This window comes from Cupressus sempervirens, chromosome 3, assembly GCF_028749045.1.
Source record: "Cupressus sempervirens isolate cs-2001-9-10 chromosome 3, ASM2874904v1, whole genome shotgun sequence".
NCBI lineage: Eukaryota > Viridiplantae > Streptophyta > Pinopsida > Cupressales > Cupressaceae > Cupressus > Cupressus sempervirens.
In genome coordinates, this window is record NC_143120.1 from 1,113,846,067 (window position 1) to 1,113,918,155 (window position 72,089).

Below are 72,089 nucleotides of genomic sequence, written 5' to 3' on the forward strand. Positions count from 1 at the left end.
TATCTACCTCTTCTTTCTTTGTCCCATTTTAAATGTATCTTCACCTTAAAATTAACATTTATATTCAACTTGCATATTTAACACTTTCCCTCTTCTCTCGGTCTCTCACTTTCACAACTTTGTCTCCTATAAATAATATTTAGTCACTCCCATCCCAAATATCACCATATATCCCCCCCATCCCACTATCTATCACATGCCCTTGTTACTCTCTTTCTATCTCAATCTCATCTCTTTACTTCTTTAAATTCAGCCATCCCTTCAATATAATTACCATCTCACTTTCTATCCATTATTTTTAGATCTCCTCAATGACTCTTTTTCTCTCTCTCCTACACTCCACTCACCATATCATATCATGCTTATTCTTTATGTCAAATTCAAGTCGCATCCTCTTACACTTCTCTTTTTCCCATTTCTCCTTATAATCATCAATAATCTCTCTCTCTCTCTCTCTCTCTCTCTCTCTCTCTCTCTCTCTCTCTATCTCTCTCTCTCTCTCTCTCTCTCTCTCTCTCTCTCACACACACACACACACACACACACACACACACACCAATTTCTTTTTTTGAAATCATTAATTATTATTTTTCTCTCTCTCTATATATATGACCTCTATCATCCCCCCTATTTCTATCAATTACCATTTTTGCCCACCTTATATCTTCCCCTTGTCTCTTCCCCAATCAACATCTTTATCTATTTTCATCCTTAATTTTTGTCTATCTCATCTTTCTTTGTCTCTCTTTTTGCATCATCTCTCCACTCTCTTATATCTCCACTTATCCCTTTCTCTCCCCTTTCAAAATATCTTTCGTTGGAAATATTCAAGATATGATATGTTATTGAGAGGGGAGGGGTGAATCAGTAACATCAAAACTTTTAAAACAATTCAACACTTTAACCATATATACTATTCTCAATTCATTCATTTAATCTATTGCATATATGAGAGAACAAACATTTATGACACATGTACATAGTGATTTGGTGACCCAAAAACCTTCCAAATAGAAAGTAAAAGTGGGGTGGGGATGATACCCACAAAACTTCGTTACTATAGTATGAAGTTGGCCTTTTGAGGCTTACATTGACCACTTCTGGTGATCTGCCTTGTTAGGAGCAAAAAGGACTGCTAGGTCCACCTTGTTAGAGGATTTACAAACATACACTGAAGTATGCACTCTGTTAGGAGGTTTATACAAAGACTATTAAGTCTACCCTGTTAAATGATTTACAAAATTGATTCACCTATTAGGATGAAATAGTGGATCTACTTACAAACTTGATTTGCTGATTAGATCCTTGAAGTATAGATCACCTCTTGTGACTGATGAATCTTTATTGTTCCTTTTCGACCTTGCTAAATATTTTTCTCTTCTACTAATTTGTATTTATACTTCAAAACATGACATGCCTCTCTTAGTACTCTCATCCATTCATTGTAAATGATATAATACATTACATATATATCATTCCAATAATTACAATTGCAAGGTCGGCTAAAACACAAGTGAACAAAACATTACTGAGTCAGCCAAACAGTAGAAAACTCAAGTTCACTGAACTGACTCAGTGACCTTCTGATACTCAACATCCACTGCATTACTTGGCATTGTCATGCACTCGGCAGAAGTGAAGGCTCGCTCCATACTAATCACTTGACGTAGTTATGAACTCGGTAACCATTGGAGACTTGGTAGATATAGTATCAATCGGTAAAAACTAAATCCTTTGTTTACCTTGCTTTAACTCAGTAAACACTACACTTTCATTACTCGGTAAACACTGTGCTTCCATCACTCGGTAAACACTACACTTTCATTACTTAGTAAATACTATGCTTCCATCACTCAGTAAACATTGCACTTTCATTACTCGATGAATACTGTGCTTCCATCACTCGGTAAACACTACAAATGCTCGGTGTAAACTGCGAAGCTCAGTATGAACTACTTAAGTGATGAGCCTATAAGGTAACCATTGAATGCTTGGTATACACTATAGATGCTCGATGTAAACTGTGAAGCTCAGTGAGTGTAGGAAACTAAGTGCTAAGCTCGGTAGCTATACTAATATGGATAAGTGTTGTCACTAATGGAAATAATAACTTAATGCCAACAATCTCCCCCTTTGGCATTAGCCACAAAACACTTATAAGCCAAAACATATGTACATTAACTGACTCAATGAATGTTGCTTTTTCAAAATTGATCTTTGTAGAACTGCTGCATATACATTTCTATATACCTTCTTGATGACTTATAATGTATATGCAATGATACTTATGTACACATGCTAATTCTAATGAGTGCTAACTACCTCTATCACTTATAGTGATAACTCTCCTCATTTATTATGCTAAAACTCTGAATCTCTCCCCCTTTTTGACAATAATGCCAAAGGACTGCATATATACAATTTATATGGCTACACTAAACTAAGATAGAAATTCTTGATGTACCTGAAGAACGGTTGCAAAAGTACTATCCCAAGTCTACTGCAAAATTTGATAGGTGGAGAGAGCAATTTGAACTTTTGAATAATTGGATCAAGTGATCAGCCACTGAGAAGTTTTGATCTTGGACCAATGTTTTGCAATGAACAAGATGTTTTTTGCATTGTGTCCATGATAGGAAGGATCATGTTTTGGATGTCTATGAGTGTAGACCAGATCCTAGCTTCCTCTCTCAATAGTTCTGCCTATACATCTACCAAATATCTGATCTTTGTGTGATGGGAGGTTGTGGAGGAGGAGTCCACCTTCAACTTGGATGCACTTGATTGCATATCAATGTCAATCTTATTTAACTTATCCTTTATTTCTTTGGTAAAACCATAAATATCACAAAGTTTAGCAAAAAGTGATGCTGCATTATTAAAAGAATTTTCAAAATTTCCCAAAAATGTTGACAATTCAACTTGCTTTATTGCTATCTTTTGAGCAATATGCTCTAGCACCTTATTATCAAATTTCTTTTTAGCTTTCTCAATAAGTTTCTCTTGTCCGGAAGAATCCTCATTAAATTTCTGTACATCTTCTTCTAATTGAATCAAAATGTGTTGAGTAGAATCTACTTCAACACCTATGGCATCTATAATTATATTCTTGGCATTTTCAATTATTCTATATTCCTTATCCCTTTCTGATCTTAATTGTTTCTACATAGCCAGTCATCTCTATGAGTTGATTGGCTAACCTCATCTCTTCAATGGTAGCATTGTCATAATAAATCTTTGGAATCACTATCTCTATGTCTAAGTCAATATCTTCTACAATTTCCTTTCTAGTGATCAGAATTTTTAATGGATGCTTTTGTTTGACTTCTATGGTGACTGGTTTGACCTTACGAACAGATACAATAGTGGAGATAGAAGGGCTAGCAGTGAAAATTGGGATAGGTCTTGAGGATTGAATGCCAATAGAAGTATTAACCAGATCAAAAACACTTCCCAAAAATGGTATCATACTTGGTAAAGTACCCATAGTAGAATCTAAGCTGATTGGAGTGGAAGTGGATATAGATGATGCTAATGGAATCAAAATTGTAGAACTTACTAGAATTGATGGAGACAAAATTGTGGAACTTACTGGTACACTCATTGATGGTGAAGGAATTGAGGAGGCTAGCTTGGTAGTTGAAGAAGTAACAGATAGCTTGGTAGATGAAGTGCTTGGCACATCTATTTTAGATACTTGGAGCTAGGAGGTGTTTGATGAAGATTGAGCAATTGATGTGGCAATTGTGCTCACAATCTTTCTTGTAGAAGCTGTCTCCATAGTGGCTGTAACAGTCTTTGGTGGAGAGTGAGGAAGGGATGCAATCACTTCTACTACAATTTTAACTGGATCCTCTTCATCTTTTCCTTCCTCATGTGCTTCTTCCTCCATGTCTTCTTCCTCTTTTTCTTTCATTATTGCATGCAGCTCTCCTGGAGTAACTGTGATGGATGGAGTGCTATCAAAATCATCACTATCACTAGTGTCATCATCCTTGATTTCAACAGGGTCATCATTGGGCTTTTGCAGATGATAGATGTTCTTCCACATGTTTGTTGCATCATTTACAACATGCTCAATGTCCTTAATTAAAATCAAACATGTGTGAAATCTAATCATCATTTTACCTTCATGTTTCTTCATAGCTTCCTTAATGTTTAGTCTAGTGAGACTCGGTAGAAGATTCCTCAAGGATTTCTCATATATGTCTTTGGTAATTTGGGCGGTTGACTCGCATCTTGGTTGCAATCTCTCCAATAGCTCTTTGGAGATGTTAGGGGCAAGCTGGTCCAGGGAGTATTTCCATTTACCCAACTTATTGAGTACGAGTTCCTCAATCTGCATTTTCACAGCATCAGTTCTTGTTTCAAATTTCAATGCCTTGAAATTTGTGATGCCAGCTCCCTCTTCCAATTGCTTAAGCCTTTCCTCAAATGTGAGTAGAGGCCTGACAAGTATAGGTTCCTGCTTGCCTTTTTTGGTTCTTCTAGAGAATACTGCAGTAGACTTCTTCTTAGGTTTTGTAATAATTGCCTTACCTTTCTTCTTTGGCGGTTCCTCTTCAGATTCATGTTCTTCTTTTTCTTCACCTCCTTTTTCTTCTTCATCATCTTCTTCATCCTCACCTTTTCCTTCTGTAAGCATAAGAGGGCTAGTAACAGTTTTCAACTTAGCTATCTTCCTCTTGCCTTTGCTTATAGCCTAGGGTAGCTTGATTTCAAGCTCAATTCTAGCCTTTGCCTCATCATATGTTCCAAAAATTTGTTGCTTTGGGTCTACTAGCTCATTCACCAGTGCTTCAATAATGTCCCTGGCCTCATCAATATTAACCACATTAGGAAGAGGTTTTACCCATGCAACTCGGGGTCTGACTGCCTGAATGTATACATTATCACAATCAACCATAAAGCATACATCATCTTTGTAGTCTTCAACCAATTTTGATAGAATTCAGAACATATTATTCATCCTCTCCTTGAAATCTTCAAAATAATTATCCATGATGCTATCAAAATTTTCACCCATTTCTGCTACAAACTCATTAATCTGATAAAGAATGGGAATATCTTTTCTCCACACTACAGTTCCTTTAAATGGAAAGAATTTTTGAATATAGAAGAATAAACAAGTGAACAAAGAACCAAATTTACAAGGATTGTTCTTTGAAATCCTTATACTATCCATGTTCTTATTTAATTGTTTCAATAGTAATTTTGACAGGTTAAATTCAAGGTTCTTCTTTACAATTTTGAAGGCCAAATCCAGAGCTTCACAGGGTACACTGTTCAGTTGACTAGAGCTATAGATTTTGTGGGAAATGACATGAGTGCCAAATCTTAGTTTGACATCAGATAAAGTGCTAACTTTCAAACCTCTACTATCCCATTCAGCTAGGGTTTTCTTCTATAACTCATCCCATCCTAGGGTTTTGGTATCCTTTACTTTGTTGAGCATAGGGAGACCTATGATTTTGTGAATCATCTTCTTTGTGATTAACACTATCTACTCTAACCATAGTTGCCCATTGTGCACCCAAATCAAAATATATCTAATCCACTTGGTTTGGAAGCTTCTTGGCATATGCGAGATATGAGTCAAGCCTTTGGTTTCAAGATGCTTATGTTTGAGTTTCAAAAAGCCATCAACACTCATTTCTCCTAGGGTATTGTCCATCTCTAGGTTTCCAATCTCTTGAACAGAACATTTAAAATGTGTACAAATATCATTTATAAGGAGTACTTTTGGTGGAATTTGAGATTGAGCACCATTAGGTTCAAGTGATTCTGCAACGGCCGAAACAATTTTGAATTTGGGCACTTTCCATTTTGTACCCTTTACCAACATCTCTGAACCCTTCTTTGCCTTGGTGTTGTTGCTACTCTTGGATGCCATTGATGCTTAGTAAAGATCAAATTTTTTCGAACAAATATTTTGCTAGAAAATTACTTGGAATCACTCAGAATTGCTTGAATTGCACCTAAAAATTTCTTAGCTCTGAAATCATGATGAAGAATGAAATCAAATTCTACTCTTTTGATAAAAATTTTGTCATTAATGCTTGGTATGAAGGTAGCTGAGATGACATAGTGCTTGATAGGCTATCATTGACTTGCTTAGTAGAAGCTTGCAACTTGGTGATTGAACAAAAATTTTGTTACTTTCGACCTAGCTCGGTAAGGTCTTCAACCGACTTTCCTCAGTAGATGCAACTCGGCAAAAGATACGCTTTCTTTGATCTTTGTGTATTTGGAATACTGATTTGATCATTTTTCTTTCTTTTATTTTGGAACTGCTTGAGATATTACTAGAAGATACAATTCCATATCCTTATTTATGGATCTAACTAGAGATGGTGGAGTCACCCATTTCTTGAGTGACATTGCCATCATTTGAACTATTTTGCTCGATAGATTTTGGAATCCACTGTTGCCTCATCTGCTTTCGAATGTTATCAGCTTTACTTTTCTTTTCATCTTTGACTCTTCCTATGTTCATGTAGTTTTTAGCTATATGATCGAGTTTAGTGCATGTAAAACACCTTATAGTAGTGTCTTTCTTCCTTAGGTGATGTCTTGTACAGTCTTTCCCAATGTGTCCATATTCTCCACAATAATGACATCTACACCAAGTATTGTAGTTCCATCCAAATATTGCTTTAACAAGTTTTTTAGCTAGATTGAATGATTTGGATCTGCATTGGAATGCCTTGTGACCATGCTTCTTGCATTTGTGACAATTTCCTTCAAATTTTGGTTTCTCCTTGCATTCATTAGCTTTATGACCATGCTGACTGCAATTATAGCACTTACCATTGAATTTAGCTTTTCCATTACTCCAACACTTGTTTTATGTATGACCTAACTTACCACAGTGATTGCAAGTAGGTCTTTGATTCTTTTGGGCACCTTCTTTGGAGGTTTCACCTTCTTCCTTATAACCAAGTCCAGCTTTACCTTTTTGTCTATGAAGATTATGCTCACTTTGTTGATTTAATTGAGTCATGTCTGCTTGAGATTTAATCATTCTCTCATTGATTTTTTTTTCAATGATTAAATCATTTTCCAAACTTTCATTGATTTTTCTTTTAGATCTCAAGTCACTTTGTAAGCTTTCATTGATTTGTCTTTTAGTGATCAGATCATTCCTCAGGCTTTCATTATCAGATCTCAGATTCATAATTTCTTCATTTGCATTAGATAGTTGATCCACAAAATTTTCATTTTGAAGGGATTGATTATTTCTTACTTCTAAGTCTTCAGTTGCCTTTTTTCTCTGTTCCAAAACTTCACAGAGCCTGATTGATTGAATTTCTTGTTCTCTTTTAAGCTTTCTTACCTCTTCTTGTAGAGAGCCATTATTTGCTAGGAGTTCCTTGATAGCCTCATTTGCTTCATTTGGGCTACTTGATGGTAAAAGGTCTTCAATCTTTTCTTCAACATACTGATTTTCATTCATTTGTCTTGCAAGTTCCTTCCTTCTCTTCAGGGATTGAGAAAGATGCTCCTTTACTTCTTTGAGTTGAGCCATGGCCATTTCTAGATCTAGCTTTTCATTTTCAACAGCTTTGTCAAGTTTGAATATCTCCATTGTCCTTGATCTTTGCTCAAGATATCAAACTTTATCCTGAGAACCACAAAGCTTTGATACCAATTGTTGGAAATATTCAAGATAAGATATGTTACTGAGAGGGGAGGGGTGAATCAGTAACATCAAAACTTTTAAAACAATTCAGCACTTTAATCATATATACTATTCCCAATTCATTCATTTAATCTATTACATATATGAGAGAACAAACATTTATAACACATGTACATAGTGATTTGGTGACCCAAAAACCTTCCAAATAGAAAGTAAAATTGGGGTGGGGATGATACCTACAAAAATTCATTACTACAGTATGAAGTTGGCCTGTTAAGGCTTACATTCACCACTTCTAGTGATCTACCCTATTAGGAGCAAAATGAACTACTAGGTCCACCTTGTTAGAGGATTTACAAACATACACTAAAGTATGCACTCTGTTAGGAAGTTTATGCAAATACTATTAAGTCTACCCTATTAAAGGATTTACAAAACTAATTCACCTATTAGGATGAAATAGTGGATCTACTTACAAACATGATTTGCTAATTAGATCCTTGAAGTATAGATCACCTCTTGTGACTAATGAATCTTTACTTTTCCTTGTAGACCTTGCTAAATATTCTACTCTTCTATTGATTCATATTTATACTTCAAAACATTACATGCCTCTCTTAGTACTCTCATCCATTCATTGTAAATGATATAATACATTACATATATATCATTCCAATAATTACAATTGCAAGGTTGGCTAAAACACAAGTGAACAAAACATTACTGAGTCAGCCAAATAGTAGAAAACTCGAGTTCACTGAATTGACTCAGTGACCTTTTGATACTAGGCATCCACTACATTACTCAGCATCATCATGCACTCAATAGAAGTGAAGGCTCAGTCCATATTACTCACTTGACGTAGTTCTAAACTTGGTAACCATTGGAGACTTGGAAGATATTGTATCACTTGGTAAAAATTGAATCCTTTGTTTACCTTGCTTTCACTCGATAAACACTACACTTTCATTACTTGGTAAACATTGTGCTTCCATCACTCAATAAACATTGCACTTTCATTACTCGGTAAATACTACACTTCCATCACTCAGTAAACACTTCACTTTCATTACTTGGTAAATACTGCGCTTCCATCACTCGAAGAACACTGCAGATGCTCAGTGTAAACTGCAAAGCTTGGTATGAAATACTTAAGTGATGAATCTAGAAGGTAACCATTGAATTCTTGGTATACACTGTAGATGCTTGATGTAAACTGTGAAGCTTGGTGAGTGTAGGAAACTGAGTGTTAAGCTCAGTAGCTATACTGATATGGATAAGTGTTGTCACTAATGGCAATAGTAACTTAATGCCAAAATCTTCCTCTTAATTACCATGTCTCTACATCTTGTCAATTACCACCCCCCTTTCTCTCTCTCACACACATGTCCCTCATAATTATCATATCTCTCTCTCTCTCTCTCTCTCTCTCTCTCTACAAGAGTGATGGGGTCAAGCCAAATAATAGAATGGACACAACAAGAAAGGGGGAAATTTTATTAACTATGTAAATATGCTAATACATTCAGTACAGAGAAAATAGACTTTAGCCCTAAGGGCTTACAATAGTATAAACCTAGAGATAATTTCTCTTTTTAGTACCTCCTCAAAAACTCCACTCTGAACTGCCTTTTACAATGCCAGAAATGTTCTTAAATAGACCCCAAAGGGATAAGGATTAGGAATACATTCTAGAAAGTTCTAGTTGGCATCCACTGACCAAATAGAAGGCTCTAGAAGTTGCATTAGAAGTCGACAAAAAATTAGAAGAATCCAAAAATGGTAACCAAACTTCCAAGAGGCATAACTTTTGAACCATAGCTCCAATTGATGAATCGTATACATTTTTGGAAAGCTCTCAAAGTGCTCTATAGCCCTATGGACCAGCTTCACTCATCCCCCATTTTTTGGCCCTATTGAAGGTCATTTAATGCCCCTAACCTAACTTTGCAGCATTCTTAGGAGGTCTCCAAAAATTGAAAAATTGTGATAACTTTCAAACCTTGGGGCCTTTTGACCTGATTCTTTTTCTAGAATGCTCTAAATTAAAATGAAAATCATCCGACCAATTTACATCTTCTAGTTCACCAAAATGATGGCTCAATTACATACTCCTATTTTTTTGGCATTTACATGTATCCCAAGGTGATAAAAAACACTAAACCAGAACACTAATAGTGGAACTGTGAGAGTTGGAACCTTTATTTGACCCAAATGGGTATCCAAAAATGAAAACACATGAAATAGAAACTAAGTCTAAGTACATTTGTTTGGGTGACACAGGACTGCCCTTATATCTCTGGATGCTCCTACATCAAAGAGTGATGATGTCCCACTCACCTTAACTACCCTAAGATTACTAATTATTTCTAATCCTCCTTTTTTTCTTACTATATCATTGCTCTCTTTATTCTCTTTAACTCATATCCTCGTCTATCACTTTCTCATGTCTCTCTCCCATAAATAAAATTTCACTTTCTCCCCTCCCAAATCCTATCATTTATTCCCTCTCTCTCATGAGCTAATTAATCTATTTCTAATCTATTTACTTATTTCCCACCAACCATCACTTCAAGCTATAGTTACCACCTCTTTTCTATCCTCTCTTTTTAGCTCTCCCCAATTATTCTAATTTGTCTCTCCTACACTTCATTCACCATATGATCTCATGTTTATCCTCTATGTAAACCTCATGTCTCTTATCCTCTTCAACTTATCTTTCTCACATTTCCCCTATCCCTCCCCACCTCCACCATCGAGATCTTTTCATACAAACCATTGTTTATTATTTTTTTCTATCTCATATGTATCATTCCTTCTCTCACTATTAATTACCATATGTCTCACCTTACACCTCTCCCCCTCTCTCTACTCCCTCATCAACATCTCGATCTATTTTGATCCTTGATTTTTGTCTATCTCCTTGCTACACATTCCCATTCTTTCTACACCATCTATCCATTCTCTTATATCTCCACAAATATTCCTTTCTCTCTCCCCCCCTCCCCCTCAAAACTTATGGCATATTTACATTTTTATTTTAGATTATTTCACTTCTTCTTTGTTTTAGATGAAAAATAGATTTTATGTAAGACACTTAGCTTCTTCTTCTTCTTTTTTTCAAAGAGGGGTAAACGCTTTGGCCTGGAGCTATGAACCAGTGAGGCCACAAACGGGGGACCTCATCCCCATGAGATTTGAACCTTGATGGAAAGGATAACAACACAACAACTTAACCATCACAACATGCCACTATTGGCATGTAAGACACTTAGCTAAACAACAATATTATTTTTGATATACCTATTCATTCTAATTATTTCTTCCCTCTTATTTGACTATTATTTCAAATAAAATAAAAGAAGAAATATAATATTACTTTTCATTTTGTAATATGTAAATATTTACGATAAAATCTATAAAGATAAACATGTTGTTGTTGTTATTATTATTATTATTATTATTTCAAACATATTGATGTACCTTTGAGACAACTAAGTATAGCTACTAAAGAGCATTGTGGAATTATACTTCAAAGCCAATAATATTAACATTTTGATATTAATCCATGCCCCAAATTTGCAAAAATGTTGAAATTGACTTGTACATTCTATTGAAAGGTCTTTTATAGTTGCCAATAACACCCACAAAATAAGGACAAGAGCAAGGGGTTACATAACATTTTTTTTCAATGACATCAAACAACTATTTCAGTAATAGTATCACTAGGGTCCCCATTAGAAATGGAAGAAAGTGGTGAAGTCTTATTAAGGAGACTATCAACAGAAGCAACAAAGTACTGAGAAGGTTCCACATTATTACTCATAGGTTGAAGTAGAGAAGGAACAACAAATAGAGAAGGGTCCATGTGGTTGAATATACCAAAAGCATGATGGGTCACAAGCATTGTAGAGGATGTGACACAAACATCATTAAAATGTGCAATAGGATAATCAACCCAAGGGGAGTCATCATCATTTTGTAATTTTTTGTTAGAGCGCAGATCAAAAGCTTGGATAGTGCATTTTTAAATGACTATTATACTAATTTACTTCAATTCAATATTACCAATACATTATTTTAAAAGATGTGTAGCCCTAGTACATACATAAAACATGGTGAAAAAAAAAAGATAAGGTTATTTTATAGTCCTACAATATCAACAATATATTTCTTTGGGGTCTAAATATGGTGACTATAAAATGACACTACCTTGTACTCCTTGTGAAAGACACCTAAGTTTTATGAGTCATTTGAGACATCAATAGTAGTGCTTGCATAGAACAAAAAAAAATACTAAAATGAGAAAACCAAAAGCCTTCAATGTTTAGATAGGACAATTTACCACATTGAATTACTAAAACAAATAGAAATCCTTAATGGTGAAAGATGAAAAATTAGATAATTAAATCTTGGACAACTTCAAAAAAGTAGGGTGAAGGTGATTATTGAGTCTACAAATTCTTATATTGATTTTCTGAGTCACTCTAGTTATCATAATTATTGCAATTCCATAACACAACAAGGGACACACATTTAGAAGTTCCTGCATTTTTGTGATACATTTGGGGGTAAGTATGGTGAAATGAGAATATGATTTAGCACCACCACCAATTTTATAGTTTAATAAAAGGATCAATCAATATGGAAAATAACTATTCAATTTTATAAAATAAACATGATGACTTTTATTATTTTTTTAAACATAATTTTAGGAGTTAAAAATATTAACTAATTTTAAAAATATTAACTAATATTTTTTATAAAGATAAAAGGAGATACTCTTAAAAAAATGGCAAAACTAATTTTTATAATTAAAATGAGGATATTTTATTGAATCATAAATAAATAAATCGATGCAAGAATATGTCCTTGTAAAACAATGAAATATCTAAACAAAGGGAGTAAGCCTCATGATAAATTATGTAATAATGAAATAGAAGAAAATCTGAGGAGAGATTTTTCTTGTGCCCATACTTAATGAAGGAACATTGTAAAAAAATTTAAAAATAATAATAAAATATCTTTGCCATTTTCTTATAAAAATATAAATAAATAAATACTAGAATAGAATAATCTTTCCAAAATCAGCTTCCTATATATGTTTAAAAAATTAAAAATTAAAAATCAGAAAGACCTCACAGGGAACACATCAACAAAAAATACCATGCAAAATGATGTTATAGATTCTAAAGTCAAAAGTAAAATATTCTATCCAAATGACAAATGTCATGGTGGAGTGGCAGGTGTGAAGAGACGAACTGATAGTTTGATTGTCGATAGCACTAATACAAAGATGAGCAACAACTACTCATTTCCCCTTAAAAACATTTCAATTTTAACACAAGACACAATTGCCTAAACATGAAAAAGTCCCCATTATACCCTTGTCACTTCAAGCACTGACATCACAGAGGGTCCTGTAAAAGATATGGGCCTCCATGAAACTTAGAGTCATCGACCCAGGACAGAGCATGATTTCTCCAAAAAAGAGTTCACCTAATGATTGCCTCACTGTAAAGCCAAAGCTCTTTATTACTCAGACCTCACAAAAAATTTCAACAAGTGAAGGCCCCCAAAAGCACACCCAAAATGGTTATGAACCATTCCAGTCAATCATAATCCATGTCCCATCTCCATAACTAGTCAGGCCATTTCATTTCCCTTTCTCCTCCCCTAATTGTGCAGACAAAGCTATAAAGCCCCCATTAATACACTCATCACTATACTCCCAAATCACTGCACCAGTTCATCCAAGATTCAGTGATTATGATACCCCAATGAAAAAGAATGATGAAGTGTACAATTGCCTCAGATACACTTTAGGGAAAATGAAAATCCCTAGGCTCCTCTATAGCGTTATTATTATTATGGGCTCCTACCATCTTCACTCTTTGCTATATTGTGAATCTTTGCTTTCCACTTTCTCTTGTTTCAACCCAAATGAGGTAATTTTCCAAGCTTCAGACTTTCCACATATAAAATAATGTTGTAGAGTTTGTATAGTCATGGATTAACTAAAAGACTTCGAAGACAAAACCAAGTCTATTCCAAAAAGCAATGAATATGTCCTTCTTCATTGGATTTAGCTCACTAGAGAACTTCTCAAATAGATCTTGGAAAGACGTTTGAGCTAGGCTCTGAATTGATAATGGTAGAATTTGCATGTTTTGGGATCTGATCAAATGGTTTTGTATAAATGTTTCAGCTAGACTCTGATCTTGGCCCAAGAAGAAGGAAGTGAAAACTATATTTACTTCGAGACTTCTTATTTCAATAGGAACCATATTCTCCACCCAACTATGGATTTCTGAATTGGAAAAATATAAATGAACCTTCCCTTCCATAATTTCCTTCTTAGAATGTGATTTACTAGCAGGAGAGATCAATACAAATTTAACAAACTCACCTGAGAGTGGGAAGTCCTTGTTGCTATTTGGAGGTTGTTCAAACATCGCCTTTCCACTGATCTTTGAGAGGAAGCCACACTTGCTGGAGCATTTGGCATATAAAAGGCGTTACCTTTGCTGCTTCAATAAAAAATGAATCAGAGAGGGCCATATGAGGAAGAAAGGTAAGTTCTTTGTGTGTTCATTAAATGTTTGCTCAACCATTCAATTTTAACATTAATTTGTATTTAGGAAATGTACATCATCCCTTAAATATATGGTCTTAGAATTATTCTTATACCAAAATGTTGTTAATAATTTGAAGTTATTTTTTTCATCTTCTTGTTTCTCTATTGTTTAGTAGCAAGTTTTCTCCTAGTCTATTTATTTTCCCAAAACCTTGCTTAGACATATTTTTTTAACTAAAAGAACTGTAAGTGTTGTATCTATTGGTGTTTTAAAAAGTACTAAAACTACTAAGCGACAAAATGCTTAATACCAAAATGATAGTACATACACAATCTAAAGACCAGCCTATTCTTATTAACAATGGCATATGAAAGGTATTTGGACCCAACTTCAACAAAACCACAAATGGTTTTCTACTCTTTTGGCTCTGCAAAACCAGGGTGGGTGTACCCAGGGATGGTTCAAAACTGAAACAACTGTATGAGGATTATTCTTAGTTTCATTCTGATTCTCATTTCAAGATCCTCAAACATATACATAATTCTTACTAACTTGATAAACACATCCCATAAACAGATATGGCCAAGAAGTCTTCTATAGATCTGCAGATGTTTTCAACAGCAATGGCTAAATGAAGCTAAAACATTCCATGTAGACAAGTGCTGGCCAACTTTGAAGATCTACAGGAAATAAAAGTAAAATTTGATTTGATGATGCATTTGAAAAACTATTTGTAAGATATTTCTCCTTCATCTAAAATGACTTGATCAGTGCCTAATCCATTGGGGTTCAGAGTCTATAGCAAATTTTTAGATCTAATTTGTTGCCTTACAACAAATTATATCAGCAATTCTTATCAGAACTTATCATTCAAAAATTCTTTTCAATACTTAAGGAATCTTATCACATTCATCAAAGCCTTTATTTAATCAATTGAATTAACAGCAATGATAAATGGATATACAACCTAACTAGGTTGCATTCAATTGCATAAGCTTTTACTCATACAACATCAAGGTAGCTAAGTATTTAAAAGGAGACAAAATTTAGAAAGAACTGATATGGGGACTGTTCTTAAGTTGTATTCATTTCCTTTGAAAATGGTATATCCTTTACAGTAAACTCAGAATGGCCTTCAAAAAGAAACACAACTCATTCAATATTCATGTACTCTCAGAGAGTTTGCAGAAAAATACATTACAAACTTGCTTTCAAAATTTGGACCAAAAACTAGACTAAGCACAATACTTAGAAGAAATAGAATTTGGACCATTCTTTAGCCTTGGAATCTCACTTAAATAATGTGAGATGCAACAAGCTTCAGGCTAAAGAGAGTGATGTGTCCCCTAAAAGATACTAACAAATGTTTGTAGTAAAAGACAAAAAACAAATAACAGAAAATCTAACACATCAAACCATCCTAGGTGGGTCCCTTTCTGTTATTCTTCTCATTTGTTCTAACAAGAAGATAGGATCTAATTCTCCAATTATTCTTCATCCTCAGAGTAAGTAGCCATGAGGTTTGAAAGTGATGTATCGTCTTCAGTTACCTGTAAATTTACTTTAACCTGGAGATTTTCCATGTCCTCATTATTAACTTCGAGGGTGACTTTTACTTTTACATTTTCCTCCTCATCATCTTTTGACATTTGTTCTAGAAACTGATTTTTCCATTTATTAAAAACATCATCATCTAGACAATCAAAGCTCAGAGCTTCTCTTTGTATCATTATTAAAGAATTTGCATTTTCTTCTAAAACATCAAATTCTTTCCTCATAGCAGTATAAAATAACTGTATTTTTACTAGCTCTTCATTTGTCTTTGCCCAGAACTAGTGGCTAGTTTCACTTATGATGTTAATTATTCTTTCATTTAATAACTCATCCATCTCCCTTTTCCACTTTTCTTTTTCTTTTATTGTATCAATAGATTCTAAAGCACAAGGAAATAGGGTGAATTTTTCAGCAATGTATTGGGAAAAACAGAGTGTTAATCTTCTCTATAAATAATCTCTTTCATCATCAAAATTCTCTAGCTTATTTAATAAATCAAAAATCTTCTCAACTTGATGATAAGGCATTTGGATTACAGATATACATATGATTGTAATATCATTATTTCTCTCCCTCCATTTCTGTGCAAGAAGAGTCAGTTTATCCTTATCCTTGTTCAGCTCATCCATGAGGGCTGCAATTCTTGTCAACTGATCAAAAAAAGTTGACCATTGTATTTTATCCCTTAGATATATTACACCCTACTTTAATTTTTCTTCATATTGATTTCTCAATTCTATCTGCAACTCATGCAATTTTTATTTTTTCTTCTTCAAATTCCTCTGCAGTATAGAATTGGGGCCTTTCAGGGGTGTCAGGTATTTCAATAATAGGAGTTGATCCAGATCCAACCAATGGCTATGAAGGATATGCAATTGTAGGTGCACTGGATTCTCCCATTTTTCTTTTCCCCAGTATCCTCTCCATTTGAGACATTTTTTTTTCCAATGATTGTATCTGTATACCCCTTTCCTCATATGCCTTCAAAACTTCTTCAAACCTAGCATTGAGTTGGGAAAACTTATCTTCTTCTTTTCCAGATACAACACCACCCAATTTTAGCATTTCTGAAGCCATTTCCATTACTTGTTTACTACTTACCTCACTAGCCCTGTATACTATCAATGTACCAGTATGTTCTACAGTGGGAAACTCATGCATCCTGGTACTTTATCTCTTATCTATGGACCACAAAACAAGGGCTTGGTGGTCATCACTAAATTTGATCCCTCTATGAGCCTGTAAGACTTCTTCAGGAGTTGTCAGTTCAACATCCTTTTGCTTCCTTACTGAATCAAAAACAATAGCATTCGCTATATCCCATTCTGGCAAAAGGAGGACTCCTGATTGTCTAACTATTTTCCTTCTAGCTTCAGGAGTGAACCAGGCAAAATCACTCAAAAACTTTGATTTTACCTCTTCCTTGATAACCGGGTCAGATTTATTTGGTTGCTCAGCCTTGATCTTCTCACAGGCTTTCTCAAAATTCTTTATATTTAATCTCCATAAAAACTGAGCAAAAGCCCTAGATCTTACAAAATTTTCATCATTAATAAATATTTCAGAAGCTTGTGCAACAATTGGGTCAATTTCCTTACCTTGGTAATCAGCAATGGTTAGGTCCAAGGAAGGTGTAGGAGGTTCTTGTGGCTCTCCAACATTCAGGTCTATAGAAGTGACAATCACATCCCCTTCTCCTCCCATTTGTCTAAGTTGTTCCTTTAGAGATGCCTCATCATCTATTTGGATTGGAGACTATCTTGGGGAGTATAGTTCTTTTTGAGAAGAAGAACACCCCTACTGCAATTTTTGTCTTTTTGGAGAGTTGGCTGCAGATGGACTTCTTGGCCTTAGCTTCTCATGAGTAGGTACCTGTTGCACACTCTGAACCATGAAATAACCTACCCTTTTCTGCAATGTATATTGGCCAGGAGTTACTACATTTCTACCACTCATTCTTCTCTGTATTTCTGCTGCCTTGTCTGGGTGGGCCTTAATAAATATATCTTTCTTTTCATTCATAGTCTGAATTATTATAGAAAAATTATTCATTAATGCCTGTATTTTATCTCCCTAGTATTTCTTATCTTTCAATGGGTCATACTGGGGGTCAAAATCATTAATGAATTCTAGGTTTTTACTGAAAACTATCCATTTCTCTTTCCTTAATTCTTGCTCCTACAAATTGAAAATATTTTTGATTATATCCTCCGGATAGTAAACCTAATGTACCATATGGGAAGCTCTCACCCTTTCTCTTAATAGATCATAGAATCCTTCAGGGTCAATGAATCTGGCATGGGATTCTTACATGTTATATTTATTCAAAAACAAATTTAAATGCTTCCACCCCTTTTTAAAAAAACCAAAATCATGCACTACAGTAACCATTGGAAAGAAAGTGTCCTTCTTGAACAATTCCCTCTCATCTATAGTACCTATCTGCCATAAGAGCTCGGCTATCCCTATCTTCAAAGGTACATGAAAAGGTAACACATGAGGTTTTCCTAAGAAACCATAAACTCTTATTACTATTGAAACATTGTAGGGAATTATATCCCCCCAGTTGTCCCTGACAAGTAACCCTTTAGCATGGTCCTTGGGTCTGATCAATTCTAATAATGCTTGTGGGATTCTAGGGCTATCTCCTCTTAAAAGCAGTCTAAGCTTTAATGCAAAATACCTGTCAAATCTTACTTAACTAGCATCAGTGGCCTCTGAAGTCATATCCACACTCCATAATTGCACTGGATTTCTTTCTCCATCCTTTGTGGTTTCTAACTCCATACTTTTGGAGAAGAAAGTATATCCTTTTTATAAACATACATGCATCATCAATGAATACCAACAGAATGGTTTGTTTACTTTCCCCTTTGCTATTCCAACCAGCCCGTTGTGAATCTCTTTTGCTAGGAAAATGACAAAATCCAAAATGGTACTCATTCCAAATTGAAGGGTTTGAGAAATTACAAGGACCACAGAACCTGGAATTTGATCACCCTCATCTATCCCCAAGATCTTGCAAAGAGAAAAATATAGTGCTTGAGCTCTTAGATTGAAATGTCTTCTTAACAATGGCTCTGGAGTACTAGCTGTGATCACAGGCGAATTTCCAACCCTAGCAGCATGATCCTATAGTGGCCCTATTCTCAAGTACACTCATTGTACATCATATCTAGCTTTCAAATCATCCAAATCAATGATTTCATGCACAGCATGGTTAGGGTTTAGGTTGAAAACCTCACTAAAAAATTTAGGGAAAACCCTAAAAAGGTTGACCCCTAAATGAATTTTTACCCACCCTATGATAGGATCATACCTCTTTGCCAGGTCCATCAATAAATCACTATCAAAGAAAACACTAGGGACTACTAATTTTCCAATGTCAAATTCCCATACATTGCTCATAGGAGTGTCCAATTTTCACTCTGAAAACCATTTCTTAAACAACTCCAAACCTCCCATGGAAACCTGGGCATCCCTTATCCAATTAGCTTTGTCATAAAATCCTTCTACCACAACCAATCTAGGGTTTTTTGGAATGAGCTCCCTTCCCTTTGTTATTTCATGCACTGATAAAGGGAATTGTTTGAGAAAATCATCATGCACTGAACGTTATAGATAATCTTTTTGTCCAGTAAACTCTTTTCGGGGCGGCATTTTTAATGAAACTTTGGAAAATTCACAACAACAGATACTTCAAATTTTACTCAGAAAGTCACAGAGCACTTACCCACCAGAAATTGCACTTCTGTACTATATGATGTCTTCTACAATTTTATTGGAGTATTAACCGAGAAATTTTGTGCCTTAGCTCTGAAATCTTGAACGCCCTTTTCTTTCTATACTTTGGTGATTCATTAATGGTGAAATCATGGGCTCTTTTTATGAATTAAAACCACATGCACCAGGTCTGGATCACATTTACTCTCAGTAACTGTTGCCTCCAATTTGCACTCAAATTTGAATCCCATCCATAGATTTTATCAAATCGCATGGTCCTGATTTAAAGATAACAAGGCTTTACAGTCTTTTTTGAAAAATGCTACGTGTCATCATTGCGCTTCCCCGCATTACTTAAAAACCTACATCTTTATTATGCGGGGATGTGTCAACTGTCGATCAAGACAAGATCGACGATCGAAATAATCCATTTAGTATTAATGACCAGCTAACTATACTGACCAATAGGAAATTGCCATATTAGCTTATACTATTTGACAACACTTCATGCCAGTGGATACCATATCTTCTTTTGAGCAAGCAAGTGTTTGACATCATCACGGACACGTGTCACCATTGCACTTCCCCGCATTACTTAAAAACCTGCATCTTTATTATGCAGGGATGCGTCAACCATCGATCAAGACAGGATCAACGGTGATATGGCTTGGTAAGTAATCTTCATAGCTCTGCCAATGAATCCACCAATGATATCATGGAAAAACAAAACGTGTGCAAAATTACTGACAAATCTGACATACAGGAGCTTTTGTATCGTATTGGATCTCATAAAACAATAGGGGCTACATGTCATCATCTCGCCTCCCCGCATTATTTAAAAAACCTACAAATCTATAATGCAGGGATGCGCTGACCCTTGATCTCTGATAGATCAACGGTGATTGAAAAACACTTCAACTTGGCATCCTTTCAAACGGAATATCACAATTAAAGGTACACAAAGGGTTTTCAAAAGGCATTCTGATGTAAATAAAATATTTAGGATAAAAACCCCACCAGAATATTTGAAGAAAATACCTTTTTTAAAATTTTGAAAATGAGGGCACCACAAGACAAAGACATAACTGATTTTTTACCCAAATACTAGAAATTTTCCTATACTATGAAAAATCACACCAACAGTGGCTCTGTCTGGGGATGATAGACTACTTGAGTCTATACAAGAATTTAGAATCTCTGGGAGAGCAGACCACATATTTGGTAAGATGAGAACTTCTTCAGAGAGAACAAAGCAACACACAAAAACAAGGAACCAGACTGCACAAGGATATTTACAAGGATTTACAGAAAGCGCAAAAAGCACAAAACAATGGGAAACCCTAAAACTACTGTTCATGGAAGAAAATAAGTATTTTTCAAGAAAAATACCTCTTCAAGAACTATCCATGAACTGGCAATTCAAGAATACTGTCAAATATATCTTTGAGTATATAAGAATCTTCACCCCAAGTATTTTGAATGAGATATGGGCCTAACCAAATAGGATCAAATTTTCCATGTTTTCCTTTATCTTCAATTCTAGCATTCCACATTAAGACTAAATCTCTACTTTCAAATTTTTTGCTTACAGTTCTTTTATCATAGAGTGTCTTGACTTGAAATTGCAACTTTTGGTTCCTTAAAGATGCTTCTCTTCTAGTTTCGGTCAGTCCTACCAATTCATCCATTCTTTCTTGCATTTCATCTGTAGTATCTTTATCATATAACTGGATGTAATTGTATAGTCCCATCAAGTTATTCTGAGGCATTCTGGCTTGAATCCCATACACTAAATCAAATGGAGCTACACCAATTGCTTTCTTTACAGTTACTCTGTCAGCCCATATTGCCAACTGTAACTTGGAATCCCATGCCTTTTTATTATCCTCCAAGGTTCTCTTAATGACCTTCAACAGGCTCTTATTTGTGAACTTAGCTTGTCCATTCCCTTGTGGATGATATGGAGCAGATGATGACCTTGTTACTCTATATTTTTCACAAAACTTGATGAACTCCTCAGATCTGAAGCACATAGCATTATCTGTGACAATTCTCTATGGACATCCAAATCTAGAAATAATATTATTCAATAGGAAATTATTTACCATTTTACTTGTCACATTTCTTGTGGGGATAGCCTCTACCCATTTTTTAAAGTAGTTAGTGGCAACCAGAATCCAAGAATAGCCAGTGCTAGACTTGGGGAAAATCTCTCCTATGAAGTCTAGACCCCATTGTTGAAAAGGTGCTTGAATCTCAACTGGCTTCAATGGAGCATTTCCTGAGAATTTCAGCTTTCCAGCAAACCTCTGACAAGGATCACATTTCCTAACCATAACTTGAGCATCCTTGAACAGAGAAGGCCACCAGAATCTAGCTCTCATTCTCTTATGTGCAATAGTTTTGGCCATGTAGTGTCCCCCACATACTCCAGCATGAATTTCTTTCAAAACCTCTTTTTCCTTTTCTTTATCAACACACTTCAATAGAATTCCCTCAAAATTTCTCCACCATAGGTTATTTTGGACAATTACATACCTGATGGCTTGCAATTTAGTATTCCTCTTTTCATTGTCAGGCAGATGGGGAGGAGCTTCCATATGTTGCAAATAATATATGACATTGGTGTACCAATCACATTGGTCCATGTCACATAAGTCAGTTCTAAGTGTAGACACCTAAAAACCTTTAGAAAATAAAGTATTTTTATTTTCTGAAAAGTCCTGATGACATCATCATTTATTAATTAATTAATTATTTAATTAATTAATTAATTTTTATGCCATTAAATCCCTTTATCTTAATTAAAAATATTTAATTAAGGAATCCCTCCCAAAAATGTTTAAATCTTATTTAAACATTATTTCCTTATTTATTAATTATTTAATTAATAAATTGACCAAAAATCCTAAAATAAATAAAAATTTTATTTTTTTCCCAAAAGTTGGCCAATTTCCTTATGACCAATAACCTCTTCCAAAATCTTCTAATCCTTCTTTAATTTTGATTAAAGGCTAATCCCATAATTTCCTACCCCTAATCCCAACTCAAAATATTTAATTAAAATTAAATATTAATCCTCATGTTTATTAAATAAGTTTTAATAAATATCTCCTCAACCCAAACCCTTGAAATAAATAAAACTTTATTTATTTCCTAAAAATCTAATTTATCCTCACCCTAAGAAGTTCTAGACTCTTCTAGAAAGTCTTTATCCTCATCCTAGGATATTCTAGACTATTCTAGAAAGTCTTTATCCTCATCCAAAATCTAGACTCTTCTAGAAGATGTCTTTAAACCTAATCCTAATCCCCTCCTAACCTTGTCACATTCCCTAAACATGGGTTAAGACTTACTAACCCAAGCCAAAGTTAACAAATATCTCCTCCTTCACCCACCCTCATTAAATGCCATCCACTTGCCTATCCCTAAGCTAATCCTAAACCATCCTAATCCATCCTCTAATCATTTGCACAATCCTAAGCAAGCTTAAAACCCTCCTAATCAAGCCCAAGTCGAATTTGCTCTCATCACCCTCAAAATATCTCAACCATAAAACTTTATGAAGTCCACTAGGTCATAAATGACTCTTACAAGCCCTTTTATTGCTCTTACAAGTCATTATGAGGGTCTTTATGAAGATTTTATCCCTTGAGCCTCCTTTGTTGACTCATCCTTCCCCTTTCCTCCATCCTTTCACCATGTGACATGTGTCACTCCTTGATTGGCTATAAGGAAGCACAATCCATGTGCTCTCCTCTCATGCAATCTGAGCCTTCCATAAGCTTTTTCCCATCCTTGCATCTTAGCCCTCAATCTCTCAAGCCTCTTTCCTATAAATTGGATCCTTCCCCTTTACAAAATAACACAATCCATGAAGTAAAGTCATAATGCCATTTTGAGAAGCCATTTTACATCAAAACCATACACTCACACCCAAAATCCACAATCATCCATTGAAGCCTTTGGAAGCATATTGAGCATACATCCTATCCATTTAGATAAAGCTACTCAACAAGAGAGCTTCTCATTGAGAGAGTCCATTAATGGCTCATATTCTCAATTGAGAGTTCATCTTAGTCTATCTTGAAGTTTATGAATTTTTTTTAGTTTGTAGAAGCTTTATTTAAATTTGGTTTCTATTAGCATACTAACATTGCTCATATACATTTTGGCACGCCCGGTGGGACCCCGCATGGGTCATCTTCATTAGCTTTTTTAGTCAAGTTTTGTATGTCATTTGCTGATTTTGGCTAATTTTGCTTATTTTTGTGATTGGTAGGATTGTATAAATTGGTTTTGTAGGTCCACATGAGCATGAAGAAGACAAAGGAACTCATAGTCTATCTCATAGTATTTGCAAATTTTTCAAGCTTATAGGTGGACAAAGAACTTGAAATTCTTCTTCCTCTTCTTGTCTATATTCTTCTTATTCCATCTACTTCTTCTTCTTTTTCTTGTGGGAGATCTTGGCTATTTTTTTTTTTTAAGGAAGCAAAATCATACACACTTCTTTTTAGTGCTTAAAATGAACCCCCAAATCATACTTAAATCCATTGAAAAATTAAAAATTTGCAAAAAAGAAAAAATATTTTAACAAGTGAAACTAAACCAATCTAATCATTTGCATCCTTGCAACATCAAGGTTTTAGATGCATTCAGGCAAAATTAGGAACACTTCATTTTTGGGAATTTAAAAAGAACTTCAAGTTTCCATTTCAAAAGGTTCAAAATCAACACTAAGTGCACACTAAAGTTCTTTTAAAAAAATTCATCAAAACTAAGAGTCCTAAATGGTTGCCAAAAATTGTCCTAAAAGCTTTGTTATTTGTTCCAAACAAATGTCTTATTGCAAAATCTTGAATGTTTCTTAGGTTTTTCATGCATCAAAACAATCTAGGAATATTGTTTTTGGGCTTAAAACATGCAAACTAGAACAAAAAATCTTGAATGAAAAGCAAAGTCCAAAGAGTCATTTTCACTTTTGAGTCCAAAAACAATCTTGAATGATCTAAGGTTAAAACAAAGCACTTCAAAGTTCTTAAAACAACACACAAAATCTCAATCTTGAATGCCTTAAAGAAAATTAATCGATATTGACGTGGAGGGCCTCCGGGCGCGCGCTTGGCAATCGAGTTTCACACATCTTTGTTTTGGGCTTAAAATAAACTCACACTCAATCTTGAATGCCTAAACAATCAATGAACATTGCATGGTTTGGACGTAGTTTCAATGATGCTCGCATTTCTTATGTTGACGATCTCTCGACTTTCATTATGCTGACGATGTTGTCAAATTGGAATGAACATTGTATGCCATAATCACAAGTGTCTTCAATCATAGCTTACAAAATCTAAATCATCAATTGGAATAAATGTGTGTCTTTTAAAGCCCAAGATCATGTATGTGGTCTTGTTTTACACTTTTTAGGAGGCCTGCTTGGGGATTTCATCACCCCTTGGGATGACCTCAACTCCAGCGTTCCGGCGGAGTATAAAAATCGGGAGGTGAATCCAAAGACACCTCTCTTGGGATCAAAATTTTGTCACTCGGGCTAAGCCTCAAGGAACTTTATACCCTTGAGAAGTGAAAGAGGAGAAGTGGGTTACCGCTCCTCTCGGCTGTGTGACATCTTTTTGGTTTCATCTACGGATTTGGGCCTCACGTACCTTGTGTATATCGAGGACTCCCTAGCTAAACCAAATTTCATCCTTGTAGAAAGCTTCCTAGGATGTTGGTGTGTTTGACGTGCTTGCTCAAAACTTTTGTCTACTTGTTTGTTCATAGCTTTTGAATGAATGTTTGCCAATTTTGGTCGAAATCCCAAAAAAGCAAAAATCTCCTAGCTCAAGGCATACTTAGCGTAGTCACTACCTCATCAGAAAATCATCCAAGCTCCCCTGCTGCAACCAAATCTATCTAGTTCCTTGCTTTAGAACAATCCCAAATCCAAAGTCCATCCAAATCATCCCCCTAGCCAGCTAGCAACCCAATCCAAAATCACCCAAGCCTTTAAAGAGTTGTTGTCACTTTGCCAAAATTTGCTATCCAATCAATCTATCCTACCAATCAACCAATCTCACCAAGGTTATCCCTCTGACAGAGCTTTGTCTAGGGTAATCTAGCTTTGTCACTTGCATCCCTCATCACCTTGAGCTAAAGGTTGGGATCCACAAGTGGTCAATCTCATGTCATGCCCATAGGATCATTAGTCTATCCTCAAGTTGACACAACCACCACCAAATCTAGCACATAGGAAAGCAAAACTCTCACTTTTTGACAGCATACCCTTGAAGTCTTCCACCCACAAGACAGCCAAAAATCTCTAGCCAATCCTTCTTAGGTCTGTCATGCAACTTTGACTCTCCCTAGGAAATCTTTCATCAGCCAATTCAAAATCTGTGCTTAACCCAAATCCAACCATGAGCTTTCGTGTTCATCCATACACAAGACCCCATCCCCATCAAACTCATCATCAAAGCATGAAGTACCAATCCTATCATGATGTGTTTGGTCGCATTGTCCTTGCTCCCGCCACCTCCTATTCCAATGATGATGAAAATCTTGTTGACTATGACGGGTATATTGAAAGCCTTAGAAACATTCCCCCAAGCATCCCCCAAAATCCAAGAGTTATTCCAAACTATCTAGTCATGCCATCTGATATCCCAGCTTCCCCTCCATCACCCAATCAACCAAACTTCCAATCTTCCACCCCCATCACACTAGCTATTCCTGTCAATCCACCTCCACCTTCGACACACGAGTCTCCAAGGAATCTCCTAGAGGAAATACAAGAAAAGTTGCCTCCAACAGTCGATAAGCCATGTCATCTAATCCAACCATGTGAAGTACTTAGTGATGAAGCCTCCCCAACAATAATATCACCTCCATCTCCCATAGCTATCATCCCCATACCATCCATCAAATTGCTTAAAATCCTTCCACTTCCCGCAAGCATCAAAATCCCACCACCTATCAAATCCCTCCAAATCCTATCCACATCACCTCCAAGTATTTCCCAAATCTCTCATAATGACCCTTATGCATCCATCTTCTACTCACCCATCTCCACTACTGAATCTCCCATCTATCCATCCGCTGCCTTTGAAGAATCCATCCCTTCACCTCCTATCGCACCATCCACTCCAAACCAATCCTATCAAGATCCTGCCCAAAAGCATGTTGACATCCCCCAAAGCATAAATGAAGATATCATTGTACCATGTCTTCCATCCATAGTGCAGTCACCATCTCCTCCATCTCCAAAACCTCAAGCCATATCTCCTCCACTACAAGATATCTTGTCATCCCACCAGCTACATCAAGATCCTATCCTTCCATCTCCCCCGCTCCATGCTTCCATCTTACCACCTATCCAAGCTATTCCACCATCTATAATCTACCCTCTTGGTTCACTTAAATTCATCCACGGTGGCCCTCTCTCAGCAGAAGAATTAAGAACAGTATCTCCCCATTGCAATACACCTAATAAATCACTTCTACCATTTTCTGCAAGCAAAAAGTTTCCTCAACTTGTTCAAATGCTCAATCGATGGCATTATCAAGGTCAAGGTTTAGGACCACAAGAGCAAGGAATTAGAGAGCCTATTATTGCACAAAAAAATCTAGGATTTCATGGTCTTGAATATGTATCCAAAGGCTCACTATCTAAAGGTGTTGGTACACCACACCCCCAAACCAAGCCTATCTCCAAGCCCACCATGCCAGCCTCCCATCACTCCTTCAAGAAATCTTATGTCATCCCCCCTCCACCATCTTTGCAACCCAAAACAACCTACCATATCCCCCCTTCATCCGCTAAATCCATTTTGGGTCCCTATGTCCCAAAATCTACCATCCTCCATCCTCCTATTAGCCATCATAAAAATCCTATTCCATCCATTCCTATGCAAGATCAACAAAGGCACATATCAGGGCACATCATCCATCATCATCCCCCTACATGCTCTTTCATATCCTCTCCATCTCACAAAGCTTCTCCTAACCATCTTCCCAAAGCTTACCACAACAATGTAAATGCCAACTTCAAAATGCATAAAGCTAAAAATCCACATCCTAGGCAATCATATGTCTATTCTAAAAGACATACTCTGAAAAGGCAAAATCCAATCAAAGAATGCAAAACAATGCAAAAGCCTATGAAAAGAAAATCCAAAACCATGTGGATCCCCAAGAAAAAAGTTGAAACCCAATGCATAATGGCATCCACCATTGCTAATCCCCCATCTAGTGACTCATGTCCCCCATCTCCTAACTCCATCTTGGGTGCCTATATCCACAAGCACGCTTCCACAAATCCTCCATCACGCTCGCATCTACCATCTATCCCCCATATGCTCTTTTCACACCCGTTCCAACATGTGCCAATGTTGCTCTTGCAAGCATCCCCATCTCATGCTCCTTTCCAGCATTTTCATCCCTCCATCTCCTACCATCAATCCCATCTAATCCGATCTATTGCATAAATCACACATCCGGTGTACCAACAGCTAGCAACAAAATTGAACATTCCAACAGCTAGTGAAAAATCCCAAAAAAGCCAAAATAGCTGAAGAAAGCCAAAATCATTCCAGCTAAGTCCAAAGTCAAAAAGTCAAAAAACTAAAGAAAAATAAAGCATCCACTGGTGAAAACTTGGCAATTCAAGCGCCTTGGACAAGTACCATGATGAAAACTTGGCAAACAAGCGTCATGCATAATCCCGCCATCCCTAGCTTAGCCTATCACCCTCATGCTTTTGGTCATCTCTTGACATCCACCTCCATCTTGCAATCTATCCACCATCCTCCATCCTCCAGCTTCCATCTCACACCATCCACTAATCTTATGCAGCTTCAGCCAATCATCCTAGCTATCATCCATCTCCATAGCTCCTTCAGCTTTTTTTCCATCCTAGCTTCAATCCTATCACATCCATCATAAGACCTCCTTCTGCATGTTATCTTCTGATTGGGGGCACTATATTCCTTGGAGATCTTGTCTTGTCCATCCTCCCTTGTCATTGGTATCTAGCTCTAGGCTATCCTCATGCAAACCCAATGTCATCTCTTTATATCCATCATAATCCTAGCTATTTACCATCCTATCCAGCCATCTCATCCTGCTCCTCTAGCTATCCTTGGTCACAAAATATCTCATCATCATTGGATGCATCCTTCCAAATCCATATCTTTTGCTATCACCCCACCCTTAGCTTTCACATCTTGCACAACATCGAACCATCCCGCTATCCTATCATCCTGAGCTTTTGCCTGCTTGTAACTATCTTGGTCTGTTAGCTTGTACCATATCTTGATTAGCTCACTTGTAAATATCTTGGTTTGTCAGGTTGTACATCCTCTTTAACTTAGTACCATTGTATCTATCCAGCGTTCATGTCAGTTCGTCCTTGATCAGCATCTTGCACCCATCACACATCTTGGTTAGCTATTCCAACGCATCCTTTAGCTAGATTTCCTATCACCAAAGTGTTATCTTTCTTAGTTCAGCTTGCTAGACGCATCAATCATCCAAATCCAGTAGCTTAGGTGCTCTCCGATAGGTCCTTGCAGGATATAGCTTTCCTCATGTCTGATCTTGGTCCGTTAGTACCTCGTCCTACCCATCTCGTTGGCAAACGGTTCTCTTTTGGATTTTCACTTTCTTTTGATTTGGGATCTTCCCTTTTGGGTCTTGAAGTATCTTTTCCAAGCAATCTCCTTGTTCCCTCCTCAAGGTTGCCACGATCTTCCATATCATGGTATGCTGCGAATGGGGCAATTAGAGCGTAAGGTCTTGATTAGGTCTTTCGTTTGTTTTTCTTTTTTGCTTGTGGGTTCTCCAGTGTCGTTTCCACGCTGCTTCCTCTAGGATTCATGTGTGATGCTGGGGCAATCTTTGTGTGTTTGTTTTGAGTTAGTTTGTCAGTCCTTTGGACAGTTGGTGAAAAGGCCTTGATTTTCTTGGTAACCTTGGCAATTAACCAATAGTCCTATAGCAAATCTAGTGCTCAACTACATGGTGGTACTTCTCTTTGAAGTATCCCCCTGCTCAAAAAGCTTCAATAGTTTTCCTTCATCTCCATTATCCCCCATCCATATCCAGCATCCGTCTCTCCTACCCCAGCTGATGCATCAATATCTCTTTGAATCACTCATCACTCTTAGCTTTAGGGATCCACAATCCTAGTCTTAGGGATCCACCAATCCAAATCAATCCACCAAGCCTCATCTTTCGAGATCCACAATCCTAGTCCTAGGGATCTCCAAAACCCATCTTCCGCCAATCTGACTCTTTGAAATCCTGTTGCATCAGCTTTTTTAATCCCCTCATCCATCTCCCTATCCTGGATTCCTTTTTATATAGCGCTTCGCTCCTTCATCCTCCACCTTCCCTAAAGTCTTAAGCTTGCTTCCTCTTGTGCATCTAATTCTCCTTTATCATTCTCCCATAGTGAGAGTTTGAGCTAATTTAGCCCCTTCTCTTTACCCATCTGAGTCTTCTTGCTCATCTTGGATTCTTGTACTTTTCAAGAAGCCATCGAGCCTCGCTTTCTCTCCCCGCCGCCTTCTTGAGGGGGCATCTCATAGTCCATTCTCTCCTCTTCTGCTCTAGCCTTGGGCATCTTATTTTCTTATCTTTGATGCCATGCCACTTGCGGCATCACATCAAAGAGGGGCAAAATGTAGACACCTAAAAACCTTTAGAAAATAAAGTATTTTTATTTTCTGAAAAGTCCTGATGACATCATCATTTATTAATTAATTAATTATTTAATTAATTAATTAATTTTTATGCCATTAAATCCCTTTATCTTAATTAAAAATATTTAATTAAGGAATCCCTCCCAAAAATGTTTAAATCTTATTTAAATATTATTTCCTTATTTATTAATTATTTAATTAATAAATTGACCAAAAATTCTAAAATAAATAAAAAATTTATTTTTTTCCCAAAAGTTGGCCAATTTCCTTATGACCAATAACCTCTTCCAAAATCTTCTAATCCTTCTTTAATTTTGATTAAAGGCTAATCCCATAATTTCCTACCCCTAATCCCAACTCAAAATATTTAATTAAAATTAAATATTAATCCTCATGTTTATTAAATAAGTTTTAATAAATATCTCCTCAACCCAAACCCTTGAAATAAATAAAACTTTATTTATTTCCTAAAAATCTAATTTATCCTCACCCTAAGAAGTTCTAGACTCTTCTAGAAAGTCTTTATCCTCATCCTAGGAAATTCTAGACTATTCTAGAAAGTCTTTATCCTCATCCAAAATCTAGACTCTTCTAGAAGATGTCTTTAAACCTAATCCTAATCCCCTCCTAACCTTGTCACATTCCCTAAACATGGGTTAAGACTTACTAACCCAAGCCAAAGTTAACAAATATCTCCTCCTTCACCCACCCTCATTAAATGCCATCCACTTGCCTATCCCTAAGCTAATCCTAAACCATCCTAATCCATCCTCTAATCATTTGCACAATCCTAAGCAAGCTTAAAACCCTCCTAATCAAGCCCAAGTCGAATTTGCTCTCATCACCCTCAAAATATCTCAACCATAAAACTTTATGAAGTCCACTAGGTCATAAATGACTCTTACAAGCCCTTTTATTGCTCTTACAAGTCATTATGAGGGTCTTTATGAAGATTTTATCCCTTGAGCCTCCTTTGTTGACTCATCCTTCCCCTTTCCTCCATCCTTTCACCATGTGACATGTGTCACTCCTTGATTGGCTATAAGGAAGCACAATCCATGTGCTCTCCTCTCATGCAATCTGAGCCTTCCATAAGCTTTTTCCCATCCTTGCATCTTAGCCCTCAATCTCTCAAGCCTCTTGCCTATAAATTGGATCCTTCCCCTTTACAAAATAACACAATCCATGAAGTAAAGTCATAATGCCATTTTGAGAAGCCATTTTACATCAAAACCATACACTCACACCCAAAATCCACAATCATCCATTGAAGCCTTTGGAAGCATATTGAGCATACATCCTATCCATTTAGATAAAGCTACTCAACAAGAGAGCTTCTCATTAAGAGAGTCCATTAATGGCTCATATTCTCAATTGAGAGTTCATCTTAGTCTATCTTGAAGTTTATGAATTTTTTTTAGTTTGTAGAAGCTTTATTTAAATTTGGTTTCTATTAGCATACTAACATTGCTCATATACACTAAGATCATCATTTACCAGATTTATCTGATTAGCCTCTAGATTAGTTTCAGCCATGAGTTTGGCCAAACCTTGACCTCTTACTAATTTTTTTATTTGTATATCAATGTTAAATTCTTGGATTCTATTAATCCATCTACACCTCCTACCTGATACTTCCTATTGAGAGAATATATCCTTGACTACAGCAATATGTACAAAAGCGATAACAGTAGCACCTACCAAGTAACTTCTGAAAGCTTTTACAGCCTTTACCAAAGCATATGCCTACTTTTCATTTATTTCATACTTTAGTTCAACAGGCTGTAGTGACTTGCTAAAAAAGGCAATAGGCTACTCATATCCTTCTTGATTTTTCTGTAATAAGACTGCAGCTACAATATGGAATGATGCAAAAGAGAAAATATGCATGGGCTTTCCATAATCTGGGGTCCTCAATACTGGAGCATTCTTTATTGCAGTTTTTATATCTTGGAATGCTTGTGAAGGTTCACCATTCCAATCTATAACGGCTCCTTTCTTGAGCATCTTTGAGATGGGTCTACTGATTTCAGCAAAATTGGTAACAAATCTCCTTAGAAAATTGACTAGGCCAAAAAAAGACTAAATTCCTTTCACATTTTTTGGTTTGGGGACTTTGTCAATAGCTACTACCCTTTTAGGATCTATTTTTACCCCATCCTTAGACACTATGTGTCCTAATAATTTTCCTTTTGTGACCCCAAATGTGCATTTCTTTGGGTTTAAAGATACTCCATATTCTAGGGCTTTTATAAATATTTTTTCCAAATATTTGCAATGATCTTTACCCTTATTAGAATACGTTGTGAGATCATCCTGGTAAACAACCGTAAATTTGTCAATATACTCATGAAATGCTACATCCATGGCTCTTTGGAGGGTAGCTCCTACATTAATCAAGCCAAAAGGCATCCTCACATACACATATGTTCCCCAAGGGGTTGTGAAAGTTTTCTTGAACTGTTCACTTTCTTTTACTAGAACTTGATTATATCTAGAAAAACCATCCATCATTGACATCAATTCAGAGCTAGTCACTTGCTGTAACATGGCTTCCATATTAGGTAAGCCATAATTGTCTTTCAAAGATGCAATGTTTAAATTTCTAAAATCAACACAAAGCCTAATATCTCCTTTCTTCTTCCTGACAGGAACCAAGTTTGAAACCCAGCTAGAATGCTTGATTGGTTTGATTATCCCACCATCTCTCAATTTTGTCAGTTCTTCTTGCATTTTTGGGGCAAGGGTAAGCTTGATTGGTCTCTATTTTTTCTAAAAGGTCTTACATTTTCCTTCAATGGTATGACATGCTGGAAAAGATCCTCCCTGTAAGCCTTAAGGTCATCATATGACCAAGCAAAAACATGTCTATATTTTCTAAGTAGGTCAATCAATGTTTTCCTGATTTCAACAGGTAGATGTTGGCCAATATAAACACTTTTAGGAACTTCATCAATACCCAAGTTTATTTCCTCTAACTCCTAGGGTTTGGGGTCATTAACTCCTGCTTTTACTCTGTCTTGGCTATCGAAAATATTTTCCAAGACTACTAAACCCTTTGGCATCTTATTCGTTTTCAATTGCATTATTTCTTGACCAAAAATGGTTTCCTTCCCATTTATGGTTTCAATCAATCCACTGCAGTCCATCTCCTGACCGTGATACTTGTCTTCATTTAACAAAAAAATTGTAATATCTTTGTCATCTTCAAAAACCTACCAATTTTCAATGTTGTCAGGTATGGAAGGCCTATTTTGCACCTCAATCTGGGAGATTCCTACAAATGATATTTCTTTTTCCTTGATGGCTACATTTTCCAACAGATCAGCCATCTTATTTTGGGTCCTATCTCTCCATGAGATCCCAAATGCATCAAAGAATTCTATCTGATCCCAAACTGCATTTCTATATTGTTTCAAATCTCCTATTTTTGGATGAGTAGGTTCCTTTGATCTGAGAGATAATTAGTTCAGAATCTCCTATAACACATAATTTCTTAATTTTATGATGTATGGCAACTTTGAGTCCTAGCAGCAATGCTTCATATTCTGCAATATTATTAGTGCAAGCAAACTTCAAGGTGAATGAATACCTAAAAGTGTTATTTTCAGGGGACACAAAGACTACACCTGCCCCTGCACCCTCTTTAGAACTAGCCCCATCAAAGAACATTGTCCATAATTTTGGTGAATTCATGCAACATTCAACTTCATTTTTGATGATAGCAGGTAAATTTTCAACTTTCTAAATAATTAATTCAGCCCTGAAAGCATTAATCCCAGTATCTAGGAAACAAGTGGTATCTTTGTCAATTTCTTCACCTAAGATGTGGTTAACCCTTGGTTCCCTATTTACCTTGACAGCTTTGTCCCCTATATGAAAGGTGGCATAAGTAAGATCACATTGTAGACTTCCCCCCATTGCAGCACTCCATTTTTTGGAGAGTAACATTCCATAGTGTGGATGTATATCTACCACAAGGACAGACATGGTCAATTCTACTTCAAGATATGCAACCAGTTTGAATGGTAGGGCATTTATAGTACCTATGACTAGGACTTCTCTAGCATCCATCCCTCTACATCTACCTTGCTTGGTATCTACCTTCAATCCTAAGGCTTCCATTACTTTGAAAGGCATTATAGTGTTGGAAGCTCCTGAGTCTATCATGCAATTTTTTAAGGTTTTCCCCTTTATGATTAGACTGAGGAAAAAAGGATCAATATCTTCTATGAATGCCATTGAGGAATCATCTAGAAACATTTGAGGAATCTGGGATATGATACCACTGTCCTCTGTTACTAATGGGGTTTGTTGGGACATAATTTGATCTACAATAATATTATTGTTTGCTATTCCACCCAACCATTACAAAGCCTTATTCTTATGCTCTTCAATTCTAAAAATTTTAGACAAGGGCACTTTTACAGTAATTTGAGATAACATGGATATCATATCAACAGGTTCAACCATAGTAGGTTTTACAATAGTACCTGGAATCGGAGTCTTTTGAGTAGTAGGCACCAAATTTTGCTTGATAACATCCGGTTCTAACTTCTTTGGTTGCACAACTGGTTTTGTTGCTTCACTTATCTGAAATTGAACCTTCTTTTTGGTTCCCATTTCTTACCCTTGTTCTCCTTGATTTTAGGAACATCTACACTGACTTTCTTATCTTGATCATTCATCTTATGATTTATGTCTTTGATGAATACACTAGATGGCCTTCCTGCATCATTATTTATTGCTCTATTTCTCAAATTATAATTACTATGGACTTGTGAAATCATTTCCGCTGTAATTCTATCAATTTCCTCCTTGGAGGTCATTCTTAAACTTGTGAGACCTATATCAAAAAATGTACTGCATACCTTATCTATATCATACCCTTCATCATCTGAAAGTACTTGCTGATGATGTAGCTGGTAAGCAATTCTCTGGCTAGTAACATCATTTTCAGGCTCTTCTGAATCAAAATCTATCAAATCATCACACATACTCACCATATTGCAGCTTATATCGTCATGGTTTTTCTCTTCTATTTCTTCTTCAGCTTGCACTCCTTGGGCTTGGGCAAATGACTGAGCAATAGCACAATAATCAGCAGAATGATGTGATTGGCATATAATGCACCATGGTACATCATCATTCATATTTATGGTGTTCCTTTACAGGGGGTCTGGAGTACCCTTATCCTTCACATTTTGGGTCTGGTTGGGAACTGGTTTACCATCTTTCCACTGAGTGGTGTAAGGGTAATTCTGCATCCTAGGCTGCCTATTGAAATTGTTGTTATTCACAAGGGGTCTTTCAGCAACATTTGGCTTATTAAAACTAGTGGTATTCATCTTCTTGAGCATTTCTAAAACCTGGCCTATAGTAGGTTCCTCAGGCTTCTTTCCTATAGGAGTTTTGTCACCCTCCCTTTTATTATTGTTCTTAGGATTAAAAAGCTTAGGATCATCCCTCCTACCTAGTTTTCTAGATGCCTTTCTATTGTTCTCTATATTTACTACAACTCTATAGGCATCTCTCAAAGTTTTAGGATCTTTATCCCTCAATTGATAAGCCATTTTGCTATCAAAAGCATTGAAATAGGTTGTGAGACAGACGTCTTCATTTAACCTCATGAATTGAAAAATTTTGTACATACCTTTTTGGAATCTCACATTGAAATCAAATGTGGACTCATTTGGATTCTTCTTGATATTGTTGAACTCGTTCAACATGAATCCTGCATTGGTATTGTCCCCATATTGCTCCTTGAACAATTTGTCCAAATCGCTCCATGAGGTAATACTGTCATCAGGAAACCTCCTGAACTAATCCCTTGCATCCTCTGTTAGTGAATGCACAAACAATTTCATTACCATGTCTTCGTGTTCAACTTCATAATCATTCAACATGTCAATGAAAATCCTCAAATGCTCTTCACCAGTAATAGCATTATTTCCAAAAAAACTTAACCACTTTATCCCTTAAATCAAATGATATGGGATGGGGGGCACCAGGAATACCAGCAAATGATATCTGTCTATACTTTTCCAGGTATATAGGTTTCTTCTAGAAACCAGGAACATTTGAGGTACTAGCTATATTACCTTGACTCAGTGGAGTAGCTTGGGACTATTGTAGTGGGACAAATGGGACTTGGGTGCCAATATTGGAAGATGAGGTAGGAGCAGATTGGGGTATTCCTTGAGTTGAAATTGTGGGAGCACTAACTAGTGCAGGATTTGTAGGTGGGATAGAAAAATTGGGCCATGAAGCCAATGTAGAATTAGACTTTATGAATTGAATTTTCCTTCTAGTTTCTGCAGCTTGAGCTTCATTCTCAACCTTCTCAAGCTCTTTTGCAAGATCTTCCCTCTCTTTTCGAGCCTTCTCAAGATCTAGATCTAACTTCAACATGGAGGGTTGTATAGGTTTTCTTGGTATAGCTTGAGGCTCATTTATTTGGATTCCTATAGCCTTTCCTTTCCATTTATCTGGAGCTTTTGTAGTGGGCTCTACAGGATCAACTTGAACAGGTTTATAGGCTTGAACTTGAGCAATAACTGGTTCTTGCCTTTGATTTAGGTGTTTCTCCTGTTCTTGAACTTTAGCTCTCAGATTATCAACATCTCCAAAAACATCCTTATGGAGAGTTGTGGTATTCTCTTCTAATTTTTTATTTTTCTCTTTCAAAGAAGCCATCCTTCTTAGCAGAGCATCTCTTTCTATTATGGCATCTAAGGTGGCTTGCTCCTCTTTTTCAAGACAAATGTGTTTAGCTTCTTCCTCAGCAATCCATTTCTTCAAAAATTCTATCTCAGAGTGCACTTATTTAGGATCTACAAAAGTTGCCTTTGAATTAGCAGGGTCATCCAGATCTATAAGGTTTGGTTCTACATATGGGGCTACTCTGGGATTAAAAGAATTATCACAAAAACTCCTAAATCCTAGCCTATAATTCATATCTGCTATAAGATCTGGTCTTAATGAAGCTATTCCCATAGTAGACACATCCTTGTCTTGAAAAACTCTCTCATCTAGTAATGGGGTACTGAAAATGCCTCCTAAGAGTCTTGTAGTTTCAGATTCAGAGCTAAGTGAAGAAGACTCTCTTCCTATTACTGGTTGATAATGGGAATTGATGGATGCATTACCTCTAGGTTTCCAAGTGGGATTTGGATCTGTCTTTTTCTTATTTTGGTTCTTCCTACCACCTTGGGGTAAATTAGTATACATTGATACATCGGGATTGGCTCTCATGTAAGCTCTTGTGTTTTTTCTCTTGTCAGCCATTTTCACCCTTTGTTACAATAAGCACTAGCTTCAAAACCTTGACTGAGTCGCCACCCTATTTCAGGAAAAAATATAATGACACTTTAGCTGACCAAAGGAAAATAATATACAAGTAGGAACAAAAATAAATGGCATAGACAGACCAATCACTGATGTAGTAAGACCACAACTCTTGCTTGTTAGATAAGACACTTGGATAGGCTGGGTACATCAGTGTGTAACAATGGTACTTAGGCTCTATCTTCTTCAAATTCTCAAGGTTTGACACTAAAATATTCCCTCATAACCACAGGAAAAACATAGATCATATGACACACACATACACAGCAGGACCAAAGAAAACTGCAGTACTTTTCACAGATGTGTTGGACAATTCCCCAACAGAGTCGCCATTTTGTTGGTGTTTTAAAAAGTACTAAAACTACTAAGCAACAAAATGATTAATACCAAAATGACAGTACATACACAATCTAAAGACCAGCCTATTCTTATTAACAATGGCATATGTAAGGTATTTGGACCCAACTTCAACAAAACCACAAATGGTTTTCTACTCTTTTGGCTCTACAAAACCAAGGTGGGTGTACCCAGGGATGGTTCAAAACTGAAACAACTGTATGAGGATTATTCTTATTTTCATTCTGATTCTCATTTCAAGATCCTCAAACATATACATAATTCTTACTATTTTGATAAACACATCCCATAAACAGATATGGCCAAGAAGTCTTCTATAGATCTGCAGATGTTTTCAACAACAATGGCTAAATGAAGCTAAAACATTCCATGCAGACAAGTGCTAGCCAACTTTGAAGATCTACAGGAAATAAAAGTAAAATTTGATTTGATGATGCATTTGAAAAACCATGTAAGATATTTCTCCTTCATCTGAAATGACTTGATCAGTGCCTAATCCATTGGGGTTCAGAGTCTATAGCAAATTTTTAGATCTAATTTTTTGCCTTACAACAAATTCTATTAGCAATTCTTATCAGAACTTATCATTCAAAAATCCTTTTAAATACTTAAGGAATCTTATCACATTCATCAAATCCTTTATTTAATCCATTGAATTAACATCAATGATAAATGGATATACAACCTAACTAGGTTGAATTCAATTGCACAAGCTTTTACTCATACAACATCAAGGTAGCTAAGTATTTAAAAGGAGACAAAATTTAGAAAGAACTGATATGGGGACAGTTCATAAGTTGTATTCATTTCCTTTGAAAATGGTATATCCTTTATAGTAGACTCAGAATGGCCTTCAGAAAGAAACACAGCTCATTCAATATTCATGTACTCTCGAGAGTTTGCAAAAAAATACATTACAAACTTGCTTTCAAAATTTGGATCAAAAACAAGACTAAGCACAATACTTAGAAGAAATAGAATTCAGACCATTCTTTAGCCTTGGAATCTCACTTAAATAATGTGAGATGCAACAAGCTTCGACCTAAAGAGAGTGACACGTGTCCCCTAAAAGATACTGACGAATGTCTGTAGTAAAAGACAAAAAACAAATAACAGAAAAGCTAACACATCAAACCATCCTGGGTGGGTCCCTTTTTGTTATACTTCTCATTTGTTTTAATAAGAAGATAAGATCTAATTCTCCAATTATTCTTCATCCTCAGAGTAAGTAGCCATGAGGTTTGAAAGTGATGTATCATCTTCAGTTACTTGTAAATTTACTTCAACCTGGGGATTTTCGATGTCCTCATTATTAACTTCGGGGGTGACTTTTACTTTTACATTTTCCTCCTCATCATCTTCTGACATTTGTTCTAGAAACTGATTTTTCCATTTATTAAAAGCATCATCATCTGGCCAATCAAAGCTTAGAGCTTCTCTTTGTATCATTATTAAAGAATTTGCATTTTCTTCTAAAACATCAAATTCTTTCCTCATAGCAGTATAAAATAATTGTATTTTTACTAGCTCTTCATTTGTCTTTGCCCAGAACCAGTGGCTAGTTTCACTTATGATGTTAATTATTATTTCATTTAATAACTCATCCATCTCCCTTTTCCACTTTTCTTTTTCTTTTATTGTATCAATAGATTCTAAAGCACAAGGAAATAGGGTGAATTTTTCAGCAATGTATTGGGAAAAACAAAGTGTTAATCTTCTCTGTAAATAATCTCTTTCATCATCAAAATTCTCTAGCTTATTTAATAAATAAAAAATCTTCTCAACTTGATGATAAGGCATTTGGATTGCAGATATACATATGATTGTAATATCATTATTTCTCTACCTCCATTTCTGTGCAAGAAGAGTCAGTTTATCCTTATCCCTATTCAACTCATCCATGAGGGCTGCAATTCTTGTCAACTGATCAAAAAAAGTTGACCATTGTATTTTATCCCTCAGATATATTACAGCCTACTTTAATTTTTCTTCATATTGATTTCTCAATTCTATTTGCAACTCATGCAATTTTGTTTTTTCTTCTTCAAATTCCTCTGCAGTATAGAATTGGGGCCTTTTAGGGGTGTCAGGTATTTCAATAATAGGGGTTGATCCAGATCCAACCAATGGATGTGAAGGGTATGCAATTGTAGGTGCACTAGATTCTCCCATTTTTTTTTTCCCCAGTATCCTCTCCATTTGAGACATTTTGTTTTCCAATGATTGTATCCGTATACCCCTTTCCTCATATACCTTCAAAACTTCTTCAAACCTAGAATTGAGTTGGGAAAACTTATCTTCTTATTGTCCAGATACAACACCACCCAATTTTAGCATTTCTGAAGCCATTCCCATTACTTGTTTACTACTTACCTCACCAGCCCTGTATACTGTCAATGTACTAGTATGTTCTGCAATGGGAAACTCTTGCATCCTGGTACTTTCTCTCTTATCTATGGACCACAAAACAAGGGCTTGGTGGTCATCACTAAATTTGATCCCTCTATGAGCCTGTAAGACTTCTTCAGCGGTTGTCAGTTGAACATCCTTATGCTTCCTTACTAAATCAAAAGCAATAGCATTCACTACATCCCATTCTAGCAGAAGGAGGACTCCTGATTGTCTAACTATTTTCCTTCCAGCTTCAAGAGTGACCGGGGAAAAATCACTCAAAAACTTTGATTTTACCTCTTCCTTGATAACCGAGTCAGATTTATTTGGTTTCTTAGCCCTGATCTTCTCACAGGCTTTCTCAAAAATCTTTATATTTAATCTACATAAAAACTGAGAAAAAGCCCTAGATCTTACAAAATTTTCATCATTAATAAATCTTTCAGAAGCCTGGGCAACAATTGGGTCAATTTCCTTACCTTGGTAATCAGCAATGGTTAGGTCCAAGGAAGGTGTAGGAGGTTCTTGTGGCTCTCCAACATTCAGGTCTGTAGAAGTGACAATCACATCCCCATCTCCTCCCATTTGTTTAAGCTATTCCTTTAGAGATGCCTCATCATCTATTTGGATTAGAGACTGGCTTGGGGAGTATTGTTCTTTTTGAGAAGAAGAAGACCCCTACTCCAATTTTCATCTTTTTGGAGAGCTAGCTGCAGATGGACTTCTTGGCCTTGGCTTCTCATGAGCAGGTACCTATTGCACACTCTGAACCATGACATAACCTGCCCTTTTTTGCAATGTATATTGGCCAGGAGTTACTACATTTTGACCACTCATTCTTCTCTGTATCTCTGCTGCCTTGTCTGGGTGTGCCTTAGTAAATATATCATTCTTTTCATTCATAGTCTGAATTATTATAGCAAAATTATTCATTAATGCCTGTATTTTATCTCCCCAATATTTCTTATCTTTCAATGGGTCGTACTTGGGGTCAAAAGCATTAATGAATTCCAAGTTTTTACTGAAAATTATCCATTTCTCTTTCCTTAATTCTTGCTCCTCCAAAGTGAAAATATTTCTGATTATATCCTCTGGATAGTAAACCCGATGTACCATATGGGAAGCTCTCACCATTTCTCTTAATAGATCATAGAATCCTTCAGGGTCAATGAATCTAGCATGAGATTTTGCCATGTTATATTTATTCAAAAACAAATTTAAATGCTTCCACCCCTTTTTAACAAAAACAAAATCATTCACTACAGTAATCATTGGAAAGAAAGTGCCCTTCTTGACCAATTCCCTCTCATCTATAGTACCTATCTGCCATAAGAGCTCGGCTATCGCTATCTTCAAAGGTACATGAAAAGGTAACACATGAGGTTTTCCTAAGAAATCATAAACTCTTATTACTGTTGAAACATTGTAGGGAATATATCCCCACAGTTGTCCCTGACAAGTAACCCTCTAGCATGGTCCTTGGGTCTGATCAATTCTAATAATGCTTGTGGGATTCTAGGGCTATCTCCTCTTAAAAGCAGTCTAAGCTTTGATGCAAAATACCTATCAAATCTTACATAACTAGCATCAGTGGCCTCTGAAGTCATATCCACACTCCATAATTGCACTGGATTTCTTTCTCCATCCTTTGTGGTTTCTAACTCCATACCTTTGGAGAAGAAAGTATATCCTTTGTATAAACATACATGCATCATCAATGAATACCAACAGAATGGTTTGTTTACTTTCCCCTTTGCTATTCCAACCAGCCCGTTGTGAATCTCTTTTGCTAGGAAAGTGGCAAAATCCAGAATGGTACTCATTCCAAATTGAAGGGTTTGAGCAATTATAAGGACCACAGAACCTGGAATTTGATCACCCTCATCTATCCCCAAGATCTTGCAAAGAGAAAAATATAGTGCTTGAGCTCTTAGATTGAAATGTCTTCTTAACAATGGCTCTGGAGTATTGGCTGTGATCACAGGAAAATTTCCAACCCTAGTAGCATGCTCCTGTAGTGGCCCTGTTCTCAAGTACACTCGTTGTGCATCATATCTAGCTTGCAAATCATCCAGATCAATGATTTCGTGCACAGCGTGGTTAGGGATTAGGTTGATAACCTCACTGAACAATTCATTGCAAACCCTGAAAAGGTTGACCCCTAAATGATTTTTTACCCACCCTGTGATAGGATCATACCTCTTTGTGAGGTCCATCAATAAATCTCTATCAAAGAAAACACTGGGGACTACTAAGTTTCCAATGTCAAATTCCCATACATTGCTCATAGGAGTGTCCAATTTTCGTTGTAAATACCATGTCTTAAACAACTCCAAACGTCCCATGGAAACCTGGGCATCCCTTATCCAATTAGCTTTGCCATAAAATCCTTCTGCCACAACCAATCTAGGGTTTTTTGGAATGAGCTCCCTTCCCTTTGTTATTTCATGCACTGATAAAGGGAATTGTTCGAGAAAATCATCATGCACTGAACATTTTAGATAATCTTTTTGTCCAGTAAACTCTTTTCGGGGCAGCATTTTTAATGAAACTTTGGAAAATTCACAACAGCAGATACTTCAAATTTTACTCAAAAAGTCACAGAGCACTTACCCGCCAGAAATCGCACTTCTGCACTATATGATGTCTTCTGCAATTTTATTGGACTATTAACCAAGAAATTCCGTGCCTTGGCTTTGAAATCTTGAATGCCCTTTTCTTTCTGTACTTTGGTGATTCATTAATGGTGAAATTGTGGGCTCTTTTTATGAGTTAAAACTGCACGCACTAGGTCTAGATCACATTTACTCTCAGTAACCGTTGCCTGCAATTTGTACTCAAATTTGAATCCCATCCGTAGATTTTATCAGATCGCACGGTCCTGATTTAAAAATAACAAGGCTTTACAGTCTTTTTTGAAAAATGCTACGTGTCATCATTGCGCTTTCCCACATTACTTAAAAACCTGCATCTTTATTATGCGGGGATGCGTCAACCGGCGATCAAGACAAGATCAACGATCGAAATAATCCATTTCATATTAACGACCAGCTAGCTTTACTGACCAATAGGAAATTGCCATATTAGCTTATACTATCTGACAACACTTCACGCCAACGGATATCGTATCTTCTTTTGAGCAAGCAAGTGTTTGACGTCATCACGGACACATGTCACCACTGTGCTTCCCCGCATTACTTAAAAACCTGCATCTTTATTATGTGGGGATGTGTCAACCATCGATCAAGACAGGATCAATGGTGATATGGCTTGGTAAGTAATCTTAATAGCTTTGCCAATGAATCCACCAATGATATCGCAAAAAAACAAAACGTGTGCAAAAGTACTGACAAATCTGACATACAGGAGCTTTTGCAGTGTACTAGATCTCATAAAACATCAGGGGCTATGTGTCATCATCGCACCTCCCTGCATTATTTAAAAAACCTACAAATCTATAATGCGGGGATGCGCTGACCCTTGATCTTTGATAGATCAACGGTGATTGAAAAACACTTCAACTTGGCGTACTTTCAAACAGAATATCGAAATTCAAGGTACACAAAGGGTTTTCAAAAGGCATTCTGACATAAATAAAATATTTAGGATAAAAACCCTGCCAGAATATTTGAAGAAAATACCTTTTTTAAAATTTTGAAAACGAGGCCACCACAAAACAAAGACATAACTGATTTTTCACCCAAATACCAGAAATTTTCCTATACTATGAAAAATCATACCAACAGTATCATATGACTCCAAATGCCATTTTGCATGCATAATCTATTTTCTTTAATATATACGTTGATAATACACATAGAAGACACTTGCATATCTTTACTATATACTTGATATTACACATACAAGACAATTGGTTTGCATTATAATACACATGGAATGCTTTTGTGAGTCTCTCTATTATTTCTTGTGAACCACATTAAAACAACTGTAATCAATTTATATAACTAGCATCCATATAATCTGTAGTAGTAGAAAAATACTTATCAAATAAGGAAGTTGTATGAATGCTTTTGTTATCAATACCTACCTTTAAAATGATTATTTCCTATTTTAATTACATAAACTTAGGTGATAGTATAGTCTTGTCAAATCTATTCACATTATGTGAGGATTTCTTGATTTTGAGTTGTGTCTCACAGTGATTATTTATTCACATGCATGAGCCATAGTAGTTTCAGTAATTTCTATGTTATTATTTTAGCAAATCAGATATACACAACTTCCATTCTTATGCAGAAAGAAAGAATGAAGATCATATATATAAACTGCATATTGGTAGACAATCAAATACATCATACTATAGATTTAATACCTATGTATTTAAGGCTGAAATTCATGAGTAATCACACTGAACATATTCACTATGTATCCCACACTTCTAACAAAATCACATTTTAAAAACAAAAATAGTTTCCTCTAAATTAAGAGTCCAATACTCTATTACCTACAAGTGATTCTCTACAAATTTTATTTTTCAAGGAATCAAATTCCTCTTACAACACCTTTAGTAACTAATTCTTAGAACTCAATGTTTTTTAAACATCAATAAAATAGAGCTCTCTACCTTTCTGCACATCTTCCATAAATATAACAATTGTTCTTTGGGTGGTCTTTTTTTTTATAATGTATCAACTCCTCTTTACAAATGGCCAGGAAGACTTCACCTTAGTAGTAGGAGATATACATTCTTCTTGCATGAGCTATTGGACTTCAAATTATTTAAATTCTAATTGGCTACTCTTCTTGATTAGTCTGTGCATTCCTCCTCAAACTTCTATGTTTTGACATCAGCACTCCCCCATAGTTTATAGCCCACCGCTCTATACCAAAATGGTGCAAAGGCACATCACATAGTAGAGATTAAGCTGATATTTCCCTATCCCTATGCCTCCCATCATCTCTAGGCTTAGAATGAATAAATATAATTTAAGAAAATAAATAGATTAGTTTTAAATTTTAAAACCTATCTAATAAATCTTAAAATATTTTTATGAATCATGCCAACAATCTCACAAGTCTATAATATAGTTGATTTATTACAATCAGCTCTATTCATTAAGAAATGTGACTCATCCTCTCTAGAAATTACACCACAAAATTAGAATTCATCTTCAAACACTAAGACCCTATGACTCATCTTCTCTATAAATTACACCACAAAATCAAAATTAATCCTCAAATACTAAGACCCCTATTTTTTAGATTTTCGTTTCAACAGCTTGATGACTTGGAAGCTAAGATGCTCCTGCATCACAAAACAAAAAAAAGGGAAACCATTTCTTAGTTGTCTACTAAATTGGAGCAAATTTTTAGATATATATAGTTTTACTTGAAGTAACTTGGAAAATAAGTTAGAATCATCAATTCACAATATTTAAGTACATTATCTTCTTATATAAGATTATTGTTCTTTACATTGGTTATGACCTGGACTTTGAGTGGGCCTTTGTCTTTTAGCGTTGGTTATGATGTGGACTTCAATTCTTTATAAAATGCATATATATGGTAACTATTACCAAAGCGTACTTTCTACATTGCGTTGCTTGGCTTTAGAAACTTGTATTTTAATTATATCTTGATAGTTTTGTGAAATACTTGGCGGACATTACTTTAATTAAGATGAAGATCTCACGATACTCCTAACTTTGCTATGGATGGAACAAATACTTTGCCATGATAATCATCTATAGACTTCTAATCACATCACCGTCTCTATTTCATAATCATTTTATATCATCCACTGTAATTTGTACACTTGCGCATGGCCAGCCTTAAACATAGCACACTAAGCTTTGACCGCTTAGGTGGACGTGGGCCCGGTCCCCTCACCTGTTGTTCACTTCTATTTATTTTATGGACTTTCCTATTGTCATTAGTTGCTATCCTCCCTGCTCCATTTCCATTTTTAACCATTCATAACTATTTCCAAGTGTAGACACGTAAAAACCTTTAGAAAATAAAGTATTTTTATTTTCTAAAAAAGTCTTGATGACATCATCATTTATTAATTATTTATTTATTTAATTTATTTATTTATTTTTATGCCATTAAATCCCTTTATCTTAATTAAAAATATTTAATTAAGGAATCCCTCCCAAAAATGTTTAAATCTTATTTAAACATTATTTCCTTATTTATTAATTATTTAATTAATAAATTGACCAAAAAACCCAAAATAAATAAAAAATTTATTTTTTGCCCAAAATTTGGCCAATTTCCTTAAGACCACTAACCTCTTCCAAAATCTTCTAAATCCTTCTTTAATTTTGATTAAAGGCTAATCCCATCATTTCCTACCCCTAATCCCAACTCAAAATATTTAATTAAGATTAAATATTAATCCTCATGTTTATTAAAAAAGTTTTAATAAATATCTCCTCAACCCAAACCCTTGAAATAAATAAAACTTTATTTATTTCCTAAAAATCTAATTTATCCTCATCCTAAGAAGTTCTAGACTCTTCTAGAAAGTCTTCATCCTCATCCTAGGAAATTCTAGACTATTCTAGAAAGTCTTTATCCTCATCCAAAGTCTAGACTCTTCTAGAAGATGTCTTTAAACCTAATCCTAATCCCCTCCTAACCTTGTCACATTCCCTAAAAATGGGTTAAGACTTACTAACCCAAGCCAAAGTTAACAAATATCTCCTCCTTCACCCACCCTCATTAAATGCCATCCACTTGCCTATCCCTAAGCTAATCCTAAACCATCCTAATCCATCCTCTAATCATTTGCACAAGCCTAAGCAAGCTTAAAACCTTCCTAATCAAGTCCAAGTCAAAATTTCTCTCATCTCCCTCAAAATATCTCAACCATAAAACTTTATGAAGCCCACTAGGCCATAAATGACTCTTCCAAGCCCTTTCATTGCTCTTACAAGCCATTATGAGGGTCTTTATGAAGATTTTATCCCTTGAGCCTCCTTCGTTGACTCATCCTTCCCCTTTCCTCCATCCTCTCACCATGTGACATGTGTCACTCCTTGATTGGCTGTAAGGAAGCACAATCCATGTGCTCTCCTCTCATGCAATCTGAGCCCTCCATGAGCTTTTTCCCATCCTTGCATCTTAGCCCTCAATCCCTCAAGCCTCTTGCCTATAAATTGGATCTTTCCCCTTTGAAAAATAACACAATACATGAAGTAAAGTCATAATGCCATTTTAAGAAGCCATTTTACATCAAAACCATACACTCACACCCAAATTCCAACTCCATTTGAAGCCCTTTTTGAAGCATAAAGCTTGAGCATACATCCTATCTATTTAGACAAAGCTACTCAACAAGAGAGCTTCTCATTGAGAGAGCCCATTAATGGCTCATATTCTCAATTGAAAGCTCATCTTAGTCTATCTTGAAGTTTATGAATTTTGTTTAGTTTGTAGAAGCTTTATTTAAATTTGGTTTCTATTAGCATACTAACATTGCTCATATACACCAAGAAGCTTCTTTAACATAGACAGCTTAGAGGAAATAGACAACTCATATTACTATTTGTATTAAATAAACTATATAAATACTTCTGTAACCATTGCAAATGTTCTAAAATCTATTCTGCCATTAATGTTTACTATATCAGAATGGCCTTGGTTTCTTCATAAATGAGATCATTGGTGTGCATACACCACCTCTTCTAATGAGACGCCTAATTGTAGGCTTCATTTTTCTTCAACTGAACACTTTCTTTTAAAACCCTTAAACAAAAATGCTATAAAATGCCCTACTTTAATTTCTCTTCTAATAATGTTGGAAACCACAATTAAACAAATTTAAAAAATTGAGAAATGATTTTCCATCATAAACATGGAATGGGCTAAATTATACAACTCTTAATGAAATTAGCTTTTATAAATATTAATCAAAAGTTAATCATCAAATAAGATGATAATAGAGGGGAAAAATTTAATAACAGACACACACAACACTCAATCTAGTTTGGTAACCTAGATGGGTTTATATTTTGGGTCCTCCCAGAAAGATATTGTTCCCTTGAACAAAAATGGAGTGGTCAACAACTGTACAATTGATCTTCCTCTATTGGGGTTTTATTAAGGCTCATTTTAACTAGTTTTCAAATAAAACAGAGTTCAGTCTCTTTAGAAAACTACAAAAAAGGATTGCATGTCCTTTCAATTTGGTTTGTGCCCAGTAGTGTTTAATGAGCACCCACAAGCCTCCACTCCAACACATAACACACATTGCTTTGGTTGAGCATCCAACCATTGAAATAGGTTTTATCCACAAGAATTCCTATTCATTTGTGTTTCTTTACCTCCTTCCAACATTGACTAGCACATGCACACTTAGTCTATATTTGAATCTCATGGTCATGATGTGCAGCTACATCCTTCAAGCTTCTTTTAAAAGCCACTGATCCATCCATTCAGTGGTTAAAAATAGGAAAACACTGGGAATGATTCAAAAAATGCAACTCAAATCCTAGGTATAGTTAGAGAATGATCATTACAAGACTGGAGATAGAGAGAACATAACCACTAGATACAAAGCCTTAAATAACTTGGAGCTCATGGTAACTACTTTCTAAACAAACAAAAAAAACTTTGGATTTAATAGTATCTCCAAATAGCTATGAAACTATTTACATGCATTTGAAAATCAGCAAATGATTAAACATAAGAAGTGACCTCTCATGGATTTAATGTAGTCACTATTCAATATATGGTATCCCTACAAATAATTAAGATCATACTTAGATTGCACAATTAGTGCATAGATTAAAAAAATTGTCATGATTGATGATATGCACATTTTTCATTCATTTCTTGCCCTGTATATTCTCACCACTTTTTGCCTCTACTTCTACCTCTATACTCATTTCACAATGCTCAATCCAATTTTTAAAAATAATTCTCCTACTTTTGTTTGGATAACTAGAGAGCACAATAGACAAATGTCAAGCTTTGCAAGTAGAATTAATTTTCACAAAAGCCAGGTCCTTTGCCGATACCTGGGTAAACACAATTATTTCTACAATTTCTCCTAAAAGGATGAATTATTCTAACATTCAATTGAATGATATCTCTTTCAAGCATTATGTCAAACTAAGTATATTGATAAAATAACACTTTCCATATTGTTTCAATGGATATCCTTTTCTTGCGCTAAAGATACTGTATTATCAATGGTATGAATCTGTTCACACTTTCCCATTCAATTGGTAACCCAAGGTGGTCACATTGAAGAAAAGTCCTATCCTTACACTACAATTGTAATACAATGTAGGCCTAAATCAATTTTAAATTTGAATTTAGGGAGATTGGTGTGTTTGGCGAGATTGCTTTTCTCCAACTTTCAATCCTCTTCCACACTTGCGTACTTTCATTTTTAAATGTATCCTCCATCATTTACCAAATTGTTGCACATAAAAGTCCTTTTACAGTACAATACAAAGAAATAAATCTCTCTCAACAAATGGCTACTATTTGGATATGAAGCCCAATGGTCACACTGTCTATTCATCTTCTCATGGCTCTTTGATTGAAGGCTTATGCTAATATATAAATATATGCATGTTGTCTTGTACTAGATTCTATCAGATGTTTCCATAATAAAGATTCCCTGCTCGAGTGTGGATGTAGGCAAGTTTTTCCGAACCATGATAAATTTGTGTTATTGTGTATTTCTTCTTCTTTGATTCAATTTCTTTGCTTTTTATTATATTTGCAATTGGTATCAAAGCCGAGGTGAGGCTAGAGCAAAGATGGAAGATGGTGAAGTTGATTTTATTATCAACAAGTTAATTGATAATTTAGAAAGAGATTTTGTGTATGTGAAAGTAAGAAAGGAACATCATGTACATTGGTGGGATGGTTGGAAAAAAGAGGAGAATTCACTTGAAGACAAGACAAAAGATGGAATTATTTCCTTTCGCAATGTTGATGCAACTATGATATTTATTCAAAACAATAGTTGGCCTTGTAAGACAAGTTTCCAACTTCTTTTCCTGATGTTGATGGCAGAGATAGATTCTATTTTTATGAACAATGAAGGTTCAAAAGATTTTTCATTAGAGTCCTAGGTCAAAATTGATGTGAAAATTTCCACTGAAGTTGACGAGGATGAAGCTTGCAAACATGTGGCCAGGCATAGGCTGCTAGTAGAGGCATGTATATTGACCAAGAAGGTCAAGAGGTGCAAATTGTTACTCATCATGGAGAAGAGGAGGCTAGTGAGAGCCCAGAGCTCAAGGCTGCTCATGATCCAGAAGCCTTTGACATGTTAGAGAATAAGAACTCTGATGATTTATTGTTGCAGATTGTAGCAATAGAGGAAGAATGGAATGCATTAACTGTAGTCTTCTCTATGAAAGGTGGTGTGGAAGAAGATAAAGGGATAGACCAGCTCGAAAGACACCAATCACTATCATTTACTCCCATAGAAATGAATATGGAAGAACTGTACGGAAATAGAGCATCATAGCACAATATGGTTGGTCAACTCCTCCAAAAGACTTATCTTGACCACTAGTGTCCTCATTAAACACTAGTGGGCACAAACCAAATTAAAGGACATGCAATCCTTTTTTGTATATTTCTAAAGAGACTGAACTCTGTTTTATTTGAAAACTAGTTTAAATGAGCCTTAATAAAACCTTAATAGAGGAAGATAAATTGTACAGTTGTTGACCACTCCATTTTTGTTCAAGGGAACAATATCTTTCTGGGAGGACCCAAAATATAAACCCATTTGGGTTACCAAACTGGATTGAGTGTTGTGTGTGTCTGCTATTTAATTTTCCCCTCTGTTATCATCTTATTTGATGATTAACTTTTGATTAATATTTATAAAAGCTAATTTCATTAAGAGTCATATATTTTAGCCCATTCCATGTTTGCGATGGAAAATCATTTCCCAATTTTTAAAATTTGTTTAATTGTGGTTTCCAACATTACTAGAACAAAAATTAAAGTAGGGCATTTGATAGTATTTTTGTTTAAGGGTTTTTTAAGAAAGCGTTTAGTTGAAGAAAAATCAAGCCAACAATTAGGCATCTCATTAGAAGAGGTGGTGTATGCACACCAATGATCTCATTTATGAAGAAACCAGGGGTATTCTGATATAGTAAACATTAATGGTAGAATAGTATTTGGAACATTTGCAATGGTTACAGAAGTATTTATATAGTTTATTTCATACAAACAGTAATGTGAGTTGTCTATTTCCTCTAAGCCATATATGTTGAAGAAGCTTCTTGGAAATAGTTATGAACAGTTAGAAATGGGAATGGAGTATAGAACAGATCAACTAATGACAATAGGAAAGTCCATAAAATAAATAGAAGTGAACAACAAGTGAAGGGACCGGGACCACGTCCACCTAAGCAGTCAAAGCTTAGTGTGCTATGTTTAAGGTTGGTCGTGTGCAAGTGTACAAATTACAGTGGATGATATAAAGTGATAATGAAATAGAGAAGGCGATGTGATTAAAAGTCTATAGATGATTATCATGGAAAATTATTTGTTCCATCCATAGCAGAGTTAGGAGTACCATGAGATCTTCATCTTAATTAAAGTAATGTCTTCCAAGTATATTACAAAACTATGAAGATATAATTGAAATACAAGTTTCTAAAGCCAAGCTACGCAATGTGGAAAGTACACTTTGGTAATTCAGAAAGAATCAAAGTAGTCCATGTCATAACCAATGCTAAAAGAAAAAGGCCCACTCAAAGTCTAGGTCATAACGAATGTAAAGAATGATAATCTTATATAAGAAGGTAACGTACTTAAATATTGTGAATTGATGATTCTAACTTCTTTTCCAAGTTACTTCAAGTAAAGCTATATATATCTAAAAATTTGATCCAATTCAATAGACAACTAAGAAATGGTTTCCCTTTATTTTGTTTTGTGATGTATGAGCATCTCAGCTTCCAAGTCATCAAGCTATTGAAACAAAAATCTTAAAAAGAGGGGTCTTACTATTTGAGGATTAATTCTAATTTTGTGGTGTAATTTCTAGAGAGGATGAGTCATAGGGTCTTAGTATTTGAAGATTAATTCTTATTTTGTGGTGTAATTTCTAGAGAGGATGAGTCACATTTCTTAATTAATAGAATTGGTTGTAATAAATCAATCGTATTATAGACTTGTGAGATTCTTGGCATGATTCAAAAAAATATTTTAATATTTATTAGACAGGTTTTAAAATTTAAAACTAATCTATTTAGTTTCTTAAATTATATTTATTCATTCTAAGCCTAGAGATGATGGGAGGCATAGGGATAGGGAAATATTAGCTTAATCTCTACTATGTGATGTGCCTTTGCACCATTTTGATATAGATCGGTGGGCTATAAAATTTGGGGGAGTGCTGATGTCAAAACATAAAAGTTTGAGGAGGAATGCACAAACTAATCAAGAAGAGTAGCCAATTAGAATTTAAATAATTTGAAGTCCAATAGCTCATGCAAGAAGAATGTATATCTCCTACTACTGAGGTGAAGTCTACCTGGCCATTTGTAAAGAGGATTTGATACATTTTTTTTAAAAAGACCACCCAAACAATAGTTGTTATATTTATGAAAGATGTGCAGAAAGGTAGAGAGCTCTATTTTATTGATGTTTAAAAAACATTGAGTTCTGAGAATTAGTTAGTAAAGGTGTTGTAAGAGGAATTTGATTCCTTGAAAAAGGAAATTTGTAGAGAATCACTTGCAGGTAATAGAGTATTGGACTCTTAATTTAGTGGAAACTATTTTTGTTTTTAGAATGTGATTTTGTTAGAAGTGTGGGATACACAGTGAATATGTTCAACGTGATTACTCATGAATTTCAGCCTTAAATACATAGGTATTAAATCTATATTATGATGTATTTGATTGTCTATCAATATGCAGTTTATATATATGATCTCTATTCTTTCTTTCTGCATAAGTATAGAAGTTGTGTATATCTAATTTGCTAAAATAATAACCTAGAAATTACTAAAACTAATATGGCTCATGCATGTGAATAAATAATCATTGTGAGACACAACTCAAAATCAAGAAATCCTCACATAATGTGAATAGATATGACAAGACAATACTATCACCTAAGTTTATGTCATTAAAATAGGGAATAATCATTTTCAAGGTAGGTATTGATAATAAAAGCATTTAAATAGCTTCCTTATCTGATAAGGATTTTTCTACTACTCCAGATTATATGAATGCTAGTTATATAAATTGATTACAATTTTTTTCAAGTGGTTCATAAGAAATAATAGAGAGACTTGCAAAAGCATTCCATGTGTATTATCATGCAAACCAAGTGTCTTGTATGTGTATTATCAAGTATATAATAAAGAAAATGGAATATGCAAGTGTCTTCTATGTGTATTATCAACATATATAATAAAGAAAATAGAATATGAAAAATGACATTCGGAGTCATATAATACAACACCTACAGTTTCTTTTGTTAAAAAAATATGTCTAAGCAAGGTTTTGGGAAAATAAATAGACTAGGAGAAGACTTGCTACTAACCAATAGAGAAACAAGAAGATGAAAAAAATAAGATCAAATTATTAACAACATTTTGGTATAAGAAAAATTCTAAGACCATACATTTAAGGGATGATGTACATTTCCTAAATACAAATTAATGTTAAAATTGAATGGCTGAGCAAACATTGAATGAACACACAAATAACTTACCTCTCTTCCTCGTATGGCCCTCTCTGATTCATTTTTTATTTAAGCAGCAAAGATAATGCCTTTTATATGCCAAATGCTCTAGCAAGTGTGGCTACCTCTCAAAGATTGGTGGAAAGGCGATGTTTGAACAACCTCCAAACAGCAACAAGGACTTCCCACTCTTAGGTGAGTTTGTTAAATTTGTATTGATCTCTCCTGCTAGTAAATCATGTTCTAAGAAGGAAATTATGGAAGGGCAGGCTCATGTATATTTTTCCAATTTAGCAATCCATAGTTGGGTGGAGAATATGGTTCCTATTGAAATAAGAAGTCTCGAAGTAAATATAGTTTTCACTTCCTTCTTCTTGGGCCAAGACCAAAGTCTAGCTGAAACATTTATACAAAACCATTTGATCAGATCCCAAAACATGCAAATTCTACCATTATCAAATCGGAGCCTAGCTTAAATGTCTTTCCAAGATCTATTTGAGAAGTTCTCTAGTGAGCTGAGTCCAATGAAGAAGGACATATTCATTATTTTTTAGAATAGACTTGGTTTTGTCTTTGAAGTTATTTAGTTAATCCATGACTGTACAAACTCTACAACATTATTTTATATGTGCAAAGTCTAAAGCTTGGTAGATTACCTCATTTGGATTGAAACAAGAGAAAGTGGAAAGCAGAGATTCTTCATATAGCAAAGAGTGAAGATGGTAGGAGCCCATAATAATAATAATGCTATAAAGGAGGCTAGGGATTTTCATTTTCCCTAAAGTGTATGAGGCAGTTGTACACTTCATCATTCTTTTGCATTGGGGTATCATAATCGCTGAATCTTGGACGGACTGGTGTAGTGATTTGGGAGAATAGTGATGAGTGTATTGATGAGGGCTTTAGAGCTTTGTCTGCACAATTAGGGAAGGAGAAAGGGAAATGAAATGGCCTGACTAGTTATGGAGATGGGACATGGATTATGATTGACTGGAATGGTTCATAACCATTTTGGGTGTGCTTTTGGGGGCCTTCACTTGTTGAAATTTTCTGTGAGGTCTAAGTAATAAAGAGCTTTGGCTTTACAACTAGGTGATTATTGGGTGAACTCTTTTTTGGAGAAATCATGCTCTGTCCTAGGTCGATGACTCTGAGTTTCATGGAGGCCCATCTCTTTTACAGGACCCTCTGTGATGTCAGTGCTTGAAGTGACATGGGTACAATGGGGACATTTTCATGTTTAGGCAATTGTGGCTTGTGTTAAAATTGAAATGTTTTTAAGGGGAAATGAGCAGTTGTTGCTCATCTTTGTATTACCGCTATCGACAATCAAACTATCAGTTTGTCTCTCCACACCTGCCACTCCACCATGACATTTGTCATGTGGACAACATATTTTACTTTCGACTTTACAATCTGTAACATTATTTTGCATGGTATTGCTTGTTGATCTATTCCCTGTGACGTCTTGCTGATTTTTAAGTTTTAATTTTTTAAACATATATAGGTAGTTGATTTTAGAAAGATTAGTCTATTCTAGTATTTATTTATTTATATTTTTATAAGCAGATGACAAAGATATTTTGTTAATTTTTTTACATTGTTCCTTCATTAAGTATGGGCACAAGAAAAACCTCTTCTCTAATTTTCTTCTATTTCATTATTACATAATTTATCATGAGGCTTACTCCCTTTGTTTAGATATTTCATTATTTTACAAGGACATATTCTTGTGTTGATTTATTTATTTATGATTCAATATAATATCCTTATTTTATTTATAAAAATTAGTTTTGCCATTTTTTTTAAAGAGTATTTCGTTTTATCTTTATAAAAAAAATTCGTTAATATTTTTTAAATTAGTTAATATTTTTAATTCCAAAAATTATGTTTAAAAAAGAAAAAGTCATCATGTTTATTTTATAAAATTGAACAGCTATTTTTCATATTGATTGATCCTTTTATTAAACTATAAAATTGGTGGTGGTGCTTAATCACATTCTCATTTCACCATACTTACTCCAAATGCACCACAAAAAGGCAAGAACTTCTAAATGTGTGTCCCTTGTTGTTTTATGGAATTGCAGTAATTATGATAACTAGAGTGACTCAAAAAATCAATATAAGAGTTTGTAGACTCAATAATCACATACACCCTACTTTTTTGAAGTTGTCCAAGATTTAATTATCTACATTTTCATCTTTCACCATTAAGGACTTCTATTTTTTTTTAGTAATTCAATGTGGTAAATTGTCCTATCTAAATATTGAAGGCTTTTGGTTTTCTCATTTTAGTATTTTTTTTTGTTCTATGCAAGCACTACTATTGATGTCTCAAATGACTCATAAAACTTAGGTGTCTTTAACAAGGATTATAAGGTAAACTAAAGCTTAGAAACCAAATTTAAATAAAGCTTCTACAAACTAAACAAAATTTATAAACTTCAAGATAGACTAAGATGAACTCTCAATTGAGAATATGAGCCATTAATGGACTCTCTCAATGAGAAGCTCTCTTGTTGAGTGGCTTTGTCTAAATAGATAGGATGTATGCTCAAACTTATGCTTCAAAAAGGGCTTCAAATGGAATTGGAATTTGGGTGTGAGTGTATGGTTTTGATGTAAAATGGCTTCTTAAAATGGCATTATGACTTTACTTCATGGATTGTCTTATTTTGCAAAGTGGAAGGATCCAATATATAGGCAAGAGGCTTGAGGGATTTGAGGGCTAAGATGCAAGGATGGGAAAAAGCTCATGGAGGGCTCAGATTGCATGAGAGAAGAGCACATGGATTGTGCTTCCTTATAGCCAATTAAGGAGTGACACATGTCACAGGGTGAGAGGATGGAGGAAAGGGGAAGGATGAGTCAACAAAGGAGGCTCAAGGTATAAAATCTTCATAAAGACCCTCATAATGGCTTGTAAGAGCAATAAAAGGGCTTTGGAAGAGTCATTTATGGCCTAGTGGACTTCATAAAGTTTTATGATTGGGATATTTTGAGGGAGATGAGAGGAATTTTGACTTGGGCTTGATTAGGAAGGTTTTAAGCTTGCTTAGGCTTGTGCAAATGATTAGAAGATGGATTAGGATAGTTTAGGATTAGCTTAGGGATAGGCAAGTGGATGGCATTTAATGAGGGTGGCTGAAGGAGGAGATATTTGTTAACTTTGGCTTGGGTTATTAAATCTTAACCCATGTTTAGGGAATGTGACAAGGTTAGGAGGGGATTAGGATTAGGATTAAGACATCTTCTAGAAGATTCTAGACTTTGGATGAGGATAAAGACTTTCTAGAATAGTCTAGAACTTCCTAGGATGAGGATGAAGACTTTCTAGAAGAGTCTAGAACTTCTTAGGATGAGGATAAATTAGATTTTTAGGAAATAAATAAAATTTTATTTATTTCAAGGGTTTGGGTTGAGGAGATATTTATTAAAACTTTTTTAATAAACATGAGGATTAATATTTAATCTTAATTAAATATTTTGAGTTGGGATTAGAGGTAGGAAATGATGGGATTAGCCTTTAATCAAAATTAAAGAAGGATTAGAAGATTTTGGAAGAGGTTAGTGGTCTTAAGGAAATTGGCCAAGTTTTGGGCAAAAAATAATTTTTTTATTTATTTTGAGTTTTTTGGTCAATTTATTAATTAAATAATTAATAAATAAGGAAATAATGTTTAAATAAGATTTAAACATTTTTGGGAGGGATTTCTTAATTAAATATTTTTAATTAAGATAAAGGGATTTAATGGCATAAAAATTAATTAATTAATTAATGATGATGTCATCAGGAATTTTTCAAAAAATAAAAATACTTTATTTTCTAAAGGTTTTTAGGTGTCTACATTTTGCCCCTCTTTGATGTGATGCCGCAAGTGGCATGGCATCAAAGATAAGAAAATAAGATGCCCAAGGCTAGAGTAGAAGAGAAGAGAATTGACTATGAGATGCCCCCTCAAGAAGGCGATGGGGAGAGAAAGCGAGGCTCGATGGCTTCTTGAAAAGTACAAGAATCTCAGATGAGCAAGGAAATTCAGATTGGCAAAGAGAAGGGGCTGAATTAGCTCAAACTCTCACTATGGGAGAATGATAAAGGAGAATCATATGCACAAGAGGAAGAAAGCTTAAGACTTTAGGGAAGGTGGAGGATGAAGGAATAGAGCGCTATAAAAAGGAATCCAGGATAGGGAGATGGATGAGGGGATTATAAAGTTGATGCAATAGGATTTCAAAGAGTCAGATTGGCGGAAGATGGGTTTCGGAGATCCCTAGGACTAGGATTGTGGATCTCAAAAGATGAGGCTTGGTGGATTGATTTGGATTGGTGGATCCCTAAGACTAGGATTGTGGATCCCTAAAGCTAAAGGTGAGGAGTGATTCAAAGAGATACTGATGCATAAGTTGGGGTAGGAGAGACAGATGTTGGATATGGATGGGGGATAATGGAGATGAAGGAAAACCATTGAAGATTTTTAAGTGGGGGGATACTTCAAAGAGAAGTACCACCATGTAGTTGAGCACTAGATTTGCTATAGGACTGTTGGTTAATTGCCAAGGTTACCAAGAACATCAAGGCCTTTTCACCAACTGTCCAGAGGACTAACGAACTGACTCAAAACAAACACGCAAGGATTGCCCCAGTATCACACATAAATCCTAGAGGAAGCAGTGTGGAAATGACACTGGGTAACCCACAAGTAGAAAAGAAAACAAGAAAAAGACATGATCAAGACCTTACGCTCTGATTGCCCCATTCGCAGTATACCATGATATGGAAGATTGTGGCAACCTTGAGGAGGGAACAAAGAGATTGCTTGGAAAAGATATTTCAAGACCCAACAAGGAAGAGTCCATATAAAAAAAAAGCAAAAATCCAAAAGAGAACCGTTTGCCAACGAGATGGGTAGGACAAGGTACTAACAGACCAAGATTAGACATGAGGAAAGCTATATCCTGCAAGGACCTATCGGAGAGCACCTAAGCTAGTGGATTTGGATGAGTGATGTGTCTAGCAAGCTGAACTAAGAAGGATAACACTTTGGTGATAGGAAATCTAGCTAAAAGATGCATTAGAATAGCTAACCAAGATGTGCGATGGGTGCAAGATGTTGATCAAGGACGAACTGACACGAACGCTAGATAGATACAATGGTACTAAGCTAAAGAGGATGTACAAGCTAATGGACCAAGATATGTTACAAATGTACAAGTTTTTTCATGTTTTGGTTTTTGTGAGATGGAAATTTTTGTGAAGGATGGGATGTCTATAATAGGTGATAGGTGGATAGGTAGATGGTTTGCGAAAAGCTTAAGTGAAAATGGGGCTTTGTGTGTGCACGTGATAGTATACAAGCTAGGATACAAGATTATTTACAGGCTAGAATATGGTACAAACTTTGGACAAGATTCAGATATACAAGGTATGGTACAAGATTTACAAGGTATAATACAAGCTTTGGTACAAGATTTTACAAGCTGAGGTACAAGATTTTACAAGCTGTACAAGAGGTATTTACAAGCTCTATTAGATTTTGGATATTTGGTTGGAACACCAAGGGAACAAATAGGTGTTTTATGGGATGGTGGGTGAATGGATGAGGGATAGGATAGTGATAGATAATGGATTAGTCTTAGTACACAAGGCACCTGAATTACCAGGTTTTCACCAAGGTACCTATCCAAGGTGCTTGAATTGCCAAGTTTTCACCATTGGACGCTTATTTCTCTTTACTTTTTTTTTTTGTATTTTTCAAAAGCTAGGTATACCAAGGATCTTCAAGCATAGAACTTCTTGAGATGAATGATGTTAGTAGGATCATTCAAGAGTTCTCCTTCCAGTGTAGATAGCTGATAGGCTCCAAAGCCAAAGGAAGCAGTGACAACATAAGGACCAAGCCATGTAGGTTCAAACTTGCCTTTCTTTTCTCGATCTGCTTGGACTTTCATGTTTTCTTTGAGGACCATGTCACCTGGCTGAAAGTGTCATGGAAGCACCTTCTTGTTGAAATTCCTTTTGAGATGAGTTTTATAGGTTGTGAGATGATCACAGGCTTGTTGTTGCTTCTTTTCTAAGAGATCTAGCTGGGTGAGCCAAGCTACTCTATATTCTTCATCGGATATTTGCCCTTGCAAAGATATGTGCAAGGAGGGAAGTTCAACCTCTATAGGTACTACCACTTTGGCACCATAGACTAGGGAGTATGGATTTGTGCCTATGGATGTACAAAAGGAAGTTCGATAGGCCCATAGGGCTGGATTTATTTGTAGATGCCAATCACGGTTGGAATCATTGACAACTTTCTTTAGGATTTTGAGGAGAGTTTTGTTAGTTGCCTCTGTCTGGCCGTTACCTTGTGGGAAATATGGGCTAGAAAAGTGGTGATGGATGCAGAGGGAAGTGCATAATTCTTCCATGTTGAGATTTTCAAAGTTACCTCTGTGGTCGGTGAAGATGGTGGATGGGATGCCGAAGCGGCAAACAATGTGGTACAAGATGAACTTGGAGACCTGAACTCCTGTAGCTGAGACTAGGGGGACTGCTTCAACCCATTTAGTGAAATAGTCTATAGCTATTATTATCCATTTATGTCGATCAGATGAGAGGGGTGTGATAGTTCCAACTAGATCAAGGCCCCAACAAGCGAAAGGCCAAGGTGGTGCAATAGGCTGTAGATCCTGTGCTAAAGCGTGCACAAGATTTGCATGCTGCTAACATGGGAGACATTTTCTGAAAAAGTCACAGGAGTCTTCTGCAATGGTAGGCCAATAGTAGCCTACTCTAAGGATTTTTCATGCTAGGACAATACCACTCGTGTGGGCACCGCAAAGTCCAGAGTGTACTTCCTTTAACACCATCGCGGCCTCATTTTGGTCTAAACATCGAGAGAGAGTATCATGATAACCCCGATGATATAGGGTATTGGCTATGATAACATAGCAAGATGATTTTTGGATGAGGTTCTAGCGTTGGGTACGTGTGAGGTGAGGGGATATGATACCATCGTTAAGATAAGCGTGAATCTCATGGTACCAAGGGGATTGGGGACCAACCAAGATACAAACACGATTTGAATCTTCATTCGCATAGGCGGGCATGAGGAGCTGCTCCACTAAAAACTCATACTGTGTAGCTGCTTGGGGAATTTCCAAGAGCGAGCCTATAGTATCCATAGCATCTGCTACTTTGTTCTGTATTTGAGGCACTTGTGTAAACTGAAGCCTTGTAAAATGCTGCGTTAGCTGATCAACTAGCTCTTTGTAACGTAATAGCTTTTCATCTTTGGTTTGATATTCATGTAGGGCTTGCTTGATGATGAGCTAAGAATCGCCAAATATTTGTAGCTCAGCAATGTTCCATTCTGCAGCTATCTTTAATCCTGCTATGAGGGCCTCATATTCAGCTATATTGTTGGTGCTAGGGAATTGTAGCTTGAAGGCTTTTGGAATGTAATCTCCTTGAGGTGTGACCAACAATATCCCTGCCCCTAATCCATGAGATGTGTATGAGCCATCAAAATAAAGTTTCCATGGGGGTTATTCTTCAATTAGACAGATATGCTCATCTGGAAATTCTGTGATCAATGGATAAGCATCTATTAGAGGTGCATCAGCTAGGTGATCTGTTATAGCTTGCCCTTTTATTGCCTTTCTGTCCACATACTAGATGTCAAATTTGCTAAGGAGCAGAACCCATTTGGCCAAATGGCCTGTAAGTGCTGTTCTGGAGAGCATATACTTGAGAGGGTCAATCTTGGAGACTAGTTGGATGGTATGACTTAGCATGTAATGGCAAAGCTTTTGAGTTGAGAAAACAACTGCCAATCAAGCTTTTTCCATAGGAGTGTAATTGAGTTCATAACCAACTAGGGTTCTACTAATGTAGTAGATGGCTTTTTCTCTGCTATAGTCATCGAGCTATGCTAGAAGTGCCCCTAGAGTAGTAGGTGTTGCTGATATGTACAAAATTAGGGGATGACCAGGAACTGGTGGAACCAAGATAGGGGGATTGATGAGATACTGCTTGAGATGGTCGAAGCTGCGCTGACATAAAGGATCCCACTTGAAGTTCTCATCCTTCTTTAGTAAATGTGAAAATGGTGTACACTTATCTGCAAGCTAGGAGATGAAGTGCCGAATAGATTGAAGCTTTCCCTGAAGAGAACAAAGCTGTCATAGTTTTTGGGGAGGAGGCATGTCTAAGATAGCCTTGACCTTCTTGGGGTCAATCTCTATACCTCGTTTAGAAACTATAAAGTCTAGAAGCTTGCCAGATGTGACCCAAAATGCATCATGTTGTAGCAAAAGGTTCCCCAAGGGGTAGTGAATGTTGTCTTATGCTGATCCTCTTCTGTAATCTTGATTTGATTATACCCATAAAATCCATCCATGAGGGACAAAATTTCATGTCTAGCTGTAAGATCTATAATCATATCTATGTTGGGCAAGGGAAAATCATCTTTTGGACAAGCTTTGTTAAGATCTCTAAAATCAGTGCAAATTTTGATGTCACCGGAGGGTTTAGTGACAGGGACCATGTTGGAGATCCACTCTGAGTAGTTGATAGGTCGAATAACCCTAGCAGCTAACATTCTTTCTAATTTAGCTTTGACCAGTAATGCCACCTTGGGGTGCATTTTTCTAATCTTTTGTCTAATGGGCTTGATCTTTGGATCGACTGCAAGATGATGAACTACAAGCTTTGGATCAAGTCCTGGCATGTCCTGATATGACCATGCAAATCATCCAATGTTCTCTCTTAAGACCTCAAAGAAGAGATCAGCTTGGTCTTGTGATAGGGATGCAGCAATGTGAACAAGTCTGGGGATCTTCGAAGAACCAATGTTGACTTCTCGAGTATCCTCAATTAGAATAAAATACACCTCTGGTTGATTATCTTGAGGAGGCAATGCTAAATCTTCATGTTCTGCTTGTGTCTCTAGATTTTCTTACTGAGGGGTTCTCTTCGCTGCCATAGCTAGTCTCAGATTCACCTTAGTTCCAGTTTTGGGTGTATCGGAACTAGGTTGGGGATTTTCTCTAAAATACCCCTTGGGATCTAGCTTGTAGATATAGGCAGAATCTGGCTTTGTTTTCTTATGAGGAGTTTCGGCTCCCATGAATCTCAGAAGTGCTTCCTCTGATGTGAACTCATCAATGTGTATGACGCTTGGTTGGTCCCAATCTATGAGTTGTGGATGGGCAAGTGGTAGGTCAATGAGGTGGATGGATAGTTCTTGGAGAACAGAGTCTCTGAGGGAGATTTGGTCTGGGATATCATCATAGGCTCTCTTTTCAACTTCCTCAGGAATGTCTTCAATTTTGAAAAGGTTGCGGTGAATGTTCGAAAAAGCGTGACCATCCGTATTGGTGCCCCTAGTTGTGGGTATGCCAAAGCCAAGACCTGACTTCGATTCCCATTTGTGTGCATCGATGGGGCACTACATGCCTCTTTCTTCTAGTCCTAGACCACCACCTTGATAGTTCCATTTGTCAGTGACGAGCTTATGTTCTTGGGGATACTTCTGGCTAAAGTGATCAAGGCGTGCTTGATTTCTTTGAGGTGCATCCTTATGTAACCAATTGTTGATATCTAGAGTGAGCTCCTCATGAAGAGGGATTTTCGAGGATACAAAGGTTGTTGGGCCAAACTATTTGTATCGAGGAGGTGGAATCTTCTTAGCTTTATGATATGTTGGTCATCCATGGGTATGTGGATCAAGTGGGAGTGCCCCGACAGCAAATGCATCCGACAGACTATACTCTCCACAGCCTTTGTTATTGATCTTCATAGTAGACAGGGTAGAGGCGAGGATGGTTTTTGGGTCATTACAAGTGTGGGATGAGCTGGCGATGGATGTGCTGATATCAATTCTAGGGCAATGGTTTGTATATGAAGCTTCAACTGCATTGCAGTAAGCAAAGGGTTCTGGATCGGCATGGATGGTTACCTCAGTGCCTTGATGCAAAAATTTGATGCACTGATGGTAAGTGGATGGAACAGCTTTCATGGAATGAATCCATGGGCAACTGAGGAGGATGTTGAATGGTAGGTCTAGATCAATAACATGGTAGAGTGTTTCTTGGATGACTGGCCCAACCTTGATTGGCAACGAAATAGTTCCTTCTATGGTTCTTTCCAAGTTGTCATAAGCTTTGATGGTGATAACCTCACTGATGATATCTGCCTTAGTATACCCAACTTGTTTTATGAATTTTAGGGTGCAAATATTCAAGGCTGATCCATTATCTATCATTACTCTTTTCACAGAAAAATTGGATACCATGATGGCTATGCGAAGTGGAAGGGTGTGATCTGGCTCAACCATGGGTATGTTGGTGGGTTTGAACGATAGGGCACATGAGGATGAAAGGTGTCCAACAAGATTATGAAAATCAGTAGCATTGATATTAGAAGGGACATGGGATTCTATGAGAGCACTGTCAAGGATGTTCTTGTACACAGGACTAGTGCGAAGAAGGTCTAAAATGGAGATTTGGGCTAGCATGTTCCCAAGGTGTTCCAAGATATTGTACTGGCTTTTTGATGGAGCTGATGGTGCTGGTAAACTAGTGGGCCTGCGATGTTAAATCATGCTCTTCGAGTTGTGACTACACACTCATTGTTTGGTCCTTGAATATTGATAACATTGACAGAAGGCTCTTTCGTGGATATAGAACCTATGAGGCTACCATAGTCTATATAGGATGAAGCGTGGTCATTGTTCTTCCCATGCTATTGGTTTGGCTAGCGGTTGTTGGTGTTGTTGTTGTTGGCTTAGATAGGTGCTTTTCCAAGATTTTGGTTGTTGTGAGGAGGAAAAGCATTTTGATATATCTGTAAGCCTGCATTGGGAGAGGTTTGGGCACTAATGGTGATTTCTTTGCGATCAATGAGGTCCTGCACATAATCTTTCAGTTTCATGCATCTGAGGGTAGTGTGACCTTTTACCCTATGAAATTTGCAGTACTCATTGTCTTTGTACCATGCAGCTTTGGATTGGCTTGGGTCGATTTTTTGGGTAGGAGGAAATTTTATGAGGTTTTCCTTGACTAATTTCTCAAAAATGACATCCAAAGGCTCACCAAGGGGTGTAGGTTGGAATCTGGGCTTTTGTCCTGCAGCTTCATTGATGGCATTAGCTTGATTGCTAGACCCTTGAAAGTTTGGTCTTGGATTGTGGTTTTGATGGTTGTGGTTATTCTACTATTGGTAGTTGATAGCTTGCTGATTGTTTGGTTGATAGGGTGGGTTGGATTGGTTGTAAGAAGGACCAACAATATTCACATGTCTGGTGTCAGTGACGCCATCTGTTACATGCTTGTTTTTTTTCCAATACCTAGACTTGTCATTGGAATGTGATTGATTTTGGTTGGCTTCCTTATAAATCTTGACCACACCATCTTTAATGAGTCCTTACTCGAGGATCATTCCTTTCTCTTTGATATCTTTGTAGGTCTGCAAACAGTTCATGGTCATGTGGTGAGCCAAGCTAGGATGGGCATTATTAATAAACATTTTCACCAAATGGCACTCTGGCAAGGTGCAAGATATGCGGGTGGTAAGGGTTTGCCATCTTTGCAGATATTCAAGAAGGCTTTCTCCACCTTTTTTCTTGGTGTGGAAAAGATCAACTACTGATAGCTCTGTTTCAACAAGATGGGCATATTGGGCTACAAATGCCTCTTATAATTCAGCAAAATTTTTAATTATTCCATAGGGGATTCTATAAAACCATTCAAGAGCTGGTCCGGCCAAGCTTTTGGGAAAGAGATGCAAAAGGAAGACGTCATCATATGCTAGTTCTTGGTAGTGCATGTAAAATTCTTTGATATGTGTGATAGGGTCTCCTTTTCTTCTAAATTTGTCAAATTTGGGTGTCTCAAAATGCTTGGGGAATGGTGTCATGGTAATGGCTCTGTCAAATGGGTAAGGGCACACATTCTCAAACTTGAAATTTGTTGGATCATTTCCCTCTTGGATGTTCTTCAAAGCTATTTTCATGGCTTCCCATTCTGAATTAATGAGTGATGGCTGGGGTGCCCCCAATGTAGGAGTGCCTTGAGGTAGGTATGCACTAGATGGGGCCACTGAATATGGATGGCTATAAGGGATTTTCTAATAGGGATTGTACATTATTTGGGCAGCTACATGGTGGATGACGATTTGCTGAGGGAGAGGTGGCGCATAGTGCTGCATGTGCTGCGAGGCTTGCTGTTGATATGGGATTTGAGGTTGGGATTGAGGAACATAAGTTGGTTGTGGGATAAATGAATTTCTTTGTGGAGGTAAGGTATAAGATGGTTGTGAATCTTGGGGAAAGGATCAGGGGGCTTGTGGGGTTTGACCAAGGTATGTGGGTTGCGCCCCCATTTGGGATGGTACCTGTAAATAATTGGTGGTTGGCTGGATTGGTGGGTTACCTCCTAGAAGTGGCACTGAAAAGTAGTTGGTAATAGGAGGTAACTGATTAGTTGGTGGTGGGAATTGAAAGCTAGGAAATGGAATTGATGGGGTTTGATAGCTTGGTGGCTAGATTTGGAAGCTTGGTAGAGTGGTGGCGGGAGCTTGGGTCACTTGAGAGCTGGGAAAAACATTGGTAGTAGCTTGTGGGGTTTGATAGCTTTTTGGAGTGAGGGTAGTAGCTTATGGATTTGTGGCTGATGGCACTGAGCTCCCAAGACCTAATGGAAATGATGGGATTGTGCTTTGGGTTGTGGTGAACAAGCTGGGGGTGATGAAAGGTTGATTATTTGGCCCCATGGGTGGAATCCCTATTGTATATTGTTGAGGTTGGCCAAAGATGCTAGCATTGATTTGGGAGATGGGTGGATTTGGAAGGCTGGGTTGGGGAGTAGCAGCAGCAATAGTGAAGGGCGTGAACGGTGAGGTGTTTTGGGTAAAGGGGGTTTGGAGCGGAGAGGTATGAACCAAGGATGGAGTGGTGGTGGCTGGGTTGGCTTGCGGCATGGAGATTTCAATTTGGGTGGATGATGGTATGTTTGGGTCTGTTGGATCATATGGATTGGTTGGAGGCTCTTCTTTTGGCATATATTGAGGATAATTTGGATCATAAGAGCCTATGGGTGGTGGCAGCTGCACAAACAATGAGTGAGATGGATCTGATAATGGAGGGGGTCTTCCAAAGTCAAAGGTTCCTACATTGTCCCTTTGAAAATTAGCCATGATTGTCTCTTTGTTCTTGTCTATAATGGCATTTACCAATACTGCATTTCCTAGTTGGTTCATGAAAGCTTCAATGTCAGTAGATGATGGCATAGCTTTCTCTAGGCTGAAGGATGGCTAAGTGCTCAAGGGAGGTGAGGCTGTTCGATCCAAATGATAGGGCTCCATTGTTTCTTTCTTCTTGGCTAAGCGAGTGACGGGTGGCATGAAAAATGCTCCTAGGGATGAGATGCAACAAATGTTGGTGGATGCAAAAGGGAGGAAGGCTTTTCTATGCAAATGATTTCCTAGGTTGAGGCAAAGCTATATGACAAAACCTAAGGAGGATTGGGTTGGGGATTCTAACTTCAAAGATATGTTGCCAAAGCACAAAAGGTCTGCTTTCCTATGTGCAAGCTTGATGGTGATTGTGTCAACTTAAGGATAGACTGATGATCCTTTAGGAAGAACACGAGATTGACCACTTATGGATCCCAACCTTTAGCTAAAGGTGATGAGGGATAACAAGTGGCAAAGCTTGATTACCCTAGAAAAAGCTTTGTCAAAGGGATAACCTTGGTGAGATTGGTGGTTTTGAAATATTTTAGGAATGGCAAACTTTTAGCAAGGTGACAATAATTTTTGAAGGCTTGGATGTGAAGATTTTGGATTGTTGGCTAGATGGTTTGGTCTTAAATGAGATAGATGAGCTAATAATGCTTAAGGGGATAACCTAAGATGGCTAACTTTTCTACAAAGATGACTCTAAGGTGAAGCTTATCCAAGAAGGTGTGGAGAAACAAGGGTGTCTAATCATAGAAATCATGCCTAGTTGGTAAGGCATAAGCAGGATTAACTCCTGGATGTTGGCTAAATTTGATGATGCACTCTGACCAGGCCTCTTGAAGTGTTTCGTTGGCAGCTTTATCCTCTTCTTTGTGGAGTTTGGCAATTCAAGGACTTGGTGTTAGTTCCTTTCTCTTGGCTAAAAGTTCTTGGTATGCCTGAGATGGTTTGAGTTTAACTTTGTGGAACTTCTGTTTGGGTTTGGGTTGCTCTGACATCACTTCTTGAATCTTCTTGGCTTTGAGAGACCTCGGTTATTTTGCTTCAACTTGTTTAACTTTTGGAATAGGCAGTGACTATGCTAAGTGTGCCCTAAGCTAGGATTGACCAAGTTTGGAAAACATGCATTCAATAAGTAAAAGACCAAGCAAAAGATAGAAACAACCAGATAGAAGTTTTGATTCCCAAAATGTGATACTTGTGCCAAAGAGTGTGTATGTTTTAAAAATGTTCCGATCAGTCACTTCAAACACATTAACATCTTAGATGGTTGTCTACAAGGCTGACAGTTGGTTTAGCTAGGGAGTCCTCGATATACCCAAGGTACGTAAGGCCCAAATTCATAGATGAAGCCAAAAAGATGTCACACAGCCGAGAGGAGCGGTAACCCACTTCTCCTCTTTCACTTCTCAAGGGTATAAAGTTCATTGAGGCTTAGCTTGAGTGACAAAATCTTTATTTCAAGAGAGGTGTCTTTCGATTCACCTCCCGATTCTTATACTCTGCCAGAACACTGGAGTTGAGGTCATCCAAGGGGTGATGAAATCTCCAAGCAGGCCTCTTAAAAAGAAACAAGGTTTTGGATCCTAATCTTATGCACCCAAGATGGCCTCAAAAGGCGACAAGGGGAGAGAAGATTTGGATGACCTTGGGCTAAAAAAAAAACACGCTTGTTCTTTTACCAACTGACTCTTATGTGTGCTAATCTAGACTTTGCAAGCACTCATGTTTAAGAGACAATGTTCAATTCCAACTTGAAGTGCCAACAAAAGTAAATCGATCGAAGAATGCAAACAAGAAGAAGAGTTAGGGTCAAGAAAAGAAAACTCGCATGCATGGAGGCCCTCCACATCAAGTATCGATTAATTTCCTTTAAAGCATTCAAGAGTTGGTGTGATTTTGTTTTAAGCCCAAAGCAAAGATGTGTGAGACTCGATTTGTCAAGCGCGCGCCCGGAGGCTCTCCATGTCAATAGTTGTTCAATTTTAGTGCCCAAACTTGAAGTGTGATTGATTTAATCTAGATTTTTGGTCATTTAAAAATTTTGATAAAGTTAAAGCAAATGTTCAAAGACCAAGTGAGTGAGTTAGATTGTGGAACATTTAACACCTTTTTCAAGTAGACCCGTCCCCATAAATGGCGCTGAGATTGCAACCAATGGTTGAATTGATGGGTGATTAGAAAAGAGGTGAGTCCAAGGAACTACTCAAATTGATTTTTGCAAATTTGTATTTAACTTAACAATTTTTTTTAAATGTCCAAAAATCAAACTTTACCTAAATTGCATGTGGAAAAGAGATTTGTTTTGTTCAATTTTAGAAGCTCCAAATGAAGTGTTTGATATTGCAATGGTTAATTGATCCTTGGCATTCAAGATTGGATTTTTTGTTATAATCATGCATTCAAGGAAAATTTGATTTTAATCCATGGCATTCAAGAGTGTGTTTAGCAACATGCATTCAAAAACAAGTGATTAAACATTCAAATTTTTTCCTTTAAGCATTCAAGATTGAGATTTTGTGTGTTGTTTTAAGAACTTTGAAGTGCTTTGTTTTAACCTTAGATCATTCAAGATTGTTTTGGACTCAAAAGTGAAAATGAATCTTTGGACTTTGGTTTTCATTCAAGATTTTGTGTTCTAGTTTGCATATTTTAAGCCCAAAAATGATATTCCTAGATTGTTTTGATGCATGAAAAACTTAAGAAACATTCAAGATTTTGCAACAAGACATTTTTTTGGAACAAATAACAAAGCTTTTAGGACTCTTAGTTTTCATGAGATTTTTAAAAGAACTTTAAAATATTTGCAAATGAGGTTCATTTTATCCTTGATTGATGCTTTGAGTTTGATTTAGATTTTAGTGTGCACTTAGTGTTGATTTTGAACCTGTTGAAATGGAAACTTGAAGTTCTTTTTAAATTCCCAAAAAATGAAGTGTTCCTAACTTTGCATGAATGCATCTAAAACCTTGATGTTGCAAGGATGCAAATGATTGGATTGGTTTAGTTTCACTTGTTAAATTTTTTTTTCTTTTTGGTAAATTTTTAATTTTTTAATGGATTTAAGTATGATTTGGGGGTTCATTTTAAGCACTAAAAAGAAGTGTATATGATTTTGCTTCCTTAAAAAAAATGGCCAAGATCTCCCACAAGAAGAAGAAGAAGAAGTAGATGGAATAAGAAGAATATAGACAAGAAGAGGAAGAAGAATTCCAAGTGCTTTGTCCACCTATAAGCTTGAAAAATCTGCAAATACTATGAGATAGACTATGAGTTCCTTTGTCTTCTTCATGCTCATGTGGACCTACAAAACCAATTTATACAATCCTACCAATCACAAAAATAAGCAAAATTAGCCAAAATTAGCAAATGACATACAAACTTTGACTAAAAAAGCTAATGAAGATGACCCATGCGGGGTCCCACCGAGCGTGCCAAAATGTATATGAACAATGTTAGTATGCTAATAGAAACCAAATTTAAATAAAGCTTTTACAAACTAAACAAAATTGATAAACTTCAAGTTAGACTAAGATGAACTCTCAATTGAGAATATGAGCCATTAATGGACTCTCTCAATGAGAAGCTCTCTTGTTGAGTGGCTTTTTCTAAATAGATAGGATGTATGCTCAAACTTATGCTTTAAAAAGGACTTCAAATGGAGTTGGAATTTGGGTGTGAGTGTATGGTTTTGATGTAACATGGCTTCTAAAAATGGCATTATGACTTTACTTCATGGATTGTCTTATTTTGCAAAGGGGAAGGATCCAATATATAGGCAAGAGGCTTGAGGAATTTGAGGGCTAAGATGCAAGGATGGGAAAAAGCTCATGGAGGGCTTAGATTGCATGAGAGAAGAGCACATAGATTGTGCTTCCTTACAGCCAATCAACGAGTGACACATGTCACAGGGTGAGAGGATGGAGGAAAGGGGAAGGATGAGTCAACAAAGGAGGCTCAAGGGATAAAATCTTCATAAAGACCCTCATAATGGCTTGTAAGAGCAATAAAAGGGCTTTGGAAGAGTCATTTATGGCCTAGTGGGCTTCATAAAGTTTTATGGTTGGGATATTTTGAGGGAGATGAGAGGAATTTCGACTTGGGCTTGATTAGGAATGTTTTAAGCTTGCTTAGGCTTGTGCAAATGATTAGAAGATGGATTAGGATGGTTTAGGATTAGCTTAGGGACAGGCAAGTGGATGGCATTTAATGAGGGTGGGTGAAGGAGGAGATATTTGTTAACTTTGGCTTGGGTTAGTAAATCTTAACCCATGTTTAGGGAATGTGACAAGGTTAGGAGGGGATTAGGATTAGGATTAAAGACATCTTCTAGAAGAGTCTAGACTTTGGATGAGGATAAAGACTTTCTAGAATAGTCTAGAACTTCCTAGGATGAGGATGAAGACTTTCTAGAAGAGTCTAGAACTTCTTAGGATGAGGATAAATTAGATTTTTAGGAAATAAATAAAGTTTTATTTATTTCAAGGGTTTGGGTTGAGGAGATATTTATTAAAACTTTTTTAATAAACATGAGGATTAATATTTAATCTTAATTAAATATTTTGAGTTGGGATTAGAGGTAGGAAATGATGGGATTAGCCTTTAATCAAAATTAAAGAAGAATTAGAAGATTTTGGAAGAGGTTAGTGGTCTTAAGGAAATTGGCCAAGTTTTGGGCAAAAAATAATTTTTTTATTTATTTTGGGTTTTTTGGTCAATTTATTAATTAAATAATTAATAAATAAGAAAATAATGTTTAAATAAGATTTAAACATTTTTGGGAGGGATTCCTTAATTAAATATTTTAAATTAAGATAAAGGGATTTAATGGCATAAAAATTAATTAATAAATGATGATGTCATCAGGGACTTTTTTCAGAAAATAAAAATATTTTATTTTCTAAAGGTTT